Source organism: Suncus etruscus, chromosome 3 (genome assembly GCF_024139225.1).
Source record: "Suncus etruscus isolate mSunEtr1 chromosome 3, mSunEtr1.pri.cur, whole genome shotgun sequence".
Taxonomy (NCBI): Eukaryota; Metazoa; Chordata; class Mammalia; order Eulipotyphla; family Soricidae; genus Suncus; species Suncus etruscus.
The window spans coordinates 60,569,776-60,641,864 of record NC_064850.1 but is presented as its reverse complement, the minus strand read 5'-3'; the positions used below and the strand labels follow the sequence as shown (position 1 = coordinate 60,641,864).

The following is a 72,089-nucleotide window of genomic DNA, read 5'->3' as shown; positions in this document are numbered from 1 at the left end:
AAAAATGAGGTACTACCTTACACCAGTGAAGATGGCACACATCAAAAATAATGGGACCAATCTCTGTTGGCGTGGATGTGATAAGAAAGAAACTCTCATCCACTGCTAGTGGGAATGTTCCCTGGTCCAACTCCTTTGGAAAAAAGTATGAAGGGTTCTTAGAAAACTCAGAATTGAGCTGCCATATGACCCAGAAATCACACTCCTGGGTATCTACCCCCAAGACAGAAGAATATTCATACCAAAATATGTATGCACTCCACTATTTATTGTAGCACTCAGCACTATAGTCAAGATATGGAACCAACCTTGATGCCAACAACAGATGATTGTATCAAGAAGATGTGGTATATATGCACAATGGAATACTACATAGTATTTAAAAATAACACAATCATAGATTTTGAAGCAACTGCTCCAGCCACTATCTAACACTGAAATCGCCCAACCCCATCTCTGACAAAATGCCAAGAAACTGGGAAAACCTCCCAACTCCAACACACTGAATCAATGTCTTTTATTTAATTTATTAGCTTTTCTTTAATTTATTTTTACTATGTTTACCTATTTTTCTGTTCTCTCTTTTATCTTTTGCCTTCCTTTCCTCTCTTTCTTAAGCTATACTTAAGCTTATGATTTATCTTAATTAAATCAATCCTTAAGAGCTCAGACCTACCCTATTAAGGTCAGACCTCTAACAACACCTTTAGAATAGATCACTAATGTCTTTATGTGGGCATGTGTATATATAGAGAGGTCTCCTCTATGAGAGCCAAACCTAAATCATAAATAATTCATGCCTATAGTTTATCTAGCCCCACCAATATACTATCTCTTCTCCCCACTTTCAGAAATCATACTTTCCCTTCACACCCCGATTTCAAGCCGATATCCCACATTATTAATGCTATTTACCTTCAGTTTTTAACTCATTAGGTATCATGACCTATCTCCTGCCCTAACAAGCCATCACCCAGATCCCAAGCAAAGGGACACCCACTCAGCCCCACATTTCATCTTCCGGCTAGAAACTACAACCAACACTTCTGCTGAATCATGCTCTGTGGCCCTCCTCATCCCCCCAAATGTAGACTGTTGCTTGATATCAGACTCAGCTCCAGAAGGACCCCCAACACAAGAACTCTACCCAAGTCTTTTCTGCCACAAAGCACTTCTCAAACTCAACAAGTCCAAGATGTGTGATGAAACTGTGCCCTGGATTCCATCTTCCACAAGAATACCCCAAAAGACATTGAGGAAACCCATATTTTCTTTATAAATTTAAGACCTCCAGAATACTACCTCTTAACCTGTTTATATACAAATATAAGGTAGTCTCTGCATCACTTTGTTCACTTAATTACTTTTCTTTTGAACTCATTTTCTTCAAGCCAGATCATTTTTTTATTTTAAACTCATTTTTATTTATTGTTCCTTTTTATATATACATATATATGTGAGTATATATATATATATATATATATATATATATATATATATATATTTGTCCTGTTATTTTTTTCTTCTTTTCCTTAACTCCACCTGTTTTTATTCGCTTGGTACAAAATCCTACAAGAAAAATTCTTTCCTGGGATAAAAGCTCAGGTCAGAACCAGGGCACAGAGTTGATGGTGCCTGATACTCTCACACCCAAATACACCAACAATATAATATAACACCATTTCTTTTTGTACAGGCATACTATAAAAGGGGAAATTTTACGTATAGAAACAAGCTCTTATCAACTAGGAATAAGAACCCATACATTTTACAATACAGGGGCAGCTTCCATCTTGAACAAATGTCATGTGGTCCCAATTTAGGCTCCATGTGATTAGACAGAGACCATCCAAACCAGAACCCTAAATCTCAGACATAGAACTGACATAGTTCTTTGCAACAGCTTCAGGGACCAAACTCTCTCTGGGAATACTTAATACTGCTCTGACACCAACACGTGCCAGATTTGATATGAAATCCTGACAATGAGGAAATGGCAACAACTTGTTCTAAGAATAGGTTGTCTTACCTCACAATCATAAGAAGAAACCAGAAGACATGTGGTCCTTTGATCTGTGCAAAAGCCAAGATAACTAATTACAGATGACTGACTGTGAAAAACATGACTGGGCAGAACTTATCCTGGGACCAATAAAAAAAGTTCCTAGTCTAGGCTTTGGTCTATGATCTTATACAATTACTAAGATCTCTAATTCCAGGGGTCTGCTTGTGACAACTGCAATTGAGCAGAACTTCTGGAAACATAATGAAAGATTCCATCCTAGATTCGACTTAGTATCTGCAAAAACCAAGACTCTACAGAAGAATGATTACAACAGCAGGAATAGAACAGAACTTCTATTATCATAAGGAAAGACTCCATTCTAGGCTCCATCCTATGATCTCTGTAAATACCAAGACCTCTAGTTACAGAGACCTGATCTCATCATCCATGACTGAGCGGATAGTTTCCAGATACCACAAAAGGACCTAGGGGAAGAGTAGATGAACGGGTACGAAACTTGGAGTTATGCATATGACAGTATACTTCAGGGGTGGAGAAACACTGTATCTCTTAGGCCAAGGGAATTCCCTTTCTGATCTCCCCAATATTTACTGTTCCTATGCAAATAAAAAAGCACAAATTAATTTTTATTGTTATTGTTGTTTTTGTTTTTATGTTTTGTTTTGGTTTTGGTTTGGTTTATGTTTTTGAGCTCTGTTTTGTTTTCATTTTGGGACTGGGATTATTGTTTGGTTGTTGTATTTATTGCTTTGGTGCCTTTCAGTGTTTTAGTTTGATTTTTAATTATTGTTGCTATGTTTTTCTTCCTTTTTCCCTTTCTTCTCTTAAACAGATATTTATAGTCTCGAGAAGGACTCCTTTCGCTTTTCCCTTGTTTGATTTTTTGCCCCCCCCCCACTGTTTTCTTCTTTCCTTCAAACAGTGCCACATAACTTGAAACATCTTGTTCTTCCCTGACGAACTGAGGGGGAAATAATGGAGGTTACCAAGACCAAACAGTTGTATGAACATTAAGAAAAAATAAAAAATGATCAGACTTAGGTACCAAATGCAAAGCCAATGACAACAGAATCAATACCCAATCTAAAACAAGCTATACACAGAGAGGACCACTTATACGAGCAGCCCAGGGAGCAAAGAAGGAGGATATGGGATGCATGCTGGGAATGGGGGTAGGTGGGGTGTCAACATTGGTAGTGGGAATGCCCCTGATTCAATGTCACCAAATAACTAAAATTTTACTGTGAATGATTTGTAATCCACTTTGGTCAAAATAAAAATTCTTATAATTATAAATATGGTCATATAATAAAAATATTACAACCATAAGCCTTTGTCATATTTGTCATTTTCCTCCTCTGTTGGAACACGTTTGAATTTATCATTAGCTCTCCTTACCAGCAAAGTTGCTTTTCTAAAACTCTTTTCAAAATAGCCTCAATATTGATTTAAAAGATTTATGATTTAGAGTTCTGAGAAATAATACAATGGGTAGGGCATTTTTTGCATGCGGCTGACCTGGGTCCAATCCCTGGTTGGGTCCCATGAGCAGCTTTAGCAGTAATTTCTGAGCATTGCCATGTATGACCCAAATCATTCCTTGTCATCAAATATTTCTTATATACTAGCTTTGTCTAATCATAATTATAAATAAGTTTGTACAAGAAATGGGTGCTTAAAGGAGATAAAGTGATACACTTGACATCATTTTAAAAAATCACAGTGTCTAAAAGAAAAAAATAAATAGAGATAAAGAGAAAAAATGAAGAGAAACAAAGTGCCATAGAAGTGAGATGAGAATAGGGCAGGGCAGAGTAACACTCGGGCACCGAAGCAGAAAATTTGCACTGGTGAAGGAATGGGTTTGGATATTGTAATATGGAAACTCAATCATAAGAAACTTTGTAACTGTGTATCTCACAGTGATTTAATTAAAATTTTTATTTATAAAAATATAAACAGAAACGTGGAGAACTAAAAAATAAAAGTAAAATAAAATAAAATCTGTGTTGAATTTGTCTATAGTCAAACAGCTTCTTCCTTTGAAACAAGCCCAGCATGCTAATTATTACTAATAAATACAACATTTTAGAGGCAGTTATTCACATAAGAGTTTTATTTTAGAGGGGTAGTCTTATTGGTGCTCATGGGTTACTCCTGATTCTGCACAGAGTCACTCTTGGTTGTGCTTATGAATGGAAAGAAGGGGAGCAAAGCTATGATGAGATAGCATAGTACCTGTTGTAAACTCTCTGTGACCCCATCACTAGAATTATTTTTGTTTCTTCTTTTTTTTATATGTATATATTATTTTATTAGCATATATATATATATATATATATATATATATATATTGGCTGCTTGAATCACATGGAAACAATCATAATAAAGGGATCCATAAAGTATATAAGCCCTGGTTTCTGCAGTGGCCAGAGGTCTGGGACAGAGAAAGGGGAGCAGTGGCTGGTGGTCTGGAGATGTTGAGACATGAGGAGGCAGAAAAGGAGACACTGCCTTCAGGGCTTGGTGCCTGGTCACAGGTGCCGGGTCCACGTCCTCACCACCGGCCCCATCAGAGCAGCCTGAACATCATGTACATGCTCCTGTGTGATGGTGGGCAGGATGGTGATGGATGGTGACGGAGGGTGAGAGGTCTTCCTCCTCCAGTCCAGGCCATGTGTCTGCAATTCCCTCCAGCCAGTGGATCAGCAGGTTCAGGATAGAGGTATGGAGAAAACTCACAGGCAGTCAGGTTCCAGGAGATATCAGCTTTATTCAAGGCCCTAGTCACCATGTGTGGCCTATCAGAACCTTTCAAGCCAGATTCATTGTTGGCCCTGCATTCTACCCCTTTTAGCCTTCTCTCCTCCTGCTGCTGCTTCTTCCTCCATCTCCCTCAATCCATCCCCCAAATCTCTTTCCTGCCCCTCAGGCAAACCTATTTGTGACCTCCCCAAGACCCCTTCCAGAAATGGGCAGGTCTTAATAGCAGGTAAGGTCACAAAGGAAGAATGGCGGATGGGCTAACACTCTCCCCTTTCTTAAAACAAAAGAGCATAGGTTCTTTGTTTTCCTGACTTCCCCCTATAGCCAAAGGCGGGAACCTAATATTCACATATCAGCCTTTTCCAAAAGCATAACTTTTGTGCAAAATATACCTGTAACTTAAATTTTTACTTTTTTTGGGGAGGGGGTCCATACCCGGCAGCACTCAGGGGTTACTCCTGGCTCTAGGCTCAGAAATCAGCCCTGGCAGGCACAGGGGACCATATGGGACGCCGGGATTCAAACCGATGACCTTCTGCATGAAAGGCAAACGCCTTACCTCCATGCTATCTCTCTGGCCCCATTTTTCTTAATGCTATTATTATTATTATTATTAACCAAGCAAAGTTTTGCCAAAGCAAAATGGTCCTGGAGGAGGAGGGAGCAGTCCAGTGCTTTTCGTTGAGTAAGTGAATGGTCGCCAGTGCCCCTGCTTCTGTCAGAGCCTCTCCGCCAATGCTAGGGCCATCTGAGTCCAAAGTCCAAAGTCTCCACAGTCAAAATCCATGTCCAGGCTGAAGGTCATACTCAGGAAATCAGTCCGTTTAGAGAAGCTTTTTTCCTGGTCCTTTTCCAATTAGGGCTCTCCATCAATCTCTTAGGAGGCCGAGGTCTCTTTGGAAAAAGGACCTTTTGCAGCAAAGTCTCAGTCCTGGGCCTCAGATGGGGGTGATTCAAGCTTTCACCTACCCTCTGTCACTGGCCCTTCTGCCCCCAGAGGGGTCTCGACCATCTCTGAAAATGGCTCCACATGGCCCAAGGTTCTGGGCTCACTCCCGCTCAGAGTCAGTAGAGTCCAGGGAGAAATTTGAGTTCCTTCTGAGAAGCAGGTTGTGGTTCTCCTCGGGGTTGCACTGACTGTTCTTGGCATCCTTGAGATCATGTTGCATCTCAGAGCTGTTTCTGCCTTCCTTTACAATAAAAATAAATTGCCAAGCCCACCAGCACCACCACACACACAACAGCATCCACAGTCCTATATGATGATGCCGATGACTGTTTCCTACACTTCCACACACTGTGTCACTCATGGGAGAACATTCAGTCATGATGGGAAGATTCCCACAGCTACGAGCAAGGAGAAAGAAAAGAAACCCTGAGCTCCCCACCTGATCATCCCATAGTCCACAGCACCCTCCTTCCCACTTATGTCTCCAGGAATGGAAGAGGCCATCCCATCACCCAGATCTGCAAGACTTAGAATTATTTTTGAATGATGTATGTATCCTAATGCAGGTTCACGACCTTGAACACTTACTTGTTACACTTGTGAATTGTTTTACACTTCCTTTATATGCTTATTACTGTACCGGTTACCCATGACTATAATTCATTTGAAGAACAGCACAACTAAGAACCTTAAAACTAACCACTTACAAAGGTACTGAATTACAACCAAAATATCAGTGTTTTTATATTTTCCCAGGAAATTGGTATTGCATTTCCTCAGCATCATCAAATTATTAGATGTAATAAATAACAAATAAATAACAAATAAATTACAAAGTTGTCCTTTGGGAATTTATCTAGTAATTACTTATCAAAAATCAGACAATGGAAAACTATTCAAAGATTGTGAAATAGATGAAAATAGAAATATTAGATAAATTCAACAGAAACAACATAAGAATCATTGGAGTTCCAGAAACCCAGAAGAAAATCAAAAGTTAAGGACATCATCATTACAGAGAAACTCCCAGAGCTAAAGACTACATGCAACCAAACGCTGCATGCCCAAAGAGTACCATCTAAAAGAGACCCAGAGAAAAGCACCCCAAGAAACATCCTAGTCACAATGACAAATCTCACAGATAGGGATAGAATACTGAACGCAATATGATCAAAAAAGGTAAATGACATTTAAAGGAACATCCTTAAGATTTACACAAAACCTGTTACAAGAAACCCTCGAGCCCAGAAGTCAGTGGTGGGATATAGTGACTAAATTCAATGAAATAAATGCTTTGCCTAGAGTACTATGTCAGCCAGACTCACTTTCATGTTTGAAGGAAGTATACATTGCTTTACAGATAAACAACAGCTCAGAAACTTTGCAGACTCAAAATCAGCCATAAAAAAAGCTGAAAGTTTACTTTAAGGAAAAAAAGACCAACAGACATACTAAACTTGTATACAAAGATGATATTAAATACTATCACAATTATCTCTCTCAATATCAATGGACTAAATGCACCTGTTAAGAGACACAGAGTGGTAAATCAATCAAAAAGCTGAATATAATCTTCTGCTATCTACAACAAATATATCTGAATAATCAGAACAAGCATAGACTAAAATAAAAAACTGGAAGAAAATCATATAAGCAAGCAACACCCTGAAAAAAGCTTGAGTGGCCATATTAGTATCAGATGAAATAAACTTTAGAGTCAGAAAAGTTATCAGGGACAAATATGCTGTTTTTGTACTAATCCAAGGATATGTACAAGGAGAAATCACACTTCTAAACACAAATGCACCCAATGATGGACTGATAAAATATTTAACAAAACTGTTGAAAAACATGAAAGATATCAATAGAAACACAATAATAGTGGGAGATCTCAACACTGTCATACACCACTTGATAGGTCAACCAGGCTGAAACCAAACAGGAATATATTAGCTCTTAAAAAGAAATGGAAGAAAGTGGACTAGTAGATAAATATAGGGCAATCTATCCCCAGAAAACTGGATACACTTTCTTCGCCAATGCACATGGGTCATTCTCCAGGATAGACTCATGCTGGCTTATAAAACATATCTTTATACAATTAAGAGGATAGAAATTTTGCAGACTACCTTTGCTGATCACAAGGCACTGAAATCAAAAGTGAACTACAAAGTAACAGAGAAGAAAACCTTTAACAGCTCACTACTGAACAACCAGTGGGTCAGAGATAAAATAAAAAAGGAAATCAAAACATTTCTGGAAACAAATGACAATGAAAGCACAATTTGTCTGAATTTATTGGACACAGCAACAGTGGTACAAAGGGAAAAAATTATAGCCTTACAAGCAGACATCAAAAAGGAAGAAGGGCCTATATATATAATTTAATGACACAAACTTTAAAATAAGAAAATGATCAACAAAAGGAACTAAAAATAGGTAGGCAGAAGGAAATAACAAAGCTTAGAGCAGATATCAATGAAGTGGAAATCTAAAAAACAATCCAAAGGATTAATAAAAGCAAAAGTTGGTTCTTTGAAAAAAATAAGCAAGATTGATAAACTGCTAGCAAAACTCACAAGAAATGTTGAGAGAGAAATATAATAAACCAGATTAAAATGAAAAGGGGGGAGATCACACAGATATTGCAGAGATTCAAAGGTAAATCAGACACTACTTTGAGAAATTCTGTGCCATGAAACACGAACACCTGGAAATAATGGATAAATTCTTGGACTCTTATAATCTTCCACGGTTAAACCAGGATGATCTAGCTATATAAACAGACCCATCATGACTGAGGAAATAAAATGGTCATCAAGATTCTTCACCAAAACAAAATCCCAGGCTCAGATGAATTCACTAACAAATTCCTTCAAACTTTTTGAGAAGAGCTTCTACCATTCTCTTCAGGCTCTTTCATGAAATTGAAAAGTCAGGAACATTCCCAAATAGTTCTACAAAGCTAACATCACCTTGATACCCAAACCAGACCAGATGCTGCAAAATAAGAAAACTACAGACCAATACCCCTGATGAACACATTTTGAAGTTTTCTGATGTGTATATTTGAGGTCTCTTCAGCTTTATCTATGCTGTCTTTTATTTCTATGCGAATCCTCCATATTTCCACTCTAAGCTTCCTCATCTGAGAAGCTAACTAGGTGATTAACTTGTCTCCAGTCATTAGAGCTGCCATCTTAATTTTCTATGCATGGAACGGGCCTCTGCTGTTTCACCATTGTCTCGCTTGTAGTGTGTTTTTTTCATACAAGTAATAGTGAAGTTAATTGGTAGTGGATGAGTGTGATAGTTAAGCAAAGCTGTGTGACTGTGCTCCTTTGGTACCATCCTTTGTGGGCGGGGCAGCCTACCTTGATAGGATTAAGTTTGCTGTGGTCTTTCTCTGAAGCCTCATGGAGAAAATCAGGAATCCAAGTACAGAGGAATGCAGAGGACATTTTTAAGCTCATGGCAGGAGTATGGATCCACACTTGTGGGTGGAGGCAGCCTACCTTAATGGCATTAGGTTTGCTAGGATCTTTCTCTGCAGCCTCAAGCAGGAAATTGGGAAGCCAAGTATGGAGGAATGCAGAGGACCTTTATAAGCACATGGAAGGAGTCTGGCAGTATCCTTGTGTGCGGGGTCAGCCATCCTTGATGGAATTAATTTTTCTGGGATCTTCCTCTGCACCCTCAAACAGGAAATAAATAAGCCAACTGTTTACTTATTTTTAAATACAAAAATGCCTTCTGCAAACCTATATTCATTGCAGTGCTACTTAAAATACCTAGAATCTGGAAAAAAAACACCCTAATTTCCCAATAGTAGATGAGTGACTAAAGAAACTGTAGCACATTTACACAATGCAATACTATGCAGACATTAAAAATGAAGTCAAAAATTTCCTTTACATGGATGGACATGGAAACTATTATGCTGAGTGAAATAAGTCAAAGGGAAAGAGATAGATGAAGAAAAAACTGACTCATCATTGGTTTTAAGAAAATAAAAAAAATTATTATGATAATCCACAGAAACAATAGAGATGAGGGCTGAAAAGACTAGCTCATGGTATGAAGCTTACCACAAAGAGTGGTGAGTCCAATTAGAGAAATAATTACACTGATAATGGAAGTGAGAAAAATAGAATGCCTGTCTCTAATATGGGCAATGGGTATGGGAGGAGTTGGGGGACTTTGGTAGTGGGAATGTTGCACTGATGAATGGGGGTGTTTTTTTTATAACTGTAACTCAACTACAAACATGTTTGTAATCATGGTGCTAAAATAAATATGTTTAAAAAATAAAATATAAAAATTGGTTGGCTGATGTATTGGATGTGTGGAGAAGAGGGAGTTTTAGGTCAAACCCATCAATGCTCTAGATTTACTACTGATTCTGTGCTCAGGTATCCTCTCTGACAGTGCTCAGGGGACCATATGTAATTCTCGAGACTAACCAAAATGAGTTGTATTTAAGATAGTAAAATTAAGTTTATACTATCTCTGCTCCCTTGTAATAATTCTTAATATTCTATTATATAATTTGATGGTCAACATTTTATCATTATTGTAGTGGGAGAAGGTAGTAATTTTTTTGTTCCTTATTATCAAAAAAGGCAAATTATAATTATACTATTGAGTTAATCTTATATACAGAATAATGTTAACTATATATGTATTTTAAAGTAAGCTTCATAGACCGCTTTGGAGGATGGGCCAAACACAACCAAAAGCAGGGGCTAATCATGCCCTAGTTCTCAGATGACCATAAAGTACAAGAAAAATAAACTGCAGTTCCTTTTATGCAAAGAATGTGCTCTACCCTTTGACCTAAATTCATGAAAAGGGACATATTAATTATAAGCTATATCACCTTTAGAAATAAATTTTTACAAAGTTGGTACCAGAGCAATACCACAGTGGGTAGAGTGTTTGCCTTAGTATGTGGCCCTCTGGGGTTCAATCTCTGTAATCCCATATGGGATGACCCTTCCACCCTGAGTGCTACTGGATGTGGACCAAAAAAACCTCCCAAAATTTGCTTCAATTTTCCCTTATGATTTATTTATAGTCTAGAGTTATTAATACAGATTATTGTTATATTTTTATTAAACTATCAGAACCTCACACATAAACTTTGCTTTATTCATTTATTGATTCAATTAGGCTATTGTAAAATAGCATCTATATAAATTTTCGGTCCCTGCATTTTATGATGTTTTTATTTAGCAAAATTAATAAATGTTTCCTTTCTACATATAGATTCTTGACCAATATTGTGTATAAAACTCTCATCATTGAGAAACTTTACATTATTTTGATTGGTTATTGAGATAAAAGTCTTCCTTTTATCTACCCTTTCACTTGTGTAAATCTCACTACCATCAATGCTCCCAATTTATCTCCTCCTCACCCATGCTTGTATTTTTCTAATTTTGTTTGAATTTAGAATAAATTATGCCTCTTAAATTTGTTTAGGCAATAGGGTTATAGAAACCATACAACAAATAGACCTTGCAAGCAGTCAATCTGTGTTTTAACCAAGTACCACATATGGTTCCAAGCTATGAAATATACCAGGATATTTGTACCCTAAATTGTGGCCATAATATGCATCAATGTTATGCACAACCACATCAGCTCATATTTTCACCAAGTATCTGCAATATTGACATTTCCCTTAGTGAATATTTACAAATATTTACAACAACAAACCATTCAGTTTATTTTCATTACATCACTGAGAAGCAATTTACTTTCTACTATTGAAGAGGGGTTCACAAACTGTCTTCAAGTTGTGATGAGCCCACTCTTGACAATACTTTGCCCAGCTATGCAGGTTTGATGTTTCAATGTTCAGGCCCAGATTTGCCAGGACCACCAAGGTCACACAGGTCATGCCAGGATATGGGAGAAACCTGTCCTGTCAGTGATATAACTATGAGAAAAGTGCTGCAGTTTATTGAGTTACCTCCCCACCTGATCTTCTGCTGTGACTTCACTCTAAATTTTCAATCAAGTTATTGACCACCTTATGTGATATTATATCTAACATTTTCTTGGATCAAAACAGTAATAATCTTAAAGAAAATATATCTCTTGGTCCATCTGTTAAAATATCTATAGGCACATGAAATGAGACAAGATACACGGAGACTATGTGAACAGGTCTATTTCAATTCACCTTGTCCATGAGTGTAGGAAACCCACAAGGTGAGAATGACCCTAATCAGTATCCACATGTTTTTCAAGGGCATGTTCTCATCAGTACATTGTAGCTGTGCTTTTTGAGATTTGACTCTGAGTTACTAGACCTTTCCAGAATGCCTCTGACTTTAAGTGCACTTACAGGAAACTAGTGAGTTCAGGTCCTTCAGTAAACACCAAAGTTCAGAGAGGTTTGCAAAAATGCTTTCACAATATTTTACTGATTGCATTCTGTTTGTATACAATTTCCTTTTGAATCAGTAATAGATAGTTTTCAAAGGTGTGAAAAATAATTTTAATATTTTACAATTAAAATAAGGTGAATTCTGTCTCAACCAGAAAAATTATATATGAAAAAATTTTAGGTTCAAGTCAGTATAATTTTCTCCTATAATTTTTTTTCTTCACCTACTAATTCCTTAGTCTGAAAACCAACCCCCATTTTTGGACCCTATTTTGACCACATTGTTGCTTTATTTGTATTCTAAATTAAAATATAAAATGCATTTGCCAGTAACCCCCACTAATTTCTTTATAGCTACTCTTTTTTTTTTCCCCAACTTTCACCTATTTCCTCAGAGCATCAAGTTCAGAAGAAAAATAAATTTAAAAGAAATAAAATAAAAACTTATCCTACAGCCTCCTGGGTCCTACCTTATCTAAAGTCCCTTCATCCTCATGACTAACTGTTATCTAAAGTATGCAGGCAACCATACGGTTGTCACAGAATGTTCTACTGTAAGCCACTCTGTGGCTATTGCACATAATTCTAAGATATGTACCTATCATAACACTGCTTTGTGGTTTATATTCCCCAGAATGTTAACTGTCACAAGATGTTCTGTAAATTACCACATCCTGCTATAACTGATGATACCCTATAAAAACTCTGTCTAAACCTTCTCGGGGTCTTTGTTTCTAAACCTGCCTTTAGCAGGATAGAGCATTGACCCTGGCATGTCAGAATAAAACTCGCCTTTGCTCTTGCATGGTTGTGTGTGTCTTCTTGGAACCCCCAGGGACGCTGAATGATGGAGAGTTAATCTCAGCACCCTGACAGTTCTATTATCAATTTTCTATGCTTTGTTTTTATCTTAGTTGTTCATCAATTTGTAACTGTATATTGATAGCACAGATAGGTGAACTCAACATTCTTTATTTTTTCTTTCTTTTTCGTTCTGTTTGTTTATGTATTAGATGAGGACATGTTAGTGCTCAGTACTTACTCCTGGTTGTGTATAGTCACTCCTCGTTGGCTCTTGGGGACCATGAGTTGGATGCTAACCTGTGTCAGATGCATGCAAAGGGAGCACCCTACTCACTATATGATCTTTCCAGTGCCTCCTTATATTTGTTTAATCTTGAACAAATATAAAAGCCTTAACGTGTATTTTCTTTTATTATTCTTTAATGTGAGTAGACATTTCTTTTAAATTTGGGTTAATATATTTAGATGGGTAAAATGCTTGCCCTAATTTTGCAATGCAATATCAACTTAAGTATTTTTTTTACATGTCCTTCCACTGTTTAACAATGGTCTATGCCATGTTCTTTACATAAAATTGAATAGCTAGTTATATTTGTAGTTATTAAGAGACAAGACAGATTCTTCCCATAAGATAAGCAACACGTATATTATTCACCACTTTGAGACCTAATGCAATAAATTGGATTAATTTGCTTATTCCCCTAAAACATCAATCATGTGGCCATAATTAATAATTTAATCTGCAACTCTAATCTGAATTTCTAGAATTCTAATAGTTTACATCTGACTAGCTCTTGTCCAAATTACAAAGACAAAAACATAAATAACCTCACTGCTGTCTGCAGAGGTGACCTCCCTCTCCTTCTCAAAGGAAAGGTGACCACACTCCACCTCACTGGTGAAATCCAGATTGGTAGAAAAATGTCAAGAATTTCTTCAGGCAGTAGTCTCACTGCTGAGTTAAGGGAAAGCAAAATAAGCTGAAACCCAGAGACTTTGATAACAGGATGCACACGATTTAAGGGCCAGATCTTGGTGCCCAGCATCGGTTATGGGAGAAACAAGAAGACGAGGCACATGTGTTACAGTGGCTTCCGGAACTTCTTGGTACACGTCAAGGAACATGAAGCACTGCTAACATACAGCAAATCTTACTGTGCTGCAATTGCTCACAAGGTCGCAAAAAATCGCAAAGCAAGGTATAGAGAGCAGCCCTGTTGGCCATCAGAGTCAGGGATCCTAGACCCAGGCAATGCAGGGAGTAAAATCAATAGACCGTTGCTGGGCACAACTGTATGCAACTCTTCCACCCATCCTAGAAGGATGATAGAGTACAAACAGGAAGTATGACTTCCATCTTAGGACAATTTAGTGACCTGCTTGAGGCCAATCCACACTGTCACTGATTTGATAGAAATGCACAGGGAAATCCCCTTTATTCCTGCCTATTTACTCTTCTACATACTATGCTGAGCACGTATGGTCAAACTTCATGCAGCACTCTTGAAAACAATTTTGAAACATTCAAATGGAGAAAAACAGTTTAAAGTTCAAGGCAAATATTGTTTCAGACCAAGGGTTACTAAGTCTATCTGGTACCTTGTGTAGGGATTCTGCTGGTTCCTGGATGTGTCCAGATTCAGTGAAAACTGGCTCCAGGACTTCAAATTTAAAGTTGCCAGGAAGCAAAAATGTATTGAGATAAAGCTAGGTAGGAACCCAAATAGGAGGGAAAGTAGAACTTGCATAGTTATATAAGGGTGTCATCGCATCACAGTTAACACTAGATTGATCACTGCTCCATAAATGATAATGTTGTTTGGGACATTTTGGCCTACACTTTGGTGGTTCTTAAGAGGTTAATGGCCTGCAGGCATAGTTTTTGTTTCCTGGCTAAGGGAATCAGTTGACTCTTGTCCTTCCTGTGCCATTTCAGAACTGTAAACACTGTAACTGACTCTGAAGATTAATTTTCTGAGTGCAGTTGATTTTTAAGTATCAGAATGCTGCAGTTTGTAAGATGGGTTAAGATGAAGTGTTTCCCAAAATTTTGTAATGTAGTGGGACCTTAGACCCTGAACATTGTCGTAAAGACCTGGCTCAGGCCTCAGAAAATTGGGCATTGTCCATTTACTCCTGAACCAGAGATGCTATTATCTACAAAACAACCATGGTGGTGCACTACATCACCTGAAAGCAATCCTCTATTAGGGAAGACCCTACCACTGCTCCGGTATAGTCCTATTCAACAGAGACTTCCTTTTAACATCCAGAGGACTTAACAATAACTACCTTCTTTCACGACTGAGCTCTCTGCATCACCCTCTAATTATGAGTGAAACTAAAGGATGATCTGCATCATCCTGACTGTGATGTAGGATATGGGCATATTCCAGGATTCTTAGCTACAGAAACCTGACACCAACAACAGTGACTGTGTGAAAAATAAAAGTATTGGCACACAAACAATGACTTGGATTAGACAACTTAATATGCCTGGAGCCTAGAGTTGGTCTTATTCCAGAAAACTTCAGGGGTATGGTCTCCTTATGTAGGCCAAGGCTTTTCCTTTTTACGTCTCCTATATTTTGCAGGGCCTATGCAAACAATTGTCACACTAACATCATCCTTGCTGTGCTACTTTGACTTATCCTTAATGAAATCATGTATTATGATTAACTGTGTCAACAATACTATAGCTTTTAATGTTAAAGGAGTTACATAAATTTTGTGGCTTTATACTGCTTTTTATACTACTAAGAAATCTTATAATGTACAACAATCTGGGAATTTGAGGGACAAAGTAAATGTGCATGTGTTTTATTTTATTTGGCTGAAAATTCAAAATTAAGGTGTCAGCAAGGGGATTTTTTTTTTGAGAATTCTGTTTATGGGTGATTGTTTTCCCACTGTAACTTCACCTTGTCCTTTCTTTGCATCTTTGTCTTCAAATAAAGAAAGACAAAAATAAGATGATGTGTATCCTAGGAACTCACAAGGAGAAACAGAAACTTAATTTCCCCCTTGAATCATTACTTGTATTTAAGTCTTCAGTCTAAATGTCATGCTGTACTTAAATATCCAGACAAATAGGCTTTAGGCGTAAAGTGGGAGTTGGCTGAGATTTGTATACCAAGAGTTTGCTAAAGGATATAAACTTGCATCAAACATACTTGTATTTGGTGACATAAAATAGAATTTCCCTTCTCTTCAGTAAGAAAATTCCACATCCCTGCCTGTGCAGTCCAAGAGCCCCCAGAGCACTGCTGGAATGAAGCAGAACAGAATCTTGAGTTCTTCTTTTTTCTACTATCTCTGGAGTAGCCCCTAGACATCCTTAGCATATTTGGAAGTACCCATCCACAATAACAAAACCCAAATCCCAAAACCTTAAAAGATAGTAGTGTTGTGTCTGGAACTAAAATTTTCATTCCTTCATGAGTTGATCGATTGATATGTTAAGAATTAGAGAATCAAGAAGTAGAAACTTTCCTAGACTCTGCAGTCCCAAGACAGAGTCAGAAGGAATTTCTAGGAAGAATGTCTCAACTTTGATTTTTTTGGAGTTGCATGAGGAGAGGAACAGGAGGAATTGAATTTGGGACTAATTGAATAATTATGGATGTCTTTAGATTCTAGAGGTGTCTTGACATGTCTGGCACCTTTACTGGAACAATATGAGAGAGGACTATTTGTTCCTGGAGAAAATGAACCATTACCCAGATACAAAGAGCTACCAACCAGTTTGAAAGGAGGTTCTACAGCTAGCAGAGAGGTTTAGTATTTACTTTTTTTTTTTTTTTTTGCATTGAGTCCAAACAGGAGTAGAATCTGAAGTAAACTCTAACCACTGTTAGGTTTAACAAAAGAAAGAGGAAGGAGGGTTCAGAGTGGTAGCATAGCAGTAGGGCTATTACCTTGCATGCAGTTTACACAGAAAAGACCCAGGCTCATTCTCTGGCATCCCATATGGCCGCCCTTCTAAGAGCAATTTCTGAGCTCAGAGCCTGGAGTAAACCCTGAGCACTGCCAGGTGTGGCCAAAATTCCCACCTCCCATAGAAAGAAACAGTAAGGAAAGAAAAATGTAAAGAAAGACAGGTTAAGGAAGGAAGGAATGAAGGAAGGTAGAAAGGAAACTAGGAAGTAAGGAAGGATAGAATGAAAGAAGAAAGGAAGGAAAGGAACTGGGAAAGAATAAGTTTGGAAGGAAAGATAGAAGGAAGGACTAAAAGAAGAAAGGAAGGGAACTAGGAAGGAAGGGAATTAGGCAGGAAGTAAATTAGGAAGGAAGGATGGAAGGAAGGAAGGAACAAAGGGAACTAGGAAGGAAGAAAGGAATGAAAGGAGTGAGGAATGAAGGGAACTAGTGGAGAAGGATGAATGGATGGAAGGAAGAAAGGGAGTGAGGAAAGAGGGAAGACAGGAAGGTCACTAGGAAAAAAGGAAAGATGGAAGAAAAGAAGGAAGGAAGGAAAATGCACATAATACGTGACAGTTGTGCTTTGACACTTAGCATCATGTTATTGATTATTTTACTGCTATTATTATGTAGAAATGTGGGGACATTGCAGCAGGGGTCATGGCCGTTCCACCCAGTTGTGTCAGGGAGAACACCCCTGCAAGTCTCACACATGCAGGTCAACTTCCATCACCTTTACATATCCTTAGTCTATCAATTTTTTGAAGTTCCCACTTTTTCCATCATCAGTACTTCATTAACTTGTATTTCTGAGTAATATACCAGTATATAAATTAACTTTCTTAGTCATTATAAATATCCATTTATACATATTCTATATTAACTACTTATCCATATGGCTATTGAAAAACTGAGAATGGGGATACTTTCAACTTTGACCACCAATAACAACATATGAGCATTTGTGAACAGATTTTTAAAAACATAATTCATATCATATTTCTTTAGACATTTATTAATTTTTATTCGTTTGAGAAGTAGCTACTTAAATCAATTGCCTACTTTTTTGATTCATAATCTTTTTACTGCATTGAAAGAACTTTTATGTATCTAAAATATTAGAAGAAGAAGAGCTTACTAAACCTTTTGCTAGGGCTTTAATGAGTTCATCGGTTATTCAGTAATTTTCAAAAATATATTTGCTGCTGAACTTTTTCTTCTTTCCTTTCTCTTTCATCTCTTTAGTTTTTCTTTTTGTTTTTTAATAACTTTGCCTTTGTTCTTCCTGAAACAAATGTATTATGATCAATTGCATCAACTCTGTGATGTATTTTCTTAAATAAATTAAAAAATATAAAATATACTTACATAAAATTAGACACTGGCTTCCTTAATGTATGGTTAGTAAATATTTTCTTCCATTCTAGCAATTGTCAGTTCACCTTCTTTCAATGTCTTTAATTTATCTATTTTTGTTTGTTTATATTTTGGGGGCATACCCAATGGCACTCAGGGATTACTTTTGGTTATGCTTTCAGAAATTGCTCCTGGCAGGTTTGGGGGCAACACATGAGATGCCGAGATTGAAACTCGGAGAGCCACGTGCAAGGCAAATGCTCTACCTGCTGTGCTATCCCTCTAGCCTCAATGTCTTTGAATTTTAATTTACTTAATTATTTTTAGTTTTAAGCCACAGCAGTGGCTTTACTCTACTTAGTGGGCTTACTCTTTTCTGTTTGTTTTTAGACCACACGGGCTGTGCTCAGGGGATACTCCTGACTACACTCAGGAATTAGTTCTGGAAGTGTCAAGGAACCATATGGGATGCTGTGGATCAGATCCAGGTCTGCTGCGTGCAAAACAACTGCTCTACACAGTACACTATTGCATCAGCACCACGTGGATTTACCCTTGTATCTGTGTTCAGGAATCACATAGCAGAACTCTGCAAATCATATGCGGTACTGGGAATTATACCTAAATTGGCTACATGCCAGTAAACACTACTCTACACTCATAGGCCCTGGCCCCTATAATGTCTGTAAGTGCACAAAGATGTCGCTGTTTGAGTCACATTTTCTATGTTTTTCAATTATGGCTATAACTTTATTGTATTAACCAAGAATCTACAGCTCAGGGGCTGGAGCAATAGCACAGCGGTAGGGTGTTTGCCTTGCAAGCAGCTGATCTAGGAAGGACCTTGTTTTGATCCCCTGGTGTCCCATATGTTTCCTTAAGCCAGGTGCGATTTCTGAGCTCATAGACAAGATTAACCCCTGAGCATCACCGGGTGTGCCCAAAATAAAAAAAAAAAAGGAAGTTCATTCAAAGGTCATTTGGATACTTTCTTAATCCTTTTTTTAAATTAATATCTTTATTTGAACACCTTGATTACAAGTATGATTGTAGTTGGGTTTCAGTCATTTAAAGAACACCCCCCCCCCCTTTCACCAGTGCAACATTCCCATCACCAATGTCCCAAATTTCCCTCCTCCTAACTCACCCCAACTTGTACTCTAGACAGGCTTTCTACTTCCCTCATTCATTCACATTATTATGATAGTTCTCAATGTTGTTATTTCTCTAACCGCACTCATCACTTTTTGTGGCGAGCTTCATATTGTGAGCTGGACCTTTCAGCCCTCCTCTCTTTTATCTCTGGAAATTATTGCCAAGAATGTCTTTTATTATTCTTAAAACCCATAGATGAGTGAGACTATTCTGCAACTATCTCTCTCTCTCTGACTTATTTAGCTCAGCATAATAGATTCCATGTACTTTCCTTATCATTTTTATCAAATTAATATTCTCTGCTCTTACTTAATCCTAGGAATGTGAAACATTTTAAGGCTCTGTTTACTTATAGTGTGAAGAATAGGCCAAGTTTTCCACCAAGTACTGGTGGAAAATTCAGTTTGCTAAAAGATGCTCATTGCTTCAAATCTACTCCTAGCCTCACTCTCTCATGCATTTTGGTAAATCACTTCAGGCCCTGCCTTAATAGGAATCACCTGGGAAACCTTGTCATTCTTTCTCGAACCTTAAGCACATATTCTAGAGTAATTCAGACTTCTGAGACCACAATCAACACTGTTCAAGTGCCTTGTACTAAAGATCAAACAAGGTCAGGCAAGACTTTGCATCCCCTGTATTATTTCCATGATCCCTCTTTCCCACTAGAAGATTTATAGCCTATAAATTAATTTTAAACTTAATTTTGTTAGTTCTATCCTGTCATCTTTGTACTACATGAATGGATTCAGCACCTGTTTATCTTTATCCATCTAATTTTTTTCATGATTTTTTTATAATCAGCTATATGCCTATCCCTGTGGTCAAAAATGCCATGATCTTATTTTTTAAAAAGTAACTGAACAGTAATATATTCTGTATAAAAGCAGTATTCTCCATACCTAATCAAACATCAAAAGGTACTATCTTTTTCCACCACTATTTTTTGTATATATCATTGTTATTTTGCTTTGTGTGTGTTTGATTGTGTGTGTATATATATATATATATATATATACACACATATATATCATTAAAATATTTTCTCTCATTTTTTTCCTTATAGTAAGTGATGATGATGTGTGAGAATTTTAGTTTCAATTTATGATGAACTTAATAGGACTTTTTCATAATATAGTTCCAATTCCAGTTTATGAAAGTTTAAATATTGTACATGAACATTTTCATTGTTCTTTTAAGATAAGAGTCTCAATTCTTTGGGGGTTATTGACAATGATTGAAGACTGTTAGAAGAATGATGAATTGAATCAGGGAGAAAAGATTATATATCAACTTTTAAAACTTTTTTTATAAAATGCATACAAGCAGTTTTTTCACCAAATTTTAATGTGATACGTTTGCAATTATAATTCACTGGTCTCTCCGATTAAAATGGCATCATCAGCATAATATGTAACATAAGTTTTTCACTACAAATAGAATTTTTTAATGGGTCAGACAGTGTTTCCCAGTGGTTACTTCCTAGCTTTGTGCTCAGAAATCACTCTTGGTGAGCTTGAGGGACCATAATAGGATGATGAGGATCAAATCCATTTCAGCAACATGGTTCCAGTCCACTTCAAATAGAATTTTGACATCACTTTAAAATACATTGAGATGGATTACAAATGGAGCATTCATAGCAAATTTATACATGTTATACTCTGACTGAAAATACTAATCTATCCACAGGTGGGATAAATCATTTTTCCATCTATACAGGTTGTTCGAAGCGGTTCCCTTGATGTTAAATAGTATCCCCATTGACAGGTAAACTCAACAAAATCCCCTGATTCAGAATAATGTTTCTTTCTATCCTTCCATCGTAACTTTATCCTATGTTTATTCATGATGTCTGCTGTTATTGTACATGGACCTGAAGGTGAAAAGAATACAAACTTTTATTAGTACCCAAATACTTCTCCAAAAATGACAGAAAATTTATGTAAAATCTTGTACACTAGTCCTAAACTTTATTCTCCAAACATTTTACAAACAAAACCATTGAAAATCCATTTTGTGAATTCAAATCATTTTAAAGAATTTTCAATGAAGAATAAGAACTATGCTTAAATTGTGAAAATGAATTATTATAAGATATAACATATTACATATATTAATATCATTTTATTATTATTTTGGGGGTGGACCTTGTTGATTTCAGGATTACTTCTGACTCTGCACTCAGGAATCACTTCTGGCTGGCTCAGAAGACCATATGGAATGCCAGGGTTGAACCAGCATTAGCTGTGAGCAAGGCTAACACCCTACTCGCTGTGCTATCAGTCTAGCCACTGCTAACATATTAAAGGAAAATCCTTTGTGGTGCTTAGACCAAAAGTTTTCAAATTTTAGTCACTCATGTATTAAAGTTCTGTTGTTAACCATGCAATAAAATGTGAACCCAAGAGCATTTTATTCTAAACATCAAACTATCATATAGATTACATATATTGTCTTAAATCCTTGAGAATATTTAAATACTTACTTAAGCATTTTGGTGGTTGTGACCACTGCCCATTATGGCATCTTATGATTTCAGCTCCCTCAAGTTTATAGAGATTTTGACATTTGTACTCAATTTCTGATTCAGGAGCATATTCTTGTAATGGAAATGAAGTGATGTCTCCATTGGCTATTGGTGGAGGGGTACCGCATTTTCCAGTTGAATCTGAAAAAAATAACATTTAATTTATCGAAACTATAATCTTTTAAATTGACATTAATTTTCATCAAGTAAGTTGAAGTGGTTAAAAAGATCAAATTAGATACGTTAAAATGTGACATATAGTAACAAAACACAATTTCACATAGTAGAAATTATTCATTGACCGCTTTCATTTCATAAACTAAGAGCCACAATAAAAAGCCTTTCCTTTTAACCCGAGTTAAAGCAGACAGAACATTAACAAATTTATATGTTTACCTTAACTATTCTAACGCTAATAATGTTTATTTTTTTAAAATGGGGCCAGAGCGATATTACAGCAAGTAAGGCATTTGCTTTGCAAGTAGCCGACCCAGATTCAATCAACAGCACTCCATATGGTCCCCCAAATCTTCTAGAAGTGATCCCTAAGCACTACTAGGTGTGGTCCCAAGATAACAGAAAAACGTTTTTTATAAAAAATACCTATCATAGGGGCCAAAGAGATAGCATGGAGGCAGGGCATTTGCCTTGCATGCAGAAGGACATTGGTTCGAATCCCAGCATCCCATATGGTCCCCAAGCCTGCCAGGAGTGATTTCTGAGTGCAGAGCCTAGAGTAACCCCTGAGAGCTGCCGAGGGTGATCCAAAGCCCCCCCCCCCCAAAAAAAAAACTATTATAGTGAAAGTAGTGGAAAGGAAAGTGACAACATTTTCTACTAAGTCTAAGATTTTACTTACCGAAGAAGTAGTCAAAGAGATAATGCGAATGGTTAGAGTGAAAAACATAAATAAAATAAAAAATAAAATAAAAAAATAAAACCACTAACTGGGTATCTTCCTGGTCAACCCCTCATCTGTGTCTGTGTGGACTATAGGAACACAGCACATATATTGCACACACGTGACCTTACAACAAAGCCAAGTCAAAGGAATAAAGAGCAAAGGTATTGCAGCTTGACACGCATGCTGCAAAGCCTAAGTGGGAGATAACAGGGCTACTGATTCAAGCAAGTTTTCAGGGATCCAGGTGTAGACCTCACACTGCATTACTCTGGGAGCAATTAGATTGTGGGACAGGAGCAAATCTTTGTACAGTGGCGAGACATGGAAGGAACGCATGAGTTAAGTGGCAAGCAGGTAAAAGAGCAAGGTCAAAATATTTTCCTATACACGGATGTACATGGAATCTATTATGCTGAGTGAAATAAGTCAGAGAGAGAGAGAGAGAGAGAGAGAGAGAGAGAGAGAGAGAGAGAGAGAGAGAGAGAGAGAGAGACACGCAGAATGGTCTCACACATCTATGGGTTTTAAGAAAAATGAAAGACATTCTTGCAATAACAACTTTCAGACACCAAAGAAAAAAGAGCTGGGTTAGAGCTCACCTTATGAAGCTCACCACAAACGGATGAGTTTAGGTAAGAAATACTACGTTTTGAACTATCCTAATAATGATAATGAGAATGTACAAGGGAAATAGAAAACCTGTCTAGAGTACAGGCGGGGATTGGGTTGGGACGTGGGAGATTTGCGACATTGCTGATGGGAATGTTGCATTGGTGATGGGTGGTGTTCTTTACATGACTGAAACCCAAACACAATCATGTATGTAATAAATTTGTTTAAATAAAAAAAAAGAAAAAAAAAGATATCAGCAAAGAATCAACCCACATACTTAAACTGAAAAGTAGACTTTAATGATGAATAGCAAAAGTTTTGAATGCAAAGTTTTCAGACATTAATCCAAGAGTTCACACATTCACGAATTAATCCAGTCTAGAAATTTTCACGCAAACAAGGAATAGTTCAATTTTTGCAGAGACAATGCTAAGATGAGGTGTCTTGGTCTTATCAAAATATACTGCACTACAGATAGATTCTCTCAAAAATTATTTTTATTTAATTTTTCAAGCTGTTTTATTGAGATACACTGATTTATAAACTTACTTGTAGAAGATTCCAGGAATATAATAATAATCCCACCACCAGTGTCCCCTGGTTCTTTTCTACCCACCAGCCTGATATATACATGCACAGTTTGAAATTTAATTATTATAGCGGATCTCACAGTTAAAGTGTTATTGGTTTTGTGGCTGAGATATGTACCTTTGCCACAGCTTCACCATCAATGTGCCATGGCCCCTCAACCCGACAGTAAAGTCAAAAAGAAGTGTTTAAGACACAGAGAAGAGAATAAACAGGAAATAGAATGAAGCAAACTTTAGAATAATGGATCCAGGCGTTAATAGCAATAAATACTTGAATTATAAATGTTCTCAGATAGACAGAAATAGGCTAAAATGTCAAGGGACACAAAAAGAAAAGATTCATCAATGTTATATGAGACATTCTTCAAGCATGAAAACACAGGGGGTTTCAAATAAAAGTCTGGGAAACATATAACCAAGAGAATTTACCTTCAGAAATTTCAACTGGTTCATATTGTAATTCCTTTTATTTTCTGAATTTTGAAGTTCTCCATGGCTTAAACCTCACAATTTTATAAAAATTTACTATTTATTTCATGTTAACATGACCTTAACTGTATCTATTAGCTGTAGTCTATAATCTAGAATCCTAAATTAATTACCATTCTCTAATGAATCTATATGCTTAGTTTGTGTCTTAATGTGAGATTTTTAGGTTTTAATGTACTTAAGTATTTTTAAATTTTATTATGAATTTATTTTTTGTTTGGGGCTACACCCAGTCTTGTGCAGGGCTTACTCCTACTTCTGGGTTCACTCCTCACACACTCAGGAAACAATATGGGATACCCAAGTCAAATTCCCTGTACTCTTTCCCTAGACTGGAACTTAAGTATTTTTAACAATATTTTTGCTTATTATATAAATACCTTAGAGCTTAATTCAGGGAGTAAATTTTTCTACAAAAATCACATCCTTTATCAATAAATACCATACTAAGTTCACAAAACAATCATTTTAAGTAAAATTATTTTTAAAACTATTTTACATTATTCCACACCATGTACTTATGTACACATACTCACTCCATGTACATATGTGCATATATTTCTTATATTACCCTAACATATTTTCCTGGTATAAAAAATGTAGATAGAGTAGTACAGGGGAAGTGATATACTCTATCTTTGCACTGAGGTGGATCTGTCCAGTTTCCATTTAAACACTGCACTTCTGAGTCTCCATAGACCACGAAAGGCTTTTTACATTCATAACGCACTCGCTCACCAGGTGGATACCTTGTCAGCTGGTTCATTATTTTAGCATTTTCGACTACAGGTGGAGAGCCACAGGAAATATCTATATGGAAAGCAAAGTGTTCTTCCAATGTAATGACTAGTTTTACATAGGAAATCAACAAATGAAACTTGAACTCTATTTTATTATTTTTTTGCACTAAAAGAAGTTTGTTGTTGTTGTTATTGTTTTAATTTTTATTTTGATCAAAATAGATTAGAAATCTTTCACAGTAATATTTAAGATACATAGTGACAATGAATCAGGGCCATTCCCACCACCTCTGTTGTCCTTCCTCCACCCCTGTTCCCAGCATGCATCCCATATTCCCCTCCTTAAGAGAGATTGAAATGCACAGTTCAGAGGCTAGAGAAGAATAACTCATAAAATAAATTCTGTGAGACTTTAGTGATAGTACAGTAGGTAAGATGCTTGCTTTGCATGCAGCACACCTCTATTTGGTCCCTTGCACCCTATATGTTTCCCTCAGCCCCAGCAAGAGTTACCCCCTGAATACAGAGCCAAGAATAGCCACAAGCATAGTCAATTACAAACAAACAAACAAATAAGTAAATTCTGTAGTTCAACGGTCATCAAAGAGCTGCCATTTTAAGAACTATTCAAGCAAATTCAAGGAATGGAAGTTAAAGCAATCTTTTTTAAGTAGTATATAAAATTCTGGGTTCTCGTGGCCTGTCATAATACAGCAGGTAAGGAGATTGCCTTTCAGTGTCTGAGCAGGATTGATTCCTGGTACTCCATATAGTCCTTTGAGCACCACCAGGAGCAATTCCTTACTGCAGATCTAGGAGTAACCCCGAGTATCAAATGGTGTGGCCCTCCAAACCAAAAGCAATGAAAAATTGAACAGAATTTTTGATTCTATTCTCCTTAAAAATACTTTACTTTTATCTTATCTTTTCAAAAATTAATTTTATTTATTGAGGGGCTACACTCAGCAGGCTCTGGGGTTACTCTTGACTCTGCACCTGACAAGCCTGGGGACCATATGAGATGCTGGAGGTATTGAACCCAGGTCGGCCACAAGGAAGGCAAATGCCCTATCCACTGTCTTATTGTTAGAGCCCCTGTCAAATTTTTAATATTTTGGAGTTAGGACCACACTCAAGTTCCTGGATATTACTTTTGGCTTTTTTCAATGGTCACTCAGAGCATGATCCCAATTCCAAGTGTAGGTCAGTTGTCATATGCACCTCCTTTGTGCATCTTCATATCTAAGAACTGTTTCTCAGGCCTCTGTATTGAATTGCTCTTCTACCCTCCATTCAGTGTTCATGCACATTTTTAGGAAAGTAAAACATAAGAATTTTTCTGTATTTTTCTCTTTTATTTAGGAAAATTCATGTAGTAACTAGATAAAAAATGAGTCAATAACCAATTCAGAGTATTAATATGTTATTTTGTCATTGATGTCATTTTGTTTGTAATAATCTACTTATGGACAGTACTTTTAAGCACACGCTTTAGGGACTCCATCAACATTTAAGATATTAGCAAAACCATACTTGAAGGAATAGGACTACTAATAAATAATAAATAATTAATTAATAGTTAATAAATGGGGCCAGAAGATAGCATGGAAGTAAGGCATTTGCCTTGCATGCAGAAAGTGGGTGGTTCAAATCCCGGCATCCCATATGGTCCCCTGAGCCTGCCAGGAGCGACTTCTGAGCATAGAGTCAGGAGTAACCTGAGCATGTCTGGACGTGACCCAAAAACAAAAACAAACAAACAAAAAAGATGATTAATAAAGGGTTCAAAATTTTTTCTTGGTGTCATAACAGAAAACTTGATGTATTTCTTATACAACACACCCTAAAAATGAGATTAAAAGTACTATAATAATTAAGGAGAATTTTATTTAGAATATTCAAGGTGTCTTGAAATACAGATATGATGAGGCAATATTATGATTTCTAAACCAATATGCACAGAGATTCCCTGTGGAAGTTACATTGGTCTGAAGGTCACATATCCAGAGTTTTGGTTCTATGGATCTGATTTAGCCAAACATGATGATATTACTATCCATGAACTAAAGTGAGAATTAATAATCTATAATTAACCATTGAATACACAATCCCATCCTACTATATTAAGATATAAACCTTGATCATTTAAAAAAGGAAATATATTTTATATTAAAATAGTATTAAAAACTTAATTTAATAAATTAACAAGTTAATAATAAGATAATTTAATCAAATTTTAACTTAATTAAAAATTACACTGAATTACCTCTGCATATTGGCCCTCCTATCCATTTGCTCTTAATACACTGAGTAAAACTGGATCCATCTAGATGGTAATTATCTGCACATCTAAAAGTCACTTGTTCTCCTGACTTATATAAACTCTTCTTTGGGCCTATGAGTATGGAATTATTGAATTTTGGTATGCTTAAGCAATCTGTTTCTGAAAGAAAGAGAATAAATACTATTTATTAAATCTGTTCATAAAATGATGCACAGTATCCAATAGTTGCATTCTTTAATAATAAATGCATAACAAAATGTGTAGTGTATTTGTTTTATAACTTGAATAATTGCTGCAAACTGACAATCTCACCAAATGATTGTTTCTATGATCATCCAAAGTAAAACACGGATAAAGTCATATTGAAAACCTAAATATAGATTGCTACATGTATTCCTTGAGGTCATACATCTTACTTTTAAATACTAATATACCCACTATATCAATATTACATATGTGTGCATGCAGGAAAAAAAATGTAAGCAGACCTGGGGAAGCGGAAGAGGGAATGAGAAAGAAAGAGAATGAGATCGAGAGAGAGAGAGAGAGAGAGAGAGAGAGAGAGAGAGAAAATGTGAGAGAGAAAATGTGAGAGAGAAAATGTGAGAGAGTGAGGGAGAGTGACAGTAAGAGAGATCATAACAAGAGAACTGGCAAGGAGGAGGCCTGGCACTCAGGCCAAAGTGCTACATTTAGTGAGGAAAGAGAGGAAAGCAGAGCAAGGTGCATCTGGCTAATGCTGCTTATGCTGCATATTAGGCCCAGTCAGGGGGCTAGGGTTCCCCAGGAACACCCCAGCCTGCAGGATCTCCACCTTTCTGAACCCCCCTCTAGAAACCCCATTTTCCGGATCCTGCTTTTATACCTAGTCACTTGACAGTTACAGGGGGGCAGATCCCAGTCCATTGTCAGTTACAGAGGTGCATTATCACCCCCTAAAGCTACATTAACATTTATACAGTAACATGTACATATATAATTCCTATATATCTATTAAATTTGTTAAAGTCTGTTACCTTTAGTAAGGTCAGATATCTTAAAAGGATATTTATTTCTAAAGAAATAATGGAAAAATTTATACTAATGAGATTGCTTAGCTTATTGAAGGAAAAATAGAAAAATTATGTGGAGTGAGAAAATGAATTTTAGAGAGTGAACATTTTAAGTATAGCCATGATGTGAAGATGAAATAATTTGACTCATGTTATCATTTGATTACTGAGAAAATTACTTCTAACTTATTCCAGAACTTTATATAGAAACATTTGTAAATTGAAGAACCACTGCTCAGATTAACATGTTTATATAATTCATGTTCTGAATTGTAGATATTTGTTAGCCTTAAAATAGAAAAATATACTTCACTTATGCATTCTGGTGGACTGGACCATTTTTCCCCTAAACATTTTGCAGTTGCAGGTCCTTCAATTCCATAACCGTCATCACATCTGTATATGGCTTCTTCTCCATACTGGTAACCATTAAACTTCTGGGACTGAATTACACCATGAGGAATCACAGGTGGTAATTCACAAGGAAGTCCTGAAAATTATGAAAAAAGTCTTACTTTGTAATTTAATTTTCTTTAAAGCTAATAAAATTTAAAATGTTGCTTTACACTGGACAATTTTATATGGCTCTAAAGCACAATGCGGGACCTATGAGGACATCACTGAGGTGTGCATATATGCCCTAAAAATAGCCTTGTGATAGATGATCAGTTGTCATTATGAACAAGAACATGAACAAGAATATATACGTGTGTATATATTCATGAGATAAACACCAATGTCTTTTCTAGCCAATCATTAATAATAAAAAGAAACACAGGGAGAATAAACCATTTTACAAAATGTATTCTGTAGTGTGGGAATTGGGACAAAAAAGAAAAACAATAATAAACCAGGCAAAGAAAGCACAACAGCATGCGAAATTGTATAGATCCTTCACATCTTTAGTCAGGTTGACTCCAAGATATTTGAGTTTGTGTGGAACTAATGTGAATGGGATTGTTCTCTTAATGTCCATTTCTTCACTATCATTATTAGAGTATAAAAAGGCCATTGATTTTTGTGTGTTAATTTTGTAGCCTGCCACTTTGCTATATGAATTTATTATTTCTAGAAGCTTTTTGGTAGAGTCTTTAGGGTTTTCTAAGTAGAGTATCATGTCATCTGCAAACAGTGATAGCTTGACTTCTTCCTTTTCTATCTGGATTCCCTTGATATCGTTTTCTTGCCTAATCGCTATAGCAAGTACATCCAGTACTATGTTGAATAGGAGTGGTGAGAGAGGACAGCCTTGTCTTATACCAGAATTTAAAGGGAAGTATTTTAGTTTTTCTCCATTGAGGATAATATTTGCCACTGGCTTCTGGTAGATGGCTTTGACTATATTGAGAAAGGTTCCTTTTATTCCTATCTTGCTGAGAGTTTTCATCAAGAATGGGTGTTGAATCTTATCAAATGCTTTTTCTGCGTCTATTGATATGACCATGTGATTTTTATTTTTTTTTGTTGTTTATGTTGTGTATTATATTGATAGATTTACGGATGTTAAACCAGCCTTGCATTCCTGGGATGAAACCTACTTGATCAAAGTGAATGATCTTCTTGATGAGGCACTGGATCCTGTTCACCAGGATTTTGTTGAGGATCTTTGCATCTGTGTTCATCAGGGATATTGGTCTGTAATTTTCTTTTTTGGCAGCATCTCTATCAGGCTTTGGTATTAAGGTGATGTTGGCTTCATAAAAGCTATTTGGAAGTGTTCCTGTTTTTTCGATTTCATAAAAGAGCCTGGCCAGGATTGGTAGTAGTTCCTCTTGAAAGGTTTGAAAGAATTCATTCGTGAATCCATCAGGGCCTGGGCTTTTGTTTTTGGGCAAATTTTTTATTACAGTTTTAATTTCCTCAATAGTGATGGGGGTATTTAGATATGCTACCTCTTCTTTATTCAACCGTGGAAGGTTATATGAGTTCTGAAATTTATCCATTTCTTCCAGGTTCTCATATTTAGTGGCATAGAGTTTCTCAAAGTATTCTCTGAATACCCTTTAAATCTCTGCAGTATCTGTAGTGATCTCCCCCTTTTCATTTCTAATACGCGTTATCAAGTTTCTCTCTCTTTTTTGCTTTGTGAGTTTTGCCAATGGTCTATCAATCTTGTTTATTTTTTCAAAGAACCAACTTCTGCTTTTGTTGATCTTTCGAATTGTTTTGTGGGTTTCCACTTCATTGATTTCTGCTCTCAGCTTTGTTATTTCCTTCTGTCTCCATATTTTTGGGTCCTTTTGTTGAGCACTTTCTAGTTCTATTAGCTGTGTCATTAAGCTACTCAGGTAAGCTCCTTCTTCCTTCCTGATGTGTGCTTGCAAAGCTATAAATTTTCCTCTCAGTACTGCTTTTGCTGTGTCCCATAAGTTCTGATAGTTTGTATCTTTATTGTCATTTGTTTCCAGGAACCTTTTGATTTTCTCCTTGATTTCATCTCGGACCCACTGGTTATTCAGTATGAGGCTGTTTAACTTCCAGATGTTAAATTTTTTCTTCTGTGTCCCTTTGCAGTTCACATCTAACTTCAGAACCTTGTGGTCAGCAAAGGTAGCCTGCAAAATGTCTATCTTTTTTATTTTATGGAGGTATGTTTTATGTGCCAGCACGTGATCTATCCTGGAGAATGATCCATGTACATTGGAAAAGAATGTGTATCCAGGTTTCTGAGGATGGAGTGCCCTATATATATCTACTAGGCCTCTTTCTTCCATTTCTCTTTTCAGGTCTAGTATATTTTTGTTGGATTTCCATTTGGTTGACCTATCATGTGTTGACAAGCCTGTGTTGAGGTCTCCCACAATTATTATGTTATTATTGATATCCTTCTTCAGATTTGTCAACAATTGTATTAAATACTTTGCTGGTCCCTCATTCGGTGCATATATGTTTAGGAGAGTGATTTCTTCTTGCTGTACAAATCCCTTGATTAGTACATAGCATGCAAAATTGTGCATTGAAATCTTATCTATGCTTATACACAGGAACATGATAGGCACACCTATAGGTAAGCTCCATTTCACTCTACAGTGAGTTATAATATCCTCCCCAAAAAGACAGAATTACAATATTTTCAATGAGCTAATGCAATGTATTATGTCAATAATGTATCATTATGTAATAATGTAATATTATTATGTCAATAATAGTATTTATTGTACTATATAAAAGTTTTTTGTAGAAAGCATAAATAACATATAAATATATAGAAGGTTTTATAAATGTATAAATCTGAATGATCCCATCATAATATTTTGATGATTATGATACTTAACAAATTATATTGGAAGTAAAATGTAGTGTATGAGCTAAGCTCACCTACACACTGAGGTGGAGAACTCCATTTGCCCATAGTGCATGTTACCCAATCTTCTTCCAGTATTTTGAAGCCAGCTTGACAAGTGTAACTTAATTTGGTGCCATGCGGGTACATGTTGGGCGTAAGTGAAGAGTTGGATGACATAATGTTTCCATTTTCAATAGAAGGTGGCTGGGAACATGGAAGTTTTTCTAGAGGAAGAATAGAGATGAAAAGTTCAAATAAAAATATATAGTCAAAATAAAAATATATCAAGTTCTGGGACATGGAATAAGAAAAATGTGAACCAATTAAATTATTGAGAGGTTGAAAAAAATGAAGCCTGAATGGTTATTTTTTAAAATAGATTTTACACTTATCTTCACTATGCTCCCTCATGTGTCCTATTTCTTTTGAGTAAAATATTCATGAATAGAATTTGTAGTAATTTTACATAAGTAACAGCTTCCATTCTTCTCTACTTGTTTCACACCACAAGCAGAATTTTTTATTTATTTGCTTGATACAGCAATTTTTTATTTTGAGATAAAGTAAATGAATATAAATGTTTTTACCTTTTTCATTTAAGTAAAACAACAATTTTAGAATTAATGTTATAAACAAGCTATGCTGTACTGACCCACACAGTGTGGTATTGACTGCCAAATTCCATTTTTGCACTCGATTTCTTCTGATTCGGAGTCCTGGATGAGATAATTCTCTTGGCAGAGAATTGATATTTTTTCTCCATCCTGATAATTTACTGTGGTTGTCATAGGTTGAGTATTGGGAATCTGAGGTGGAGGTGGGCATAGTTGTACTTGTTTTTCTAAAAATATTAAAATTATATATCTTGATTAAAAACCAGTCAAGAAGTTGAAATGATAATTGAAGAAATACAAAGCTCAATAATAAATTATCATAAATAATTGCATGACAATATACTCAGCTTTATTAGTTAATAGCACTGGGTGGGCATACCCTGGCTGGATATAGATCTTAGTTAGGAGCTCAATAATTACCAACCAAGGTTTTGAAAAAAACGAGGAACTCAGAGAAATAATGTTCACTATAACTGAGAAAATGGAAGGAAAATTTTATCAACTCAAAGAATAACTGATGCAAAATATTTGAGGATACATTGAAATAGAATTGGAAAAAATCTAGGAGACAGCAATGAAAAACAGCAACAGAATTCAGAATGAAGAATGCATTTGTTTTAAGGACAAAATACAAGCAAGCATTGCAGAAGAAGAGGAAAAAGAAAAGAACTTAAAACATGTAAGAAAATGTAAAATATTTGATGGATCCATCAAAAGGAATAATCTTTGATTCATAAGAATTTTGGAAGGAGAAGAAAATGATAGAAGGGGCAAAAGGCTATTTGAAGAGATGGTAGCTGAATACTTTCACAATCACTGAGAGAATTCCTGTGCCTAGATTCGAGAGGCCCAAAGAGTACTAAACAAAGCAATTTCACATAGACACACATAAAAATGTACTCTATTCAAATTGGAAAGGAACAAAGGCATAGATTACTTAAAGAATCAAGAGAAGAGACATCTAAAACACAAGAAAGAACATCTTTTCACAGCAGATCTTTCTAATGAAACCCTATGAGCAAGAAGACAATGGGATGATATATTTGAAACAGAGTAGGGTAAAATCTCTAACTGAGGAAGTTCTGCCAGCAAGGCTACCATTCAAATTTGAGGGGATAAAAATGTTCTTAGTAAAACAAAGTACAAGACATTTACTACATCAAATACAGCCCTGCAATGAATATTAAATGATTCCTGTAAAAAAACAAAGAAAAACAATGGTATAAATTGCCTATTTTGTAAATTGTTTATTAAATAATCGATATCTCTAACTTATAACCTAATATGACTAATATTATCAATTATATTAATAATTTTCTATATATTCTATATAACCTAATATGACTAATATTTATCAATTATATTAATAAATTTCTAATTTATAACATTTGAAATTGTGTATAATTAGTAACTAATTTTTAAAAGCAGCACAAATAAACACTTTCATAATCAGGAGAGAGTAAATTAAATATTTAAGATTTAACACAAAAAAGCTCACCATTGCAATTTATTTTAGGATCCCATTGTCCATTTATGCAAGTTGAGTACTTTGTTTCTGATGTTCTTTTACATACATAACTTACAGTTTCATTATGATTAAATTCATTTTTAGTTAATAAGTTTGGATTAGTTGCAAATAATCTCGCTGGTGTACATTTCCGAAGCAAATGTGTTGCTATAAAAATGAAAATATTACATTGAAAAGATAAGAACTAAAAACTTACTAAAGAGTCAAAAAGTTATAGTATAATAATATGATAATTTATGCCTGAAAATTCTACCAACACAATTTTTCCTAATCATATTGTATGAGATGGACGATGATATGTCTATGTATTGTGTGTCCAACCTCGGGCATTTCAGAGAAAGTATCCATCATGGAAACATGTTGCACTTTGGGATTAGAACACGAGAAGCTTTCAGGGATGATCTTTCGAGTTAAAGGTAATCACATGACTAAAGATATTCCCAAATTTGACATCTGTGCAAATGTTCATATTCATTTAATTCATTATTTAGAATTTCAAAAATCATATAAATTTTAAATCTATAACCTGTAAGCATTTAAATAAAAACAATTATCTCTGAAAACTTTATGGATTAATTAAAAAAAACTATTTATTTTTTAAATTTTTTGTCTCTGATTTTTTCTATCTAATTTTTCCCATAGGTTAACCAGTAGTTCTGTGCTGGGAATACATGAATGAACAACACATTACGAATCCCTTCTATAATGGAATATGGGCTAAAGTTCTACAATGTACTTAAAATAATTTGTGAATTCTAATGCTGGTGTGTAAATTGGAGACTCATCCCTTTCCTTAAATATAGACCCCATTAAACTCTTAGAAACAAGTTATTTAAGGGAAAGTGGAAGAGAATTCTCAAAATTTTCCTAGTTGATCATCAAAGATTTGGTGATCTAAAGGTTCAGAAGCTTCCCCTATGGAGCAGAGAGCATAACCAGATAGTTTTCCTGAAAAACTTGCCAGTGTCCTATGAGAAAATTGTATTGCTGTCTGTGAAGACTTTCTACCAACCCACGCTCCTTCATATTCACTTCTGTTCTGTTGGATCTGAAATAGAGGGAAATTATAACTATCATTGTTGAGAGAGATAAGACTTCTAGAAGAGTCGAGCAAGGAAGTATGACTCTAATGTTTCTTGTTCCTGGGCCTGAAGGATACTATACAAAAAATGTTACATTCTTCTGTCTATGAGTACAAGCATTTTCATCATATGAATATCAATTAGTAAAATATAGCTTGATATTTGTAAATAATTTTTTTCAGGGATTAAAGATTCATAGAATAATTTTCATTCATATTTTCCTTTGACAATTCATTAGAGTGCGATTGATGTTTGGCTTCATTGTCATTTAAGACTTCATATTTTCTGGACCGAGCAGTATACAAACGATAAGGTATCCGCCTAGCATGGACCATGATTTGATCCTTGACATCCCGTATGGTCCCCCAAGCCTGGAGCGATTTCTGAGCACATAGCCAGGAGTAACCCCAAAGAAAGCCTTCATATTTTCTTATTTTGGGGGGCCACACCTGATGACGCTGAGGGGATACCCCTAGTTTTGCACTCAGAAATATTGCCTGGCTTGGGGACCATATAGGATGCCGGGAGGATCAAACCACAGTCCATTCTAGGTTAGCACGTGCAAGGCAGATGCCTAAAGTTTGTGCCACTGCTCTGACCCCAAGACTTCATATTTTTAAAACTGTATACTATTTTGAAAAAATAGGTTTTCAAAAGAAAAGACCAAGTTTTAATAGCAAAAAATTGAAGATAGACTTGTACCAATGCATTTAGGAAGTTGGGTCCACATTCCACGGAGGCATGTAACTGATCTCTGTCCAATCATTGTAAATCCTTCTGTGCAACTGAACTTTACTGAATCTCCATGATAAATAGGAGGAATAGAAGGTTCAGAAAAGCCATGATCAAGTTCAGGTATATTTTCACATGTTCGGTCCTCCACTATAAAAAAATTAAAGTATGTTTCTCTTAGAATATAAATTATGTTTATATGAATATAAACAAAAGACGTATTTTGATAATACTTAGACATTACCAATGCATTTAGGCAAATCTGTCCATTCTCCATCAACACACTGAATTTTACTAGCACCCTTCATCAGAAACCGAGAATCACACATGTATTCCACCACTTCACCATGTTCATAGTTCTCTTTCTGCATTTCCTTAGTTTTTCCATGGATAAGTTGAGGGGGTGAACCACACGATTTTACGTATTCTACAGTAGATATGTGTAATAAATGGTTAATATGTACAATCACAAAAAATGTTAGTAACTGAAAAATCCAAAAATGGCTATTTTTTTTCCAACACCTTTGTTGTTATAACACCTGCTATAGCATTCTTAAACTGTTCAAAGCAGATTCTGTTAGAGCAGATTCATGTTTGTCAGTCCTGGTATATTGAACTTATTTACTGAACTATGTTAAAGCCCATAAATTTTCTTGAGTAGCCTAAATGTTATGCGGATGCTTTAATGTTTATATTTTATAAGACATTAAATTATTAAATTGTTTAAAAAATTCAATATTCATACATAATTAAAATACTTCACCAAAATGTTTAAAAAATACCATCATTAATTTTATCAGTATATTTGAACTTTATTCAAGCCATACAAATGAATGAATTACAGCCGTCTAGAAGTTTGTTTAGATATACTCAAATGCTCATAAAATTTGAGTTGAAGTCAATGATATGTCATAGGTGAAATGCCATTGACACAATCATATATACTTTGTCAAGGACATAACTCTTTTAATGCATTTGATCAGAGACACACTGGAAGTAACAGAAAGATGAGAGGAAAAATGCTGATACCGAAAATCTGACTTCTTCATTCAAAAATTGTGAGATAAACAATTACCTCTACATGCTAGATTATTAGGGGACCATCCAAAGTGGTAGCACTGACTCGAATCTGGTCCAACTCTCACACGTTTATTTTTACAGGTGAATTTCAACACCTCTCCAATTTTATATTTTAGTTTTCTGGAATCAGCGGTTATGTACATATCATTCAATTCAGGAACAAGGCATTCTCTTTCTGTAGGAAAGTAAATAATTTGATATGGTTATATAGTAATTTTCAAAGTACATTGCATGTGTTCTGTGAGAATGAGGTTTATAAATTCAACAAGTTATTTTCCTTGGAAATATTAAGTAATGATTCTTAAAATAGCCTGTAATTTTATATTGGAGTCTCAGATACATTTACCAAAGAGTAAATAATATGAATATGAAAAATATACTCTAAAATTTATTTGCAAAATCAACTTACTTGTTTTTATAATAAAAGTCCTGAACAGTAGGTATTCTGAATATACATATTTAATAGTAGATATTCTGAATATACATATATAATATACATCTGTGTTTTGTCTTTTGTTTATATAGGGCATCAGGAAAGTTATTCTCAAGAAGAAGTAAAGAGCCACAAACCTGTGATATTAAAATCTAAATTATTGGGGCCAGAGAGATAGTGGTAGGGTGCTTGCCTTGCACTTAGCTGACTCAGGACAAACCTAGATTCAATCCCCAGCATCCCATATTGTCCCCTAAGCCAGGAGTGATTTCTGAACACATACCCAGGAGTAATCCCTGAATTTCACCAGGTGTGACCCAAAAACAAAAAATAAAATAAAATCTAAATTTTTGCAAAACATAAAAATGCATTTGGAGCTTCCAAGAGATATGCTAGCTCAAAATTCAAATATTAGATGTATGTAAGAGGACTAGGTTTTAGCACAAGCATTACAATGTCTATGAAGTCATAGGGTCTAACTCTGAAGCACAATGCCAGAATTGTAACTCCTGAGCACCACTGCATATGGCTCAAAAAAAAAGCTATTTTATTTGCATTACTCCTATCTTGATAATTAATATATAAAGCTTAGAATTGGACTGAGGGGACAGAGAGTTAGCTGTTAATCTTAGCCAAAAGCCTCATACGGTCAGGCCTAGAGTCACATTGGATAGGAAACATATAAAACATACCAGTTTTAAGTCACTTATCAAGCCCACTAACATAAAATCAGATATAAACTTAAAAAAAAGCTCTTAGTTAAATTAGATGTAAGGTTTTTTGAAATCTAATACACAATACTGCAAAAAACTCAAATATGTTTTGTTTCTGTTAAATGTCTTATAATTCAGTTGTATCAGAATTGCATGAGATCTACTGAGATTCTGCTCTTATTCCAATATTCTACAACACAATTATTTTCTACTTGTCTGATTCCTTGATTATGTGCATTTCTAGATCTGTTATATTCAGTTTAAAAAATTCCTGTGTTATGTTTTCAGAAAAATATGGACATAACAACAACCAAAAGAGCTTTGTTGTGGGTGCCAGAGAGTTTGTACAGAAGTTATAAATCTTTGTTTGTTTGTTTATTTGTTTTTTACTTTGGGGGCCACATCTGGTGATGATCAAGGGTTATTTTTGACTATACGCTCCAAAATCACTCCTGGCTTGGGTAACCATTTGGGAAGCTGGGATTCTAACCACCATCTATCCTGGATCTGCTGTGTCCAAGGCAAACACCCTACTCCCGTGCTTTTGTTTCAGCCAGGAAAATCACTGATCTTAATGTAGCTTAATGTATTCTAGTTTGGTTTAATTTTGAGAGCATTGGTACTCTGAGCACTCCTAAAAGTGATCCCAGAATGCAGAACTAGAAGTAAGCCTTGTTTACAGTAAGGTGTGATCCCACAAAAAAAAACAAAAACAAAACACAAATAAACAAAGAGAGAAAGAGCTTGTTTATTGGCTGTTCACAAGATCTATATTTGCCTACTTCCCAATTGAAATTCATGATTATTTTACAACTTCAGAAAGCTCATTTTATTTTATTAAAAATTATTTATGTGATTATTTGTTTTATTTTGAGCCCTTATTAGCCTGTGCTGAGGGTTTACCTCTTGCTCTGTGCTCAAAGATAACTCCTGGAATGCTAAGCATGCCAAATAAGATGCTGAGGTTCATACCTGGGCCAACTACATTCAAGGCCCTCGGAATATTGTTCCTGACACAATCTCCCTCCCAGTTATTGAGAATATATTTTATATTCTTATATATATCATATTGAGAATATAATTTAGCTCTGGAAGATCTGTTCCCTGTTTAATAGCCAATACATGTTATCTCTCACTATACTGTCAAGCAAGACTCTAGTCTTACAATTACTGTTTAAAATAGTTTAGAAATTTAACACTTAAGGATAGATATCTAACGACAAAACTCAGGTGCAAAACTGATGAAGAATTGTAAGGAACTGTAATTTTTATTCATGTACGCTACATATTCAATAATTTGGATACCAACATTTAATATAACAATAGTAATCATACTTTACTCACAAACAAATAATGTATATGATCCCTGGGTAAAAGACTCTATGCATTGTGTTATACATAGATTACTCTCTTTGGATTTCTAAGCACCCTTTCTTCCTAGTTCACATTAAGCTCAAAGGTCACACCTTAATTTTAATTCTTTCTTTTATAAATAACTTTAGATCAAAGAGTTCATCTGATTGATTATTAAAAAGAATACTTGAAAATCCAGTACTTACCAAAACATTCAGGTTTATCAGACCAATCATTGTGACCACATACGATGGAACCCATGGTCCTTCCTTCTTTGTTTTCATAGCCAGGTTCGCATTCATAGTCCAGCCGGTCATTGAGCTTAAACCGTGTGCCATTACTTTGTGTTCTGGCATTCTCAAATACTGGCCTATCACAAGATTCTAATGCATATTACAATTAGTTAATTTATTTCTAATGTTATGTTGAGATCATTTATAATTGTATAATTCTTTTTCAAGGGACAAAAAAGAGGTATTCTTTAGTATGTATTTAAAAAATATACAAAACTAAAATAGATCATCAATGATATACTACTTACCTACAACAATTTCTCTGAAGAAAAACTCTGCATTTCTCTTTTAATAATTTAAACATATTTTAAAATTTATATTTATAGATTTATTGCATAACCAATAAATTGGGCAAGATTGATTTGTGGATTTTTTAGCTGACTAAATTATTTGTATAATACGATGCCAATTATAGTATAGACATTATTACATATATGCATAGAAAGATGATTTATTAAAGAAGATTAATTCCTAGCAATACAATTAAATGGTAAAATATTTTATAAATCTTATTTATTATATTGCAATTTTAAGCAAAGTTCCTGATTTTACTTTCTTGACATTTACTAATGTTTTGTTATGCTTCTAAAGTTGAATAACTATAATTCTATTGTTTATAATGAGTGTTAAGAAGTAATATGTAAAGAAAATTGTATTTTCAAAAACAATATTCTATAGTGATATCATTAGAGGTTTACTAAATAAGCATCCAAATAAGCCAAAACATACAAAAATAAAGCAAAAGGTAACAAAATAAATGAGAGCTATTTTACTTCCATAAAAAGTCTGTTGAAATCCTGAACTGATTATGACTTTGTGCAAATAGAGTTTGATTTAGTGCCAACATTTACCTTTTACTTTTTTCCTTTTGTTAAAGTTCATAGTCAGCATAGAAATTAAAAGTAGAATATAAATTATAAAGATTAAGTTACTGAAAGATCATGCATAAAGTAATCATCTCATTTTAAATCATAATTTCATATTTAAAATTAAATATAGAAACAAAGGTTTAATCTCCGAAAACAAACTCAATAAGGCACATGAAATTCAAATAAAAATATGTTTTGTAGTTTTTGGTGGGGCACAACTGTTGACCTCAGGGTTTACTCCTGGCTATGCGCTCAGAAACCACTCCTGGCTTGTGGGTCATCTGGGACACCGGGGATCGAACCACTGACGGTCCTAGGCTAGCACTTGCAAGAAAGATTCATTACCTCTAGTGCCACAGCGTGGCCCCAAATAAAAATATTTTTGAGACTACATTAACTACACATAAGACTTCTTAATATTTTTTCTTATTTATTCATTTATTTATTTATTTATTTATTTATTTATTTATTTATTTATTTATTTATTTATTTATTTATTTATTGGTTTTTGGCCCAACCTGGTGACGTTCAGGGGTTACTCCTGGCTATGCATTCAGAAATCGCTCCTGGCTCAGGAGACCAAAATGAATGATAGGGATTGAACCCAGGTCCATTTTTGGGAAGGCAGAGTGCAAGGCAAAAGCCCTACATCTGTGCTATTACTTTGGCTCCTTCTTAATGTTTTCTAACTTATTCTGCATTTTACTTTATTTTTATATTACTGAGTTTTGTTTTTGTTTGTGTTTTGTTTTATTTTTGTTGTTGGTGTTCACCCAGTAATAGAATTTATTCCTGGCCTTGCACTCAGAAATGAGTACTGTCAGTGCTCAAAGGACCAGATGAAATGCTGGAGATAGATCCTAGATGGGCCATGTGCAAGGCCAATACCCTACCCGCTGCCTTATCTTTCTAGTCCCTCATATTATATTTTAAAATGAAAATTAGTTGAACTGAAAGATGGACTAATAGTTTACCTGAATCAAATCTACCTTAAAGGCTAAAAAGTTGTCTTTTGTGGGGGGAGGTGGGTTGAATTTTGGGTCACTGGGTATAGTGGTGCTCAGAAATCACTCCTGGTTCTGAGGTTAGGGTTGTTCCTTGCAATACTTGAGGGACCATATAGGATGTCAGGGATCAAATCCGGCTCAGACCTAGATTAATGAAAACACCCTAATCACTGTGCAAATTGTTCTAGGCACACTTGTTCATATTTCCTCTCAAAAGTTTATATAATTCAATTTCTTTATTTTCTTTAGCTTTTGGCCCACTTGGTCCAGCTTACTACTGGACCATTCTGCTGACCATTTTCTTTCCATAATTAAACTACAGTTCAATTATTTACACTTTAAAATACAAGTTGAAACAAGGACAATATTTTATTTTTTCTTAATTAAAGTACATAGGCACCCTCTCCCAAGAGCTAACGCACTGTAATTAAAGTGAGATTTTGTGTAATGATTAGAATAATGGATACTAACTTAATTCATTACTTACTAATGCATATTGGTTGTTCTGACCATCCACTCTGCTGACATGTGATTGATCCTGTTGTTTCACCATTTTCTGTTATATATCCTGGTTGGCACTTATATTGTGTTTGTGTATTTAGGGAATAATCATAGTTACTTTCCGAAAAAAAGCCATTCTTAATTTCTATATCTGATTTTGAACATATTTCTAAAGGGGAGAAAGCATAAGGCAGACATAAGTATGTATTCAATAAGCAATTTAATAAAGAATAGAATAATATAACCATATTTCTAAAAGCAGTTGTAAAGACGCCTTGGAGAGATTTTAATCCCCAATTTCCTGTGTCAGATAAAATAAACAGTTTCTCAACATATTAGATAAATATATATCATTAAAATGTTATTGAGGCCTAGAGTACAGGTGTTAAGGCGCATGTTTCAAATATGACTGGTCCCAGGTCCATCGTTGCACCACTTGGTCCTGTGGGTATTCTGTGTGCAGGCAGAATTGAATGTCTCCGAGCACTGTCATGGTGGGCAGGAAGTCCCATGTACATGGTAGGACCAGAGAAGCACTTAATATTCTAGTCTTTTCCTTTCCGTTGAATTGCTGCTGAATTGAGGCCTCGTGCCTCCCGTGTACCATTTGAGAAGCCTAAACAAACAAACAATGTTGAAGAAAAGCATACTAAAAGTACTCCCTTTTATATAATTATGAGAAATATGCCTGTCCAATGAGCATGGAACCCTACAATATCCCAGAGTTCTATACACAATGATTCTTTTTAAGTCTTATTTTAAAGATTGTCTAGTTTGATTCTTAAGAAACTGCAGACCACAGTTTACCAACTTTCACAGATCAACTCTGGCACTGATCATAAAGAATCTTCCACAACAGCTATTAGAACTTTTGACTCTCAGTATCAGAAATGATAGTTTGGCTATTCTTGTTTAAAACCATATAAATTCATACTGTTCTACCAATATAATGAAGTTCAACACTTTCTTTTGAAACCTAAAGCCAAGATCATGATTCTTCAACTTACGTAGCTCTTAAAACAGTAAAAGCACATTTATGTTAGTCACTACTTTTCTTCACCAAACTCAACCTCACTTACTCAAGAATCTATAGATAAAGATTCAAAAGAAAAGACAAGATATTTATAAATGGATGAAAAACTGTTAAAATTTCATGAGATGAGTAAAGTAGTTATGAGAGGAAAATGTTAACACTATATTTATATAAATAAAAAGAATAATGCTAATATTTATTTTGTTTTCTTTTTTTGGGGGGGTGTCACACCCGGAAGTGCTCAGGAGTTACTCCTGGCTCGATGCTGTTGTTATTGTTGTTGTTTTGCTCTTATTGGCTGACACTCTCCAGTATTTAGGGCCTATTCCTGACAACTGGCACTTCTTAAAGTTTACTCTTAGCTTTGCACTCAGGAACTCATCTTGGAGGGCTCAGGCAACCAAATAAAATGCCGGGCCTTGGACCCAGATCAGCAAATGCCCTGCACAAATGCATTGTACAATAGCCCAGATACAATTTCCTTTCTTTCTAAATTTCTTTAGTCAGTGAAACAAAATATCATCTCAACATTATTTTAATTTGTTTGTTTTGATTTTATTTGAAGTCCACATTGGGTGATTCTGAAGGGTTACTTTTGGCTCTGCACTTGGGAGTTACTCCTGGCATAGCTTGGGGACCATATGGGATGCTAAGGTTTGAACCTGGATTGGCTGAATGCAAAACAAGTGGAGTACCTGCTAAACTCTCATTCCTGGCTCTTTTTGTAAGGTAAATACTAACCTGACACCAAAATCAGATAGATAGAAATAGTACAAAAAATAAATTTATAAAATTTTTATCATGGTTAATATATATGAAGGTCTCTACAAAACCAAATTAACCAAACTGTAGAATACATTAAAGAATTGTAAACTACGATTTGGTGGGATTTACTTCGGGAATGCAGGGTTGGTTAAATTGAGGTACTCAATGTAATTTATCACATCAATACAAGGAGGGAACAGAGGATTTATAGATGCAAAGAGAGCATTTGACAAAATCAAAATCTGATTTATGATACAAGCTCTCAAATAGAAGAAACTTTCCTCAATGTGCTTGAAATCATTTGCAAACTCAAGCTAACATCATACACAATTGTGAAAACGTGAAAGTTTTATTTCAAGGAAGATTGAAGAACAGGATGCCCACACTTATCACAATTATTTAACTTAATAATGGAAGACATTGCCATAGAAACTAGGCAATAAATATATATTGAGAGATCCAGATTGAAAAAATGTTAACTGTTGCTATTGACAGATACCATAATATTATTCTTCAATATTACTAGCGAGTCTTTGAATAACTCCTGGAAATAATATGCCTGTACAGAAAGTGGCAATATACAAAATCAATTTGCAGAAATACATTGCATTTTTAGAAGCAAATAATGAAAAGAAAAATTAATGCAATCTCATTCACATTGTTCCTTAAAAAATCTAACATCTGGGAAAAAAAGGATATCTGAGACATACAAAGAAAACTAGCAATCATTACTAAAAAAAACTCAGAAGAAATTCAAAGAAAAGAAACACAACCACTGTCAGTGGATGGGAAAGATTATAATTCTATTCACAACAGTTCAGAGTCAGTGAAATACTTATCAATATTTCCAAGTCATTTTTTTTTATTTTTTGGCCACACCTGGTGGCACTCAGGGGTTACTTCTGACTATGTGCTCAGAAATCGTTCCAGGCTTAGGGGACCTTATAGGACTCCAGGGGATCGAACTTCTGTCAGTCCTAGGCTACCATGGGCAAGGCAGATGCCTTAAGGCTTGAGCCACAGTTCTAGGCCCTGCAAGTAATTTTCAATGTTATAAATGAAATAGTTAGATGTAGTAATAAATATCTCAGAAAGGTAAAAGCATTCTTGGGGGAAAATGATGGTCAATTATTCTTTAATCAAATTCTATTCATTGTGAAAATACAAATAAATATGAGTAATATTTGATACCATAGAGACTAGGTTATTAAAAAGGATAGAAACAGTCATTGTCGATAATGATGTGGAGAAAACAGCCCTCATCTATTGATGCTGGGAAGGTCTTTCGTTCAGTCTCTGGAAAATAAACTGACCTCCTTCATATATACCCAAAAGTACTATGCTGAGAAAGGATTTGAAATCTTGTTGACGATAGTATTATTGACAGTAATTAGTGGACTAATACAGGGCTTATACAGTGAGAATTCATTGTATTTGCTTTGGGATTTTTTTTTTTTTGATTTTTGGGTCACATTCAGTAATGTTCAGTGGTAACTCCTGAGCCTACAATCAGAAACTATTTTGTAGGTGCTTGGGGGATTACAGGAATGTCAAGGATTAAACCCAACTCATTCATGTGCAAAGCAAGTGTCTTACATGCTGTACTATCTCTATGAACTTCATAGGGAATCATTATTAAATTTTTTATTTAGAAATTATGATTTACAATGTAATCGATGACTTTCAGACATACAATTTTCTGAATAAATTTTTTTATATGCAGAATATAAAAAAATGTATTCGTTGGGGCTGTCATGTTTGTATGAATATAGCCTTTGCTCTTTGCATTTTTTTGGTAAAGATTGATTTATTGGTGACAGTTAATTACAAGTTAATAAATATTAATCCCAAAGAACTCAGATTAGTGGGCCATTTTTTTCAATTGACTTTGGGGTAATAAATTGAAGTCAATCTTGCTTCTTGGGAAATGAAGCCATAACCAGCTGATATATGACATATGCTGTTCTACCAACTGTAAGAATCATAGTGGCTCTATACAGGAGGGCATCAGATACCCCACCCTTTCGATGTGTTGGAATTCCATTATCCTCCTGAAATAGTTTTTGTTTCTCTGGCACCTTATTTTCAAACTGTCTTATGGTTCTCTGGGTAATCTGACGAAGAGCCATTAAATTCCGCAGCATCTTGCCTTAATGATCTCCAACCGTGACACAGACCGAACTGTAGCAATGATCGCCTCGGCAGAACCTGAACTACATTTTTTTGCTCTCTGCATTTTAAGAAGCAATTTTTCCCTCAATATTTACTCCGACTTTGTTATTAAATTATGATAAGTTCCAAAGCTATTCCTAACTGAGTTTCTGGCATGCAATGTTTTAACAGTTGTTTTCACTTATTACACTCCACCAATGCTCTGCTTTCCCTGCCAAGGATGACAGCACTGATAGAGTATCATGCATATTACTTTGCCTCCTCTCATTGGCCTGTCCTCCTCCACTTCCCTTGATAGTTAGAGTGCACCTTCTGTGACCTTCTCCATCTCTAACCAAACTTTCTACTGAGGACCAGTTCTCAAGCTCTTACTGTTGAGCTTGTTAATTTCCCACTAAAATTTATTTATTTTCTGAGAGATACTATGAGAGATCATTCTATGTCCATCTTTCTCCCTCTAATTTCCCTTGGCAGGATATTCGTCAGTTTGGTTCATATAGCAGGAAATTCCATGGCTTCATAATTTCTTATCAGCAAATTTTACTGAGTTTTTGAAACCAGATACATTCTATGCTTTCTCAAGCTTTCTGTGATCTTCTCCTTATGCATGCTTTCACTGAAATTTAAAAACAAACGTAGTATGTAGCCTTAGACCCCATTACTTACTGATGCGGATGCATCTGGGAGGAGGGTCCCAACCATTTTCTGTGCAGGTCATAAAGCTCTCTCCATTTGGTAGACTATAGCCACGATAGCACTCAGCTTTTATAGATTGACCTTGTTGATATGTTTTGGAATACCATGGACCTTTTCCATTTTCCAAGTCATTAAAAACACATTTTCCTAATGGTAATAAAAATAAAATTTAAAAAATTCAAACTGTTATTAGCGAAAAAACAAGCATAAAGAAAATTTCATGCTACTAACCAATGTTTTTTAAAAGAAACAAAATAATTTTAATGTTGTTTATTATTAAGTTTTATAGTTAAATAAGTATAAAACATACATTTATAGTTTCTATTTCTACATCTCCTAAATGTTTTTCTCAAAAGGCATCATAGTAAGACTTAATTTTCATCTCAAAAAGCATCATTAGAAGAATTAATTTGCCCTCCAGTTTATAAAACTAGGTTCTTGGATCTGGGGAAATTGTCCAAAAGAGTACAATTCACACTTGGCATGGATTAGGTTCGAGGTTCTATTCACGGTACTGCATGGCTTAGTGTAGCCTTGGTAGCACCCTCAACACTTCTGGGCAGATAATCCCTAACCTATCACTACATCATCCACATCAGTGTTCATTGCTTGGTCTTATTATTACATACACAGTTATAGTATGTTTACTCACTGCGGCAAAGTTCTGTTGGCATTGGCTCCCATCCTGATTGTGTGCAGTTAATGAGGCCATAGTAACGGTTCGATTGAGGCACATAGTCTTGATGACAGAAATAGTAGAATGATTTTCCTATGGGTGCTGGAAAGTATGGCTTGTATCTACTTTCATCATATAAGGCTCCATGTGATATTTTTGGAAATTCACAAGGCTTGACTTGAAATAAAAAAGAAGCATATGTATATAGTTTTAATTTAATATGAATCACTTATAAACTTTTACAATGTAATCATAATTTAAATAAATTTAATTAACATTTTTATACTTATTTTATTAGAATCAAGTACAAAAATTATTATAAAATATAGTTTATTGAGGTATTTCAACGTAAAACTCATTCATTATATTTGGTATTGGAATATGTTTGAATGGTAAATCTCATGCCTTCCATGTTGAGAGTCTTTATCTGATCCACAAGATAACACAAATATACAAACACATGTATATATGTATATCATTAGACATTCTGAATCTTATTAGATATATGATATATAAACTTACCTATAACCTCTTCAAGCAGAAAACTAAACATACATATTTGACAAATCCATTTAAACCTAACCCCATGTTGATTGAGTGGTGATAGTGATTTTTCACTCATCTGAATTTTTCATTTGTTCTCTGAAATCATAGAGTTGCCTCTTCTTTGAAGACAAAAAGTAGGAGATAGAGTTTGTTTTTCATACTAAAATGTGTTATATAATTTTTATGATTTGGGGGTATACCATAAAACATGAGAAAAATGATAGTACATATAACCCAGTAAATAACATTTCTGGGGAAGAGAAATAGTACAATGGGTTACATATTTGCCTGCACATATTTGACCAGTTTTGATTGAGGCATCTCATATGGTTCATTAGGACTAATTGCTGAGTAAGAGGAAGCCTAGAGTCAGGAGTATCATCAGGTATGGCCCAAGAACAAAAAAGAAAGTGAAGAAAAATCTGTTAAAAATTGGGTGGTTGGCTGAGGTTTTGAGAGAGTGGTGAAGAGGGAGTTTTAAGTCATACTCATCAATGCTCTGGACTTAATCCTGGTTCTGTGCTCAGGGATTACCATTACAGTGCTCAGGGGCCATATGCAGTGCTGGAGACTGACCAAGAATAGCTGCATCTTACGCAAGAATGTTAAGACTTAGGAATTAATCTTAAGAATCTTTTAGACTGTCTCTAGTTTGAAGTACTAATTCTTAATAATCAAAGATATAAAATGATGGTCAATATATCAATATTATTGCAATTGACAAAGTAGTACTTTTGGGATCTTTATTATCAAACTAAGCACATTATAATTATACACATTGAGGTATTCTTATGTTCAGAATAATGTTGACTATTTAAGAATGTTAGAGCACTCTTCAAATACCATTTTGGGTGAGGAGCCAAACACAACTGAAATCGGGGGCTACTCATGGACTAGTTCTTAGATGGCCATAAGGTACAAGAAATAACTTGGGACCCCTCATATGCAAAGCATGTGCTCCAGCCCTTGAGCTATGTCCCTGGTAAAGTAGATAATAATTATAAGCTCTATCTTCTTTACAATTAATTTTTTAAATATTGGCATGTGAGCAATAGCACAGTGGGTTAGGCATTTGCCTGATTATATGGTTATCTAGGGTTTTATCTCTGCATCTCATATGGGATGTCCATCCCACACTGAACACCTCCAGGTGTGTCCCAATAAACCAAAAAAGTTATTGACATTTTTCTCATGATTTATTTATAGTCTAGTGTTATTAATACTGTGGTTAGTTTTCTATTAAATATGATTCTTTTGTCAGAACCTCATGTATACATAAACTTTGCTTTATTTTTTATTCAATTAGATTTTTGTGGAAGTTTCTAAATAAACTTTTGCTTCTTGCATTTTCTGCTATTTTTCTATAGCAAAAATTAATAAATGATGCTTTCTCTACATATAATTTTGGAGCAATATTGTGTCGAAAATTCTCATTATTGATAGATTCATTTACATTATTTGAAGGTCTTGTGATGAAGATCAAAATGTTCCTTTAGTTCTCTTCCTTTTCACAAGCTTCACTTTTTGATTTTTTTTAGAATAAGAATTTAATTTTATGTAAACCATCCTGATATATTAAGAGGTTTGTTAGTTACCAACACTGCTACTTGGGTTAGCTTGACTTTTTGGCTCTATAAGAAATGAATTCTTGGATGGAATGATAAGACAGCAGCACCCTAGATGGTCCTCCCAGCAACCAAATGTGATTCCTCCCCAAGTGCACAGCCAAGAAAAAGCCTTGAAAATCACCTCATGTGGTTCCAAAACAAAAACAAGTCCCCTCAAATGAAACCTTATTAAACTTACTTAAATTTATTGCAGAATGATAAAAAAAGATTTGAAATGTCATGGTCTGGTTCTAGAACTAGTATGGTCATTCATTTTATATGGTATTCTATAGGAATGGATCAAATAAGAGCAACTAAAAATACTTTCAAATGTATAAAAATGGGCATATAATAAAAAGTATTATAATCATAAGCCTTTATCATTTTTCTACTCTGTCTGAACTAGTTTTTATTTGTCATTAGCACTTCAACAAGCAATCACTGAATAAAATATATTCTTTATAATGAAGCACTGAGGTTAGCAACATTTAGTCTAATTCTACTTCTTACATTTCAATTTATGTTTCTATATAAAAAATATATATTCTCATTATTAGCAAACTTACTTTTATTAAAGTTCTTCTCAAAACAGTCTCAACATTAATTTAAAATATTTATGATTTAGGGGCGGGAGCTGTGGTGCAAGCAGTAGGGTGTTTGTCTTGCACATAGTTAACCTAGGATGGACTGTGGTTTGATCATTCAGCATCCCATATGGTCCCCCATTTCAGAAGAGTTTTCTGAATGCATAACTAGGAATAACCCTTGAGCACCCATCACCATGTGTGGTCCAAATAGAAAAGATAAAATAAAATAAAATAAACCTTTCATGATTTAGAGGCCAGAGAAATAATACATTGGATAGAACATTTGCCTTGCATGCATTCTGATCTCTAGCATAGGTCCCATGAGTATCTCTAGGAACAACCCTGAGCATAGCCAGGCATGACCCAAATCATTTTTTCTATAAAATATTTATGACATACAAGCTGTTTCTAATCATAATTTAAAATGATCATTCTGTACATGAAATGGGTTTCTAATATGCATGACAGCACTTCAGCAAATCGCAGTGTTAAAAATAAACAGAAAGGAAAAAACAGAGAAAAAAGAGAAAAATAAAGAGAAGAAATAAGTGCTGTAGAGGTAGGCAGGGAGCAGGGCAGGGCAGAGGAAAACTGGGGACATGAAGGCAGAAACTTGGCACAGATGAAGGGATGGATTTGTATTTTAAATGATGAAAACTCTATCCTCAAGTTTATTATTATTATTATTATTATTAATTATTATTATTATTTTGGTTTGGGGGCCACACTTGGTGAGGCTCAGGGGTTATTCCTGGCTATGTGCTTAGAAATCGTTCCTAGCTTGGGGGACTATATGGGATGCTGGAGATTGAACTCTGGGTCAACCATGTGCAAGGCAAACGCCCTACCACTGCGCTATGGCTCCAATCCTATCAATCCTGAACTATTTTCTAACTGTGTATCTCATAGTGATTCAATTAAAAAATTTGTTTTTTTTTTTAAAGAAAAGTGGAGAACTAAAAAAATAAAATAGAAGCTTTGTAGAATCTGTCTATAGTCACACAACTTCTTTCTTTGACCCAAGCCTAGCATGCTATCACTATTAAATGCCACATTTTAGAGGCAGTTATTCACATAGGAGTTTTATTTTAGGCGGCACACTTAGTGGGGCTCATAGGTTATTCCTGAATCTGCATGGACTCAGTTTTGGTAGTGCTTAGGGAGGGAATGCAGGGGCTCAAATCCATGATGGTTTCATTCAAGAAAGCACTGCACTTGCTTTAAAACCTCTCTGGACTCATGACATAGCATTATTTTTGAATGATGTATGTACCCTAATGCAGATTCATTACCTTGATCACATTTTGTTACAGCTATGAACTGCTTTTCAATTTTTTTGCTGTAATCAACTAACCATGTCTGTAATTAATTTGAACAACAGCACCAACATAGAGCAATAAAACTTACCAGTTAGAAAGCTACTGAATTACAAAAAAGAGTTTCAAATGTTTCATATTTTCCTAGGAAATTATTATTTCACTTCCTCTATATCATAAAATTATTGGGTGAACTAAAGAATAAATTTTTCCTAAGAAGTTATCAAATAACTTGCCAAATATATGTAATATTCCTTATAAATGTATTAAAGTGTCAAGAGTTGTCTGATAAGCTGTTTACCTGTCCATTCTTCCTATTTAATGCAAAAAAGGACACAAATATCTATGGAATAACAACTGATGCTGTAGTACAGTTGTGTTGATCTACCATTAGTAGTCAGTCCTAACTTTAATTACACATTTCCTTTTATTTATTTTACACATTAAAATCTTTTCCATACTGATCAGTTTCCTCAAATACATGTTTTGTTAACTAATTATGTACTTATGGGTGGAATAAAAATTGATGTCTTTTACCTAATAACTACCTGGATACATTTCTCTTCATGAAAGATCTAATTTAATTATGATATCCTCTCTCAATGAGCTCTGAGTCATAATAAAGGAATATATATATAAAAATTCCATATAAAAGAAAATAAAACCATCATTAGAAATGAAATAATGAACAGAATGGCATTTTGCTGTGAATTATGGTTTAAGGAAAGTCTACATCTTTCAGTCTCATCGCTCCACAAAGCAAAAATAACTGCACTGCACTTCTCCACATATGTATTGATCCTAGGACTCAGTTCCTATGAATTTATATGGCTTGGGGACAAGAGACATTTCAAGGGGCTGAAATACATGTACTGTATGCTAGAGTCCTGGGTTTATTCTCTGGCCCTTCATGGTCCTCAGATTATCACCAGATGCAAACCCAAAACACTACACTTGGAGTAGCTCCTGTGTCCTGCCTGTGTGACCCAAAATCAAATAAGTAAAAAGAACTTAAGCAGCTGAAATAATAGCATGTCACCAAGACATAAATGACATAGGTGCTTCCTCTTTTGTTTCAGTTCCCTAAGTATGGAGAAAGTCAGCTGCTTTTCCAGAAAACTACATCGAAGACAAATAATAATGAACTGTTGATGTTTCCTGACAAAGGCACATGAGCACAGCATCCTGGATGCTAGTCCTCTAGCTATTAGATATTTGCAGCCCAGAAAACACCCCATGTTCAACTAGGAGAGTGGACTTCTGAATTAGTCTTTAAGTCACTCCCAACATCCTGAGTCACAGAAAAATAAGAAATTTGGGGCTGGGATCTGAACCACACTACCTGTCAGGTGGGGAGTGGGGATTGATCCAGGCCCAACCAGACAAGAAGTACTCTGCCATTGCTGTTGTGACAGACAGGGTAAGTCTATGAGGTAAACCACGCCCCTGTCTGACAAGTAGAGGGGTGCAGGAAATTGACCCAGGTCCCAACCTCCACCACATTTTCTGACAGGTAGAGGAAGAGGAGAAACCTTGCTGTGGTTGGGCAAGGCAGAGGGGACCTATGCTTTCTGGAAGGTAGTGAAAGAGGAGATTGTGGGCAGAGCCAAACATCAGCAACCTCAGCCATCTTACACACCTATACCTGCACTCCAGAGTAGGGACCCAGGCCAATGCCACAGGTGACAAAGGAGGGTTGAAATCTGAAGGCATTACACTCCAAATCAAACCACCAATTGCAAAGAAATATGGGTAAACTAAGGAAGACTCTAACACCTGGGTATATGGAGAGAAATCCTAGCAAGTTTCCAAGTCTACCAAAATGCATGGGCATAATAGTTGAGGACCTAAAATCAGCAATGAAAGCCATGGCAAAGGAAATTGAAGGAATCACTAGCAAGTGAATTCAAGAAATTCATAGATGAACAAATCAACCAACTTAAAGAACTTTTACAGAAGATGAGAGCATCCATGCAAATGGGATTAAAAAAATAAAAACGTATTAGCAAGACATAATAGCAAAATCACACAGTTGGAGAATAGCATGGAAATACTTGAAGAAAACCTGCAAACCAATAATGACATAGAAGTCAATAAGGAAAATAAAGGTAAAGCACTGGAAGAAAAAGTTAGGTATTTAATGAATACAAATAAAAGTAATAATCTACATATTGTAGGAATACCAGAAGTAGAGGAAATAGGAAAAGAGGAAGAGCAAGTGGTCAGGGGGAAAAACAAGCAGAAAACTTTCCCACCATCTGGAAAGAGGAAGCAAATCCAGGTACAAATCCACTAGGTGAAAAGAAAAATGGCAAAAAAAATGTATATATATATATATATATATATATATATATATACACATATATATATATAAAGATGAAATTTTTAAAGCAATAGGTGAGAAAAAAGCTTCAAATAAAAAAAGGAACATAATAATCATTCCATCTCCCATTTGAAACAATTCAAGCAAGAAGACAGTGGAATGACATATTTAAACGACTGAATGAAAGAAACTTCCAACCTAGAGTCCACTACCTGGCAAAACTCTCATTTATATGGAAGGAGGACTAAAAATATTCCCAGACAAAAAAGAACTTGCATTATTTTTGCAAACAAAACCAATTCTAAATGTTCTACTCAAAGATGAATTACACAATCCAAATCCCTGATTGTAACAATATCCACCCTACACAATACAACTGAACAACAGTCCTCTCTGTCAATAATCTCCTTAAATGTCAATGGACTAAACTCTCCCTTTAAAAGACACATTGTGGAGAGTTGGATTAGAAAACAAAAACTGAATTTCTGCTCCCTGTAGGAAACACACCTACAAGTGCAGGATAGGCACAGGCTTAGAATAAAAGGATGGAAATCAATTATTCAAGCCAATGGAAAATAAAAAAAAATCTGGGACAGCCATTCTTATATCAGACAAAATTGCATTCAACCTCAAGAAAGTAATCAGAGACAAAGAGGGTCACTACTTACTGATCAGGGAAACACTAGACCAAGAAGTACTAATTCTGTTCAATATTTATGCACCAAATTCAGAGCCTGAAAAATATGTAAGGCATTTGCTTGCAAACCTGGAGAAACATACGGAAGGAAATGTGATAGTTGGAGATCTCAATACTCCACTATCACTTCTGAACAGATCCACCAGACAGAAAACTACAAATGAATTAAGAGCCCCATATGAGAAATTAGAAGAACTAGGGCTAATAGACTTATATAGAATCTTCTACCCCCAGAAAGCAGAATACACGTTCTTCTCAAGTGCACATGGAACTTTCTCCAGAATTGACCAGACCTTAGGATATAAATATAACTTGGATAAAGTCACAAATATAAGGATTATTAGAAGCAGCCTATCAGATATCTATGCAACAGAGTTCAAGATTGACTGTCAAAAGAAGTTATAGAGAAAATCCAACAACTGGAGATTAAGCAACATGCTGCTCAACTACAGCTGGATCAGAGAGGAACTCAAAGAAGAAATAAAAATATTGCTTGAGACAAACAATGAAGATACAAATTGTTTAAATCTGTGGGACACAACAAAAGCAGTAATTAGGGGAAACATAGCAATAAGACTTATGTCAGGAAAGAGGAAAATGACAAGACAACAATTTAAATAAACACCTTAATAAACTGTAAAAACAGCAGCAAAGAAACCCCAAAACAACCAGAAGACAAGAAATAATAAAAACAAGAGCAGACATAAACAACATAGAAACAATAAGAAAACAATACAAAAAATCAATGAGACCAGGAATTGGTTTTTCGAAAGAATAAACAAGATAGACAAACCAGGGGCTGGAGAGATGGCGCTAGAGGTAAGGTTTCTGCCTTGCAAGCGCTAGGCAAGGAAAGACCACGTTTCGATCCTCCAGGTGTCCCATATGTTCCCCCCAAGCCAGGGGCAATTTCTGAGTGCTTAGCCACAAGTAACCGCAGAGCATCAAATGGGTGTGTCCCACCCAAAAAAAAAAAACCCAAAAGATAGACAAACCACTGGCAAGACTCACCAAAATAAACAAACAAACAAAAAAAAACAAAAAAAAAAAACAAAGAGGATAAACTCCCCAATAAATCAGATCACAAAAGAAAGGAGAGAGATGACAACAGAACCCCAAGAAATCCAGCACATCATGAGAACTTATTATGAATAACTATATTCAGTCAAGTTAGAGAACCGGAAGAAACTAAGAGATTCTTGGAAAAATGTCATCTCCAAGACTGGATAAGGAGGATGTAGAAAGCCTAAACAAGCCAATCAAATCCAAGAAAATTGAATCAGTAACTAAGAAATGAATGCTGAAACCTTCATTTAGCAAGGCCCAATCCCATCACTGACAAAAATGCCCAGAAACTGGGAAAACCTCCCAACTGCGATGCACCAACCAATTCTCTTGTATTTGATTTATTAACTTTTTTACCTTATTTTTACTATATTTACCTAATTTTCTATTCTCCTCTCTTTTATCTTTTGCTCTCTCTTCCTCTTTTTCTTAAGCTATATCTAAGCTAATTATTTATCTTAATTCAACCAGTCCTTAAGAGCTCAGACCCATCCTATTAGGGTCAGATCTCTAACACCATCTTAAAAATAGATTACTAATGTATGTTTTTCTGTTGGTATAAGCATAGAGAGAGGACATCTATATGAGAGCCAAACCTAAATTGTAAACAATCCATGCCAATAGTATATATAACCCTTCCTATATACTATCTCTCCCCACTCCTTCAGAAATCTTACTATCCTTTCACCCCCCCCCCATTTCCAATATCCTGCCTTATTAATGCTCTTTACCCTCAGTTTTTAACCCATTAGGTATCAATACCGACCTCCTGCTCCAATAAGCCATCACCCAACTCCCAAGCAAATGGACACCCACTCAGCCCCACATATCATTCCCCATCAAGAAACTACAATCAATACCCCTCCAGACTCCAGACTCATGCTCTGTGACCCTCTTTCTCACACACCCGCTTCAAATGTGGATTGTTGCTTGATACGAGACTCAGCTTCACATGGACCGTACTGCAAGAACTCTACCCAAGCCCTTTCTGCTGCAAATCATTTCTCAAACTCAACAAGACCAGGGTGTGTGATGAAAATGTGCCTGAGATTCCACTCCAACAAGATTATCTCAAAAGACAATGAGGAAAGCCTACATTTTCTTTATAAGTTTAAGACCTATATAATACTACCTCTTAACCTCTTAACCTGTTTCCCCAAATCTAATGTCTCCTGCATCACTTTGTTCCCTTAATTACTTTTTTTAAACTCATTTTTATTTATTTTTCTTTATATATATTGTCTTGTTTTAGTTTTACTTCTCTTCATTAACTTCACCTGTTTTAGTTCTGCTTGGTACACAAACCTACAAGAAAAAGTCTTGCCTGGGATAAAAGCTCAGGTCAAAAATAGGGCACAGCAAACACACCCACAAATGCACCAGCAATATAATATGGCACAATTCCTTTCTGCAAAGGCATATTGAAAAAGGGGAAAATTTACATATAGAAACAAGCTCTTATATATTAGGGATAAGATCTCATACATTTTACAATACAGGGGCACCTCCCACCTTGAACATATGTCAGGTGGACCCAACTTCGACTCCAGGTGATAGACAGTGACCATCGAACCCGAAACCCTAGATCCCAGACACAGAACTGACACAGTTCTCTGCAACAGCTCCAGGAACAAAACTCCCTCTGGGACATTCTTAATACTGCTCTGACACCAATATGTGCCCGTTTTGATATGACATCCTGAGAATGAGGAAATGGCAAGAACTTGACCTAAGAGCAGATTGTCTTGATTGTCTTACCTCACCACCTAACGATAAGATAAAATCAGAAGACATATATTTCTTTGATCTGTGCAAAAGCCAAGATCGCTATCTACAAAACACTGACTGTGACCACCATCACTGGGTAGAACATATCCTGGGACCAAAAAAAAAAAAAAAGACCCTAGTTTATGCTTTGGCCTACCATCTGTACAACAACCAAGATCTCTAATACCAGAGGTCTGACTGAGACAATTGCAACAGAGCATTATCTTCTGGAAATATAATGAAAGACTCTATCCTATGCTTTGTCTTAGGATCTGTGCAAAAACCTAGAAGATCAACTACAGGAGACTAATTAAAACAACAGTGATGGAACAGATCTTCTAGAACTATAAAGAATCCATCCTATGCTTCATCCTATGACCTGTGCGAATACCAAGATCTCTAGCTACAGAGACCTGATATTATCATCCATGACTGAACGGAAAGTTTTCAGATGGGTGGTGTTCTTTACATGACTGAAACCCAAACACAATCATGTATGTAATCAAGGTGTTTAAATAAATAAATAAATAAATAAATAAATAAATGATCAGACTTAAACACCAAATCCAAAGCCAATGAGAACAGAATCTATACCCAATCTACAACAAGCTAGACACAGAGGGGATCACTTATACTAGCAGCCTGGGGGTTAAGGAGGGAGAAATGGGATACATGCTGAGAACAGGGGTGGAGAGAAGACAACATTGGTGGTGGGAATGGCCCTGATCCAATGTCACTATGTACCTAAAATATTACTGTGGAGGATTTGCAATATACTTTGGTCAAAATAAAAAAAATTAAGAAATTTGTTCTTTGGTGTCAATATGTTGGAGGAATTGTTCCCAGAATATATAGACAATATACAAATGTTAGATGGCTTTACTATCCTCATTTTTTACTTATATAATAGCACTACATAGGATAAATAGATATATCCACATGTAAATTTGGATAGCATATAAAAGTTTTATACTTAAAATAACATAGTTTTGATTCTGTGTAGAACTAGATACCTTTTAAAAATCAAAGAATTTCATTAAAGATTTTATTTTCTAATGAACAAAAGACAAATATTTGGATTATTGTGTTCAGTTTATTTATGTTTACATATAGTTTCTGTGAAATATCCTACAGTGCTAAAAGATTACTTCTAGTTCTGCACTCAAAGATCACTCCTGGCTGGGATCAGGGACCATATGGCCAGCCAGATAGCAAATCTTGGTTGACAGCATGAATGGCAATTTCCCTACGTGTTTACTATCACTCTGCCCCATCCATACATGTTTATGTTGAAGACAAAGTAATTTCATAACTAAGAAGTAAATAATTCTATAAGTGAAACTTACAAATACATCTTGGAGCTGGTACCCATCCGGTGTCTGTGCATTTTACTATAGTATCCTTATTTGAAGGGTGAAAGTTATATTTGCATTCATATGTGATTAAATCATCACCTCTATATATGGGTTTTTCAGGTTTGTAGACACCATTTGGAATATAAGGACGAGTACAAGTTATTTCTGAAAAGAAAAATAAAAGAGAAAGAGATGCAGAGAAGAAAAATTATTAACCATTGAAATAAGTACACTAAAAATATAGAAGTGGATATAACATTTTTTATCTATTAAAAAGAAACACAACCTCATGTATTTCCTGCTTTGTGACTCATAGTTTCTTTCATTCTCTTTGAATTGATATATGATTATCTACTCTGGATTCCTGAATTTATTTTTATTTTTCACCATCAAATACTTACTGATAGAGTTTCTATTTGGGGGGGGGGGGTTGTTGTTCCTTTTTTTTTTTTTTTTTTGGACCATACCCAGCGATGCTCAGGGGTTACTCCTGGCTATGCTCACAGATTGCTCCTGGCTTGGGGAACCATATGGGATACTGGTGGATTGGATTTGTCCTTGGTTAGTCCATGCAAGACAAACGCCTTACCACCTGCACCACTGATCTGGCCTCTGTTGTTCTTGTTTATTTTTTTAAAGTGCCATCATCATTGTTTTTATATTACATCTGTGGCCAACGAAATATTGTACTAAATTGTCTATTGAGAGTTTCTTCATCTGGTATTAATATATTGTAACTTTTAAAGCATAATCTGACCTTTGATCAGCAATGTAATTGTTTGAGTGTTGTTTATTACATGATAATCGGGAAGATTATTGTAAACCTAATTCTGGTAAATTTATTTTATAAAATATTGGATGAGGTATTAAAATTTTCTGATTTTGTGTATGTCTTTATTTAAAAGTATCATACCAATTACTCTCAAAAGAAGACTTGCAGAATAGTTTCAGGATAGGTTGTATTTTATATGTTGCCATAACTAAAAATAAGCCAACAGAATGTATTTTTATACATGTTTGAAGTAAGATAGGTTTTGTTGGGACTTACTTAGAAGGATATGAGGGGAGAAGAAAAGGAAGATTATGTTCAAGAGACAACAGGGGCTTTTCTCCAAAGTGGAAATAGCAAGCAAAAATAGAGAGACAAGCAAATCATGTAGGTATGTGTTCAAGGGAGAACACAGTTTTGAAGAGCAAGCCTACCACCATATAGAATGTATACTCCTAAAGAACTGGTAAAGACATACAAATGAAATACAACATTACCTTTACAAGATGGACTTGGACTCCATCCATTTTTAGTGCATATGGCTTTCACCAAAATTATAGCCTTTGTTAAATTTATATTGAAATCGTCATTTTCCTTTTCAGGTTTTGCTGTTTGTTGACTGATTTGTTTTTGTTTTTAGGGGGGTTGATTTTTTTTTTGTATTTTTGTGTTTTCCTTCCTTTTCCCCTTTCTTTTCTTAAACTAAGTTTTATAGTCTCTAGAAGGACTCCTCCAGTTTTTCTTGTTTGAATTCCCCCCCTTTCTTTTCTTTTCTTTTCTTTTTTACCTTTAAATAGAATCACATAACTTGAATCATCTTGTTCTGCCTCACAAATTGAGGGAGAAATAATGGAGGGCATCAGGACCAAACAGTCATGTGAACATTGAGTAGAAATAAAAGATGATCATACTTAGACACCAAATCCAAAGAAAACTACAAAGAATAGATACCCAATCTACAACAACATTGGTGGTGGTAATGCCCCTGATTCAATGTCACTATGTACCTAAAATACTACTGTGAATGGTTTTTAATCCACTTTAATCAAAATAAAAATATTAATAAAAATGTTCCCTTTGAAATAGGTTCTTTCTGTATTTGTATTTTTTCTCACACTGCAATATTCCTTTGTTAATATATTACTTTGTCAAATAATATTGTAGAAATGTACTAAAACATGTAGATTGGGTTCTGAACCTCCCAGCCACCATTACAAAAGTTCCACACCTGCTTAGAAAAAAAAAGTTGTTGAGAACAGCTCCAAGTCCTCTCACCCCATCCTCGCATACCCTTGGTCAGCTGGAGTGGGTGCAGGAACCTCTGTTCACCCCAGTAATTCATAGCTTATAAAACAGCCTCTCTCACTCCCTCCTACTTCTGACCTTCCCAGCTGCCATTACAAAAGCCCCAAGTATACTCAGTTAAAAAAAAAACATTGATGCACTGCCCCCAAAACCTAGCAGACACTTCAGCTTATACCAGAAAGTTCTAGGCAAAGAGGTCTAATGTTTCTCAACCTAAGAAAGTCTATAGCCACAAAACCAGAAGAGCAACCTAACAAACTAGTGCACAAAATTTCTTTCATACTTCAGCAACCTCTCTTACCTAAAAAAAAAAAAAAAAAACCCCAAAAGAAATATACCTCCAGAAATCTTTTATACAATTAAACAGACCTCTCTTTTTTAACATTTAAACAGACCTCTTTTTTTAAACACCTTGAAACTCTGGCACTCCAACTGAACCTATGCAAAGAACATTGCAAAAACTAAGGAAGACACCAGCAGCTGGAGCCATGGAGAGAAATCCAGCAAATTTCCAAGTCCTCCAAAGCACACAAACCCTGTAATTGAGGATCTAAAATCAGCATTCAATGTCTTAGCAATGGAATTCAAGGAATCACTCGTGAAAGCAATTAAGAAGTTCATAGACAAATAGTTTAACCAAATGAAAGAACTCTATCAGAAATGAGAGAATTCATACACATGGAACTAAGAGAACTACAAAAGAATCAAGCAAGTCATAGTGGCAAAATTACCTACTTAGAGAATTGTATAATGAACTTGAAGACAAAATACAAGCCAACAATAACAAAGAAGTCAATAAAAAATGAAAGACAAAGCACTGAAAAAGTAAGTTACTTAATTAACAAAGGCAAAAGAAATAATCTGCATCAAATAGAAGTACCAGAAGGCTAAGTAAAGGGGAAAGGAGAAGAACAAGCAGTAAGGGAAATAAAGCAGAGAATTTTCTCACTTCCTGGAAAGAGACTGCTGAACAAATCTAAGAGGAAAAAATTACCCTAATAGATCAACTCCAATTTATATAATAATTCAAAAGTAATAAGACAGAGAGAGATAAATTGTTCAAAGCAATAAGGGAGAAAAATCTCAAGTACAAAGGAAAGAACATAAGAGTCAAAGCAGATCTTTCATTGAAACAATTCAGGCACAAATACAGTGGAATGACATATTTAAACTACTTAATGAAAGAAACATCCAATTTAGAGTATACTACCCAGTAAAACTTTCATTTACATGGGGGGGGGTGGTTAAAAACTTTCTCAGATAAAGAACTTTTAACATTTGAGCTAACCAAAATCACTCTAAATGAACTACTCAGCTAAAATTACACAAAATCCCCAATTGTAACAACAAAAACAACAACAAAAAGAACAACCCTATACAATATTACAATGACTCTCTCTGTGAATAATTTCCTTAAATGTCAGTGGACTAAACTCTCCCATTAAAACATTGAGTAGAGGGTTGGAACAGGAAACAAAAACCGGATATCTGCTGCCTACAAAAAACAGACAAAAAAGTTCAGGATAGTCATAGTCTGAGACTAAAAGGATGGAAATAAATTATAAATAACACTGGAAAACAAATAAGCTGGGGCAGCCATAATCATATCAGAAAAAATTGCATTCAACCTTGTTTTGAATTTAAAAATAAATTATGCTTCTTAAATTTGTTTAGGCAACAGGGTTACAGAAACCACTTAGCAAAGAGACTTGCAGTCAACTTGGGTTCAATCCAGGCACCACGTATGGTTCCAAGCTATGAGAAATTCCAGGATATGTGTCCCCTAAATTGTGGCCATAATATATATCAATGTTATATATAACTAAGTAAGCTTAAATTTTCACCAAGTGATCTTAAGTATTGACATTTTCTTCAATGAATATTTACAAACTTTTTTTTTGTTGTTGTTTGTTTTTGGGCCACACCCGGTGACGCTCAGGGGATACTCCTGGCTATGTGCTCAGAAGTCGCTCCTGGCTTGGGGGATCGAACCGCGGTCCGTCCAAGGCTAGCGCAGGCAAGGCAGGCACCTTACCTTTAGCGCCACCGCCCGGCCCCATATTTACAAACTTTTGATCAACAGCAAGCCATTTAATTTATTTTCAGTGCATCTCTGAAAAGCAATTTACTTTCTACTATTGAGGAGGAGCTCACAGTTCTCAAGTGGCCCCGAGGCCACTCTTGACAATACTTTGCCCAGCTGTGCAGGCCCAATGATTAAATGCTCAGGCCCAGATTTGCCAGGATCACCAAGGTCACAAGTCATGCAGGATGTGGTAGAAATCTGTCTTGTCAATGATATAACTTGGGTCTGGAATACAGGAGGAAAGTGCTGCAGTTTATTGAGTTACCTCTCTACATGACCGTCTGCTAGGGCTCACTCTAAATTTTCAATCAAATATTTGACCATTGTATTTTATATCATCTCTAACATTTTCTTGGATCAAAACAGTAATAATCTTAAAGAAAATATCTCTCATAGTACAACTGTTAAAAAGGCTATGTGAACAGGTTTACTTCAACTCACCTTGTCCATGAGCACTGGAAATCCACAAGGTGAGAATAATCTTGATTGGTATCCACATATTTTCCAAGGATATGTTCATGGGTACATTGCATTTGTGCTCCTTGAGATTTAATTTGGCTTCACTGGACCTACTCCAGCGTGCCTCTGACTTTAAATGCTCTTACAGGAACCTAGTGAGTTCAAGTCCTTCAGTAAATACCAAAGTTCAAACAGGTTTGCAAAATCGCCATCTCCTAAAGTGCTTTCACAATATTTCACTGATTACATTCTATGTTTATGTACAATATACTTTTGAATCAGTAATAGACTGTTTCAAAGATAAAAACAAATTTTAAATTTAAAGTTATACATTTATAATAGGTGATTTCAGGGCCTGAGTGATAGCACAGTGATAGGACATTTGCTTTGCATTTGGCCAGTCTCGACATTGGTTCAAACCACTGGCATGCCATTTGGTCCCCAAAGACAGGAGCAATTTTGAGCACATAATCAGGAGTAACATCTGAGTGTCACAGGTGTGGCCCCAAAAGATAGATAGATAAATACATAAATACATAAATACATAAATACATACATAAATAAATAAATAAATAAATAAATAAATAAATAAATAAAATAGGTGCTTTCTTTCTCAACCAGACAAATTATATGTGAAAAAAAATCTGGGTTCAATTTACTATAATTTTTCATGTACTTTTTTTTGCCATAACCAACTAATTCCTTAGTCTGAAAATTAACCCCCATATCTGGAACCTATGTAGGACACATAATGTTTTATTTTTATTTTATATTAAAAATGTACTTTTATTAGTAACTCCCACCACTTTTTATACATCCTTTATTTTTTCCTACCTTCATCTTTAATTCCTCACATCATCTTGTTCTATTATCAATTATTATATGTTATTTTATTTTCTTATTTGCTCATCACCTTATATCCATATATTGATTGTACAGATAGGTGAACTCAGCATTCTTTGTTTTCTCTTTGTTTTTGTTCTGTTTGTTTATATATTGGATGAGGACATGCTGGTGCTCTGGGCTTACTCCTGATTGTGTAGGTGAATAGGCAGTCCAGGTTGGATCTTTGGGATGATGAGATGGGTGCTAAATGTGGGTCAGATGCATGCAAAGGAAGCACCTAGTCACTATCTAATCTTTTTGTTACCCCTTATATTTTAAATCTCTAATAAATAGAAAAGTTTTAACATGTATTTTTATTAAATACTCTTTAATGTGTGTAGACATTCCCTTTTAAATTAGGATTGATATATTTAAATGAATTAAATGCTTTCCCTAATTTTGTAATACTATATCAACATAAATATATTTTACATGTCCTTCCACTGTTTTACAATGTTCTACTCCATGTTTTTATGTAAATTTTCATAGGTGATTATATTTATACCTTTTAAGAGACAAGATAGAATCTTTCCATCAGATAAGTAATATGTAAATCATTTACCAGTTTGCGACCGAATGCATTGAATTATATTAACTTCCTTATTTCCCTATAACTTCAATCGTGTCACCATAATAAATAATTTAATCTGCGACTCTAATCTGGATTTCCAGAATTCAGAATAGTTTACATTTGACTAGCTCTTGTACAAATTACAAAGACAAAAACAAAAACACAAATATCCTCATTTCTGCCAATGGAAGTGTACTCCCTCTCCTTCTCAAAGGTACATTGACCACATTCCACCTCACCTGGCGAAGCCCATATTAGTAGAAAATGAGGTCAAGAAGTTTTTCAGGTAGCAGTCTGACTATTGGATCAAAGGAAAGCAAAACCAGATGAAGCCCAGAGGCATTGACAACAGGTTGCACAGATTTAAGGGCAAGATCTTGATGCCCAACATCAGTGAGAGCAACATAAGTGGCAACAAGCATCTTCAAGTAGGAAGCAACACTTTCCAAACAAGTCAAAGCAGAGATAAACAGATGGAAATATATTTAGCTGAGAAGCTTCAGCAACTCAAAGGAAATAGTGGTCAGAATACAAAAGTCACCCACAGAATGGAAGAAACTATTCTTCCAATATCAATCAGATAAAGGCTAATATCAAAGATATACAAGGTACAGACAGAAGCTAACAAGAAAAAGCATTTAATACCATCAAAAAACAGGGAGAAGACATGAACAGACAATTTCTAAAGAAGAAATACAAATGGCCAAAAGGCAGATAAGAATATGCTCTACACCACTAGTCATCTGGGAGATGCAAATCAAAACAACAAAGAGGTACTATCTCACACCATAAGGAATGGCACACATCAAAAAAGAGCAAGAACAATCAGTGCTGGCTGGCAAGTGGAGAGAATGAAATTCTCATTCACTGCTGGTGGGAATGTTTTCTAGTCCAACCTTTATGAAAAACAACATGGAGATTTCCAAAAAACTAGAAATTGATCTCCCATTTGATCCAGATATACCATTCCTAGGAATATAACCAATAGTCAGACTCTGGAAACAATAAAGATGCCCTTGAACAGATGAATAACTAAAGAAACTGTGGTACATACTCAATGGAATATTATGTAGCATTCAGAAGATATGAAGTCATGGAATTTTCCTATACATGGATGGACATGGAAACTATCATGCTGAGTGAAAAAGTTCAGAGGAAAAAATAGAGATTCACAGAATAGTCTCACTCAACTATGGGTTTTAAGAAATATAAAAGACATTCTTGTAATAATGCCCAGAGACAATAGAGATGAGTTCCAGAAGGACTGGCTCATGACATGAAGCTCACTACAAATAGTGGTGAGTGCAGTTAGAGAAATAACTACGTACACTAACAATTACCATGACAATGTTAATGAGCAAGAGAAGTAGAGTACCTGTCTAAAATATAGGCAGGCATTGGGGGAGGAGAGAAATAGGGGGCAATGGTGGTGGGAATATTGCCCTGGTGAATGGGGTGTTCTTTTTATGACTGAAATCCAATTACAATCATGTTTGTAATACAGTGCTTATATAAATATATTTAAAAATAATAAAAAGAAAACAAAAAGAAGACCAAGTACATGGTGGCAGTCTCCTCCAGAAATTCTTGGTACACATCAAGAAATGCGAAGCACTGTTTATATTCAATAAATCTTACCGTGCTGCAATTGCTCAGGTTGTCTCCAAAAATCACAATGCAAGGTAGAGGAAGCAGCCCTGTTGGCCATCAGAGTCACTGATCCTATCACCAGGTGATGCAGGGAATAAAACCAATATACTGTTGCTGGCACAACTGTATGCAACCTTCCACCCATCCTGGAAAGATGATAGAGTACAAACAGGAAGTGCGAGTTCCATCTTGGGACAATTTAGTTATCTGATTGAGGTCAATCCACACTGTCACTGAGTCAAAGGAAATTCCCATTTTCCTGTTTATTATTTCTCTCCTACATACTATGCTGATCACTCATGGTCAAATTTTATGCAACACCCCTGAAAGCAATTTTGAAACATTGAGATGGACAAGAGCATTTTAAAGTTCAAGGCAAATATGTTTAAGACCAAGGCTTACTAAGTCTCTCTGGTACCACGTGTAGGACTTCTACTGGTTCCTGGATGTGTCCAGATTCAGTGAAAATTGGCTCCAGGACATCAGCTTCAAGGTTGCTAGGAAGCAAAAATGTACTTAAGATAAAGCTAGGTAGAAACCCAAATCGGAGGTGAAATACAACTTGCAGGGTTGGATAAAAGAGTCACAGTATCACAGTAATACTAGACTGAATCACTGCTCCATAAATAATAATGCTGTTTGGAGCATTTTGAAGGACACTTTGGTGGTTCTCGAAAGGTTCTTATGTTCCTGGCTAAGGGAAACAATTGACTCTTTCCAGTCCTGGGCCATTTCAGAACTGTAATCACTGTAACTAATTCTGAGGATTAATTTTCAGAGTGCAGTTGATTTCTAAGTAGCAGGATGTTGCCGTACATACGGTGGTTTAAGATGAAATGTTTCCTAGGAACTAACAAGGAGAAATGGGAATTCCATTTCCCTCTATCCCAAATCCTTAGAAGAAAGAAGAGAGACTGGATTGAGTTTGAGAATAGTTTAATGATTATGAATTTCTCTAGGTTTCAGAGGTAGGTAGACATGTTTGGCACCTTTATTGGAACCATATCAGAGAGAATTATTTTTTCTGGAGAAAATGAAGCATCACTGAGATAAAGAAATTGAGCCACCATCCTGAGATGGGTGAACTCTGTCAGCAATGCTATGATTAGAGAATCTAAAGATCATGATAATACAGACTGTGGAGGTAGTCTCTACTGTTTGACCCGAAGCACTGCAGCTTTTTTTTTTTTTTTTTTGCCTTCTCTCTGGGATTTGATCTCCTCCTATTGTTTTCTGAGGGCTTTTCTTCTTTGGAGGTGAGCAGTCCCATCCACAGACAGTGGAGCTGGTCTCTGATGTATGACCTGAAGCATGGCAGATGTTTTGGGACTACTCCTAGGTTCCCTGTGACTGGGATTTGAACCTCTCTACCCATCATTCTCCTAGATATCTTCTTCTTTGTAGGTAGCAGTCCTGCCCACAAATGGTAGAGCTAAAGGAGTACATAATTTAGCCAATGAACACCACCATAACACATAGAAAAATCTACATTATAATTGTCAAAATGGGGAAACAACGCAGGCCAACAACAGGCATAGAGAATGAAGATGGCAGCTCTGATGAGCCAAAAACTGCCAACAACCTAGTTAGTCTCTCAGATAATGAGTTTAGTAAAGAAATATAGAGGATGTTCATAGAAATCAAAGAAAGTATAGATCAAGTTGAATGTAACACAAATAAGAACCAATAGGATATGATGATAGAAATAAGAAAACTCTAAACTGAAATAATAGGTCTGAAAAACTCAGTAAACAAAATGACAACATTAATGGAAAGCCTATCCAGTTGGGCAACAGCAGCTGAGGATACAATCAGTGACTTGGAAGTTGAGATGCATAACAACTTTATACAGCAGAAGAGATTGAAAAAGAGCCTTAAAGCAAATGATCAGACAATGAAAAATTACTCAAATAATATGAACATTTGAAAGTAGAAAAAAATTGTATTTTTAATTTTAAGTTTTTGAATTTTTTGTTATTATTTTTTCTTTTTATGTTTTTGAATTTTTTTTAATTCTTCATTTTAAGCACCACGATTACAAACATGATTGTAGTTGGGTTTCAGTCATAAGCAGAACAACTGTCTTCACCAGAGCAATGTTCCCACCCCCAATGCCCCACCTCCTTCCTTCCCATTTCTTTTCTGTATTCGAGACTGGCATTCTACTACAGTTTAATATATATATATATATATATATATATATATATATATATATATATATATATATATACACACATAATATATTTATGTTCAGAAAGCTGGTTTCTTCTTTCTTTTATTTTTTGAAGGTCTTCTGGTTGAGATTGTTCTTTTTTTAGATATTTTTTGAAATTATTTAAAGAAAATGTATCACATAGTTAAGACAGTTTGTCATAATACATTTCTTTCAGGAAGAACAAAGGCAAAGTTATTAAAAAATAGAGAAACTTGAGGTTGGATATATAGCACAGTGGTGTTTGCCTTGCAAGCAGCCGATCCAGGACCTAAGGTGGTTGGTTCAAATTCCGGCATCCCATATGGTCCCCCATACCTGCCAGGAGCTATTTCTGAGCAGATAGTCAGGATTAACCCCTGAGCACTGCCTGGTGTGGCCCAACCCCCCCCCAAAAAAAAGATAGAGAAACTAAAGAGATGAAAGAGAAAGAAAAGGTTCAGTAGCAAATATATTTTAAAAATCTTTGAATCAACAATTAACTCATTAAAGGACTAGCAGAACGTTTAATAAGCTTTTTTTAGGATAAGTTAAAAAATACAGTAAAATGGTGTTAGAGTGGCAATTGTTGTTTGCATAGGCCCAACAAAATGTGGGAGACATGGAAAGGATAAACCTTGGTCTAGATAAAAGGAGACCTTTCCCTTGAAGTTTTCTGGCATAAGACCAACTCTAGGATTCAGACATACTAGGTAGTCCAATCCAGGCCATTGTCTGTTTTTTCTTTTGTTTTTTTTTTTTTTTTTGGTTTACTTTTTATGCAGTCGCTGTTGTTGGTGTCAGGTTTATGTGTTTAAATATTCTAGATTTTGTGCATATCCTACAGAGAAGTCAGGATGATGTGGAGTTTCCTCTAGTTTCGCCTCATATTAGAGGGCAATATGGATAGCCCTGTCCTGAAAGCAGGTTGCTGTTGTTATGTCTTCTCAGTGATAAGGGACCTCTCTTTAGAGTAGGTCGATGCTGGGGCAGCAGTAGTGTCTTCTGTGGTAGAGGATTGCTCCCAGGTGATGCTATAGACAACCGTGGTTGTTTATTAGATAGAATCCTGGTTCAGGGGTGAATGGACAATGCCCGTTCTTCTGAAGCCTGAGCCATGTCACTGTGACAATGTTCAGGGTGTAAGGTCCCACTGCTTTAGAGGATTTGTGTGTTTCCATCTTTATTAGATAAGAAGTTGCCTCTATGAATAGTATTTTCCCATTTTAATGTGCCTATGCAAAAGCGGAACAATGCCTCATTGCGTTATTTTTAATCCACATAAATTGCTTCTAACATAAGTTCTAAATCTAGGGATTCTTCTACCAGAAACTAAGGACAAAAATAGACAAAACAGTGGGGACAGTCGTCACTGTATAAGAGACTATTCAGTAAGGGTTATAGCTGTTAAGAGAATACATACAAGGTATTAAAAAATAAATATGTATGTATATATATATGTGTGTGTGTGTTTTGTGTGTCCCTTTTATGTCTCTGAAATAGTTGGGGGTGCGTTAAATTCGGTGCACCACTTTGGTCTGTGGCTTGGCTTGTGTAGTCTGATAAAACCGACTGGTGATGGACTCATATCAGGAAAAATCCTTGAGCCATGTTTTTTCAGAAACCAAGTCCTTTAGCAAGAAAAGGCTCACAATGAAGGAAGGAGGAGAAATGGAGGCCTCAGACAGTAGATCAATAGCAACAATAATATTGGAATCTTCTTAGGCTGATAGTATATCATATCACTTAGGGTACGATTTAGCAGCTGGCTTTGTGTGGGGATTACTATCTGCTTCTTGAGGAGCCAAAAACTGAAGGTAAAAAGGGTTAAATGTGAGGTAATGGTGGTTGGGGGTGAGGGAGTGAAGGAGTGAACATGAGCTTAATGGCAGTAAGCAAGGAGAGAATAAAATATAGACATTCTGCATCAATCATAGAAAATTCTATTGATTAATATCATACATGTGGGGACGCTAGCCCCCACGCAGTTTTGAAAATGGAAACCAGTGGGAAAGAATGTTTCTGGTGCTTGCCCCAGCCCAACCCTCAGAGTTCCCCCAGGCACCCACCTTTCTGGCTGTCTGGATCAGCACCCAGGCATGCCCCTGGAGTCCAGGAGGAAGGGAGAAGATGGCTGGTAGCTTCCCTGGCCTCCCAGCACCCCTAAGCTAGGGAGAGGGCCTTTGGCCTGGGGTCTCCCCACACCCCAGGCTGGCCAGCCATAGTTAGCCTCCAGAGCAAAAAAAGGATTCGGTGTGGAACCAGAGTCTATAAATCCACCTGCCTCCTCTCTAATATCTTCCCTCAATTGATGGGTGGGGTGGGAATAGTCCTGGGTCTCCTCTAGAGTTCCCCCCAACACCCACCTTTCTGGCTGCCAGGGCCAGCACTCAGGCATGCCTCCTGGTGTCCAGGAGGAAGGGAGGAGATAGCTGAAAGTCTCCCTGGCCTCCTAGCACCCCGAGATAGGGAGAGGGCCTGGGGTCTCCCTACACTCCATGCTGACTGGCCAGCTTTTTTCTTTCTTCCTTAAAGGATAAGTGTTAAAAAAAAACAGTAGTAAGGAAGTGAAATTGGCAATTGCCGTTGTTTGCATAGGACCAACAAAATATGGGACAATGGAAAAAAATTCTTGGTGTGATTACAAGAAGGCCTCACCTCTGAGGTTTATTTGCATAAGACCAAATCTGGGCTCCAGGCATACCAGCCTGACCAACCCCTGAGTCATTCTCTGTGGTCCTGGTGGATATTTTTCACACTTTAGCTGTTGTTGGTGTCAAGTTCCTATATTTAAAGATTCTGGATTTTGTGCATTTACTTCATCAAAGTCAGGCTGATGTGGAGCATCCTTGAGTTTCACCTCACCATTAGATGTGGAGATGAAAATAGAAAATTTTAATAAACTCAAAAGAAACAACATAAGAATTGTTGGAGTCCCAGACTCAGGAAAAATCCCCAGTAAAAATCAGCAGCCACAGATATATTTTTATAGAAACTCCCAGAGATAAAGACAAAATGCAATCAAATCCTGCATACCCAAGGAGTACCAACTAAAAGAAGAAAAGCACCAAGATACATCCTAGTCACAATGATGAATCTCACAGATAGGGATACAATCTGAAAGCAGCAAATTCAAAAAGAGAAATTACATTCAAAGGAGCATATTTAGTATTTACAGCAGACCTGTCACAAGAAACCCTCAAGTCAGAAGGCTGTGGTGGGATATAGTGATAAAACTCAACAAAATAAATACGTTGCCTTGAATACTGAACCCAGCCATACTCATTTTCAGGTTTGAAGGAAGTATACATAGCTTCATGGATAAACAACATCTCAGTAACTTTATAGACGCAAAAGCAGACTTAAAGGAAAAACTGAAAAGTCAGTCTACTTTAAGACACGACCAACCAATACACACACCAAATTTCTACACAAAGATGGCACAAAATCCCATGACAATTATCTCTCTCAATATCAATGGAATAAATGTACCTGTTAAGAG

General features: G+C 35.6%; 2 protein-coding genes across 2 annotated transcripts; both read right to left on the bottom strand.

Annotated features, from left to right (window-relative positions):
• Positions 1-22,009: 22,009 nt before the first annotated feature.
• On the bottom strand, positions 22,010-63,351 carry LOC126004326 (complement factor H-like). The gene is given in 18 exon segments (XM_049770775.1): positions 22,010-22,045; positions 25,071-25,309; positions 27,506-27,682; positions 28,889-29,065; positions 31,894-32,085; positions 32,514-32,702; positions 33,974-34,150; positions 35,788-35,967; positions 36,062-36,244; positions 36,893-37,072; positions 39,603-39,779; positions 42,053-42,235; positions 46,703-46,879; positions 47,385-47,585; positions 58,663-58,836; positions 59,938-59,984; positions 59,986-60,028; positions 63,273-63,351. Coding segments are annotated over 18 exon segments (2,811 nt in total).
• On the bottom strand, positions 45,762-46,112 carry LOC126003496 (cytochrome c oxidase subunit 7A2, mitochondrial-like). The gene has a single exon (XM_049769748.1). It carries the CDS (start codon positions 46,006-46,008, stop codon positions 45,772-45,774), a length of 237 nt encoding a protein of 78 aa, XP_049625705.1. The 5' UTR covers positions 46,009-46,112; the 3' UTR covers positions 45,762-45,771.
• Positions 63,352-72,089: the final 8,738 nt, after the last annotated feature.

Coding starts and splice junctions, on each gene's coding strand:
- LOC126003496 (XM_049769748.1), bottom strand. CDS start 46,008: ATGCTGCGGAATTTAATGGCTCTTCGTCAGATTACCCAGAGAACCATA.